Source organism: Lactuca saligna, chromosome 4 (assembly GCF_052625555.1).
Source record: "Lactuca saligna cultivar CGN05327 chromosome 4, ASM5262555v1, whole genome shotgun sequence".
Lineage (NCBI taxonomy): Eukaryota > Viridiplantae > Streptophyta > Magnoliopsida > Asterales > Asteraceae > Lactuca > Lactuca saligna.
In genome coordinates, this window is record NC_136420.1 from 27,308,893 (window position 1) to 27,380,981 (window position 72,089).

The 72,089-nt window shown below is 33.0% G+C and overlaps 1 protein-coding gene and 3 pseudogenes across 1 annotated transcript; all 4 read right to left on the reverse strand.

Annotated features, from left to right (window-relative positions):
* Positions 1-3,084: 3,084 nt before the first annotated feature.
* LOC145038374 (lignin-forming anionic peroxidase pseudogene) lies at positions 3,085-4,220 on the reverse strand (annotated as a pseudogene).
* Positions 4,221-9,029: 4,809 nt separating this feature from the next.
* LOC145039410 (uncharacterized) lies at positions 9,030-11,112 on the reverse strand. The gene is made up of 4 exons (XM_078987473.1): positions 11,013-11,112; positions 10,448-10,629; positions 10,079-10,349; positions 9,030-9,958 (listed from the first exon to the last, which is right to left on the reverse strand). The coding sequence occupies exons 1-4, from the start codon at positions 11,110-11,112 to the stop codon at positions 9,030-9,032; spliced, it is 1,482 nt and encodes a 493-aa protein (XP_078843599.1).
* Positions 11,113-13,590: 2,478 nt separating this feature from the next.
* LOC145038375 (lignin-forming anionic peroxidase pseudogene) lies at positions 13,591-14,766 on the reverse strand (annotated as a pseudogene).
* Positions 14,767-26,322: 11,556 nt separating this feature from the next.
* On the reverse strand, positions 26,323-44,657 carry LOC145039411 (lignin-forming anionic peroxidase pseudogene; annotated as a pseudogene).
* Positions 44,658-72,089: the final 27,432 nt, after the last annotated feature.

Here is a 72,089-nt window from a genome sequence, read left to right on the forward strand (position 1 = left end):
GGACTGTGCGAAAATGGGTGATGTGGCACAATCTTGGCCATTGCTTTCTCCCCAAGTCTTGACACTAGATGGTGACATGTGATACCAAGTTCAACCATTTTCACCCTATAAATAGAACCTCTCCCACCCTCATCTTCTTCACACCTTTCTCATTCTTTCTTCTCTTTACTCTCTCTAGAACCTCTCTCTAGCCCCGAAAAGCCTATGGAACCTCCTTAGCACGAGTCAGAAGCCCCTAAGTGCTCGACGGCTCCGAGAAGAAGAGCTTTTCCGCACGGGAATGCTGCTCCAAGCAAAGCCTGGTTTTCTATAAAACCCGTTGTAAGTGAGCTACGCCTACGCTATTTTTAATATAGTTTTTATTTAATTATATTAACGTTATTAACAACATATAATAAGTAATTGGGCTATTATTATGGGTTATATAAGTATTATTTAACTTTTATATAATAGTAATAACAGCTATACTATTAATTAGTCTCGGTGAATAATAGACTAAACTCTAGTGGTAATAATACTAGGTTTCGTCGAAGGAATTTTTTTTTTCAAGAAGTGAAGCGTTGTCTGAGTTCGGAATCACCACCTTTTCAAGTGAGTGCATAGTTACTTTCATCTTACACATAGATATGAAGTATTTTATATAAACTACGTGCTATGTGTGCATATTATCTGTATACTTGCTGTTTATGTTGGATGAACGTTTTCTATACATGTTTTAGATGATTTAAACTGTATACGTATTTTATATACACGAATATGTTGGTTATGATACGGGTAGATGAATGATGAGAGATAAAAGATGATGTGAGTAAACATTGGCAGCTATAGACTTAGTGCCTAACTAATAAACATCGGCAGCTATGGACTTAGTGCCTATTGGACAGACACCGGTAGCTATGAATTTAGTACCTGTTAAGGAATTGGTAGCTATGGACTTAGTACCTATTAGATAAACACTGGTAGCTATGGATTTAGTACCCGATGAATAGACTATAGCAACTATGGAATTAGTGCTTTGTGAACGAACATTGGCAGCTATGGATTTAGTGCCAGTCCTATAACCCTGGAAGTAAGGGACTTCGGAATAAACGAATGTAGAATAGATGACTCTTAGGATAAATCCTTAAGAGTAAAGAAGATAATGTGGATGGGTAATTGGGTTGATTGTTTGATTGTTTAAACATAATAATTATATTATTGTGGGTTGAAAACCCTATGTACTCACCAGGTTTCCCAACCTGACCCACTCAGTTTATTTATATCACAGGTGTTGATATGAAGTCACATTGCACTGAGAGATTAAAGAGATGTAGATCACTAGTGTAAATAAATGTAAGTTCTGTTTATGCTTATGTTCATGTATTGACGATGATATCCCAAACGTTTTAAAATGAATAAAATACGTTTCTACGAAAATGTTTTAATAAAGTATTTATTGTGTTTTTCTGGGAACGAATTCCACAACATTTTTATTAAAAGAAGAACTCTGATTTTTTTAAAGCATAAACAAAATCGGTCTTTTCTGACCGTGAAAATGGGGATGTCACATAATTTGTGTCCAAGCTCATTGCCTTCGGTTTGTGTCCAATCTCTCTGCCTTTGGTCTTGTGAAAAAGAGAATAGTTTTGACATAGGGAAGTAAACTGTTCTGAAACCTGCCCGAATCGAATCTGAACCAAAAACGAAAATGATGGATTGGGAGATTCGGTAACTTGACCGAATACCACTAATTAATCGGTTCTGGTTCGGTTCCGTTTCACAAATGTTTGTTATACCTTGATAATATAAATTAATTCCATGAATTTCCTTGCATCGTTTTGTGTTCCTTTAACGGGCTTAATGTTCAACAGCTAGAATCAAGCTAAATTAAACTAACCCCATTGGAACAAGACTACAAGAGTTGCAAGGAGTTAGAGCTCAAATGATTATATCTTTCTTTGTTTTCTAGAATTAAATGCAACTTATTTGTTAAATACATTGAATCGTGCTCACCGCATGTATTATGACATTATATCTTTTAAGATTCATGGGTTGATTTTTGTTTTGTTTCTGTGCTATATTTTAAAGGGGTTTATGTTAACGGTTGAAAAAACTTTCAGATCTTTCAATAGTTTATCTTGGAAATGTTCCAGTACATTTAGGTAGGGTTATTTGTTTATTTAAGGATGCGGTTCTTTCTCTATTTAAAGGAGCGGTTCTAATTTAATGATGCGGTTGTAATTTGCTTTTATGGAAGAAGCAGTTTGTTTTTTTAGGGTTGTTCTGGCATTTTTAGGGCAGTTTGAAAACCGCACTATTAACTAAGGGGATTTTTAAGGCGATATTTTTTGGTGCGGTTCAATAACCACATCAATTAATTATTTTATACGCATCAACAAAAACTTTTTTTACTACTGGACAAACATCTGATGTGGTAAAGGAGTAACCGGATGACCAATTCATTTTGCCCAAAAGGACCTAATCAAACCGACAAAATGTAATCCGTTCTCTTATAAAGCAACAAAATAAATTAAGTGGTTAAATGGGTAAACCATATAAAGTTTATAGCATATATATATATATATATATATATATATATATATATATATATATATATATATATATATATATATATATATATATATATATATATATAGTTTCAAAACAGAAATGACCAATATTAAACGAAATTAAAAACAATGATTTTAATATGAAACAAAGAAAGTTAAGTATCAAAATTAAAAACTAAAAAATAAAAACTTAATGCAAAACTTGAAAAAGTGAAAACTCATGGTTTTAATTAATAACAGAGTTAAAAAAAAAACATTTTTTTTAAAAACATATTTGTTTTATACGATTTACCTTTCTCTTTCTTCTAAAAAAACCTCATAACCAATTGCCAATGATTTATTCAACATTGCCGGTTAATTATCCTTTTAAATTTGTGGTCGAAAGAATTTCCAATGTTTGTTGTTTGTATCTACAATTGAAAATAAGTATTCGAGACTTTAAGGTTTTTATTTGTATTGATCGTGTAACATTTTAATAACTAAAAATCTCCTTAATTAAAGGTGGTGATAAAAAAATAAATATTAATTACCGGCCTGTTACCCCTCCGAATAGTCGAAAGTAGGGTTATAAGATTTTACACTTTAATGAATAAAATATAAACGAAAAAAAGATGTGATGACAAATATCATTTTCTAGAAATCAAAGAATGGAACTCAAATCAATTCTCCCCCGATATGACGAACAGTAGCAAGGCACTAGGAAACAGCACCACAAATCCTCCTTATCACTCCTGCTTCACCCGTTAATGGCCTGATCTCACTCATCTTCACCATGGCTGCTGCAAAATCCGACTTGAACTTGGAAGGATTGTTGCTATATTCCGAAACAATGCTATCTGTGGATCCACCGCTGTAAAGCACCTGATCCGATTCAAGAAGACCCTTCTTTTGTATCAGATTCTTGAAGTAGTTGTAATCAAACGAATTGGGAGTCACCAAATCTAGTGGTGCAAGATTTTCGTTTCCATCGTTTATAGGGCAACGACGTCTACGTGTGCTAGCAAATCCAGCATCAATGTCTGATCCATTGCTGTATATTCTGTCACGAAACAAGAAGCATTGAGCTTGTCCAATTGTATGAGCTCCTGATAAAGCAACCATGTCCCTGGCGTTAAGTCCGTTATCTTTAAAGGTGGAAATAAGTGAATCAAGAGGAGCTTTAAAACTAGGAAGACTGGTCTCTGCTAGAACAAGGCTAGCGGTAGTGGAATCTCTTCTTCCAAGCTTCACCGACCACGACGGACCACCAACCATTTCTGACGCATCACGGGCAGCCACCGTGAGTATGTCTGCACAAGATACAACACCGGGACATAGTTTCTCAACCTTCGACTTGGCAGCGTCAATCACTTCGTAGCCTCTTACAGAACCCTTATTTGGCAACGCATTCCTTTCCCCTACTATCGAAGGCCCATCCTCTAACAAGATTGATGCGTCGCAACCCTGAACGAAGCAGTCATGGAAATGGAGGCGAAGGAGGGAAGCTGCCATGCGACGTTCGCGAGAGATGGCTGTCCTGATGGTGGTCCTTATTGTACTGAGTGCATTGGGACATGTAGCTTTATAGAAGTTAGAAGACAACTGTGCATTGCAGGGTGTATTATTAGTAACTGAGAGAAAGAGTAGAAAGAAGATGGTTGTAGAAATATGTCGGGGAGCCATTGATGAAAAATGAGATTGAGAGATGAATTGAAATAAAAGGGATGTCGCAGAGATTTATAGTGTTGTGCTAAACCGCGTAACTTGTGTTTGTTTGCTAAACGATAGATGCATAGAGAGCAGTGAGCAGATCTTGACTTGTTCACCTTATAGTGGATGCATATATTTATTTTTGTTCGTGAACGTGCTTAGTAATAATCGACATTTAAATAACCACTAGGTTGAAGTATTTGAATGCATATGGGTTGTAAATATAACACCTAATTAATGTCAACCAGAGCCTCTTTGACGTTTCCCATTATCCATATTTGCTTGGTTAATTTTGTTGAGGGCATGAATCTTATCCACTTATAATTTTTCTATATAATATATTAAGCTTCTAATTAATGTATATTTTATTCTTTTTTTATCATATATCATCATATTATATCTTTTAATTAATACATGTCATTTGTAAAGCTATTAAGTATCAATTTTAAATTTCAAATTTTAAATTTACCACTATAATTATATTAAATTAATAAGATTAGAATAAAAATTAAAGTAAACTTAATAAAAATTATAAAATGATATAATTTCAAATATTTATTTAAATCAATGATTTAAATTTATATAACTAAAAAAATCTTTTAATTAATAATTTATTTAAAATAATTAATTAATAATTTTTAGTTTTTACTTTAAAAGTTTAATTAATTGTATAACCGTGGTTCAAACGATTTATAAACTAGTAATAAAATATACAAATAGAGTATTTTTTTCTACAAATGTCCTCCATAGCTCTTGTTAAAATCTTGTTCTAGCCCAATGATTTCTATGCTTTTTTGCCATTCTATTCCTACATGACTTAATTAAATATAAATGTTTAAAAATTTAAGAATTTTGGATTTTTGAGAAAATAAGAAAATAATGAATTATCAAAATTGTTTTTTTTTATTTTTTAAATTTAAACAAAAAAAAAACTAATGAGCTTTCATTTAGAAATTTGTAAGTAAAAAAGGTAATCCCAATGATTTCTATGCTTTTTTGCTATTCTAGGGTTTTAGTTGAATTGCGAACTAATTTCTAGGAAAAACGATGAACTAATTTCTCCAATACATAAAAAACTTAACTTGCTACCAATCTTGATGATTAAATGTTTTGGTTTGGGTTTCTTTTAATTACTTGTAACTAAGATAACAAGTTCTTAGTTCTTCTTCATTTATTTCCTCTGGATTTGGGAATTCATTATACTTTAAAACATTTACGAAATGATATTAGCACATCTGTGCTTGAACATCTTCTAACGCATTGTGCTTCCCAAACCTATTTGTCATCTTACAAATTTGTTGCATGTAGGGTTTTAATACGTTTAGATAATCTCTATGACTCACTACTAGAAACGGGGATATCAACGACTGCAAATTCCGCCGCTGAAGACCAACAGCGACGGATTAAAGACTGAATTTGCTGGTCGAAAAAACCCTTGTCGGTAATTGTCAATGACTGCAAAAAGGAATAGGTTTATCAGTGAAAGTTTAAACTGCACCTTGTGAGTAGCAAAAATTGCCCAAACTTCTCCATTGAAGTGACTGATTACAATTCCTTCATATTTTACTCTTATAAGTCTAAAATACTGTAAACATCTTCGAATTCATGGAATTAAAAGATTTCAAAAGAAAATATATGTACCTCCCTGACCCATAATATACAAGCAGCAAACCCAAGGTACAAAGAACTTGGCATCATTGTATACCTATGAGAGATGAAAACCATAGAATCAAAATTACATCACAAATTTAGCAATTATAAGTAAACCAAGGATTTAATAGTAGCATTGCAAGACTAATAATTACCAAGATTGTTTCTAACAACTAAAGAAGCAAAGAGGGAAGAAACTATGAAAGATGTATAAAATGTGCCATGTGAAATTGTTACCAGATCTTCATCCTGCAATAAACCACAACATTTACTGAACGCATAAGAAACTATGTAAAAGTTAGGAGCAATTACATTGTGCTCTAAAGATAAAGTTGACATAAAAAACTACATCATGTCCTTGAAAGCTACAGTTACATTATACATCTTATAACACAAAATAATCAACCAAACATTAGTGTCACGTGCATTGTACAGAATACAACAATATATTTGAAATCTTTACAAATATTTTTTTTTAATATATCAATGACGTTGTTGTTGAATAAATATTATATTTAGTTGGTATAAACATAGTTTGTTTTGAACTATATGATAATATAGACATCTTTTAAAATTCTATAATCCAAATTTTTTCAATGACCTCTACCTATAGGTTACTCATTAATAGAATTAAATATAATATATGGTTTGCATGCTTGCACTCAACCAGAATTTCACAACACTAACAACTATCCTATGTAATATAAACAATAATAAACAAACACCGTTTGCATGCTTGCACTCAACCAGAATTTCACAAAACAACTAACCATATATAGTTATTTAAATATATAATAGGCTTCCAAACATGCACCCGACAATATCTAATACTATGGATACAATGATATATACATATTTAATATCATACTAAAACAGACAAAAATTCCATAAATATATACACTTCAATAACTTACCTGGAATGATTCTATATTGAAAAACATAAACATAATAAAAAACTTCTTGAATAAAGCACATATATATCAATTCCGAATACCATATTTTCCCATTTTCCAAAACAAGGATATCATGTGCGGTCAAAGATCTCCCCAGATATCTCTAATTTAATGCCACACCTGTGCCACACAATCACATCCATCTAATAAAGGAAAAAAACAGTAACCGTCACCCTACATCTATAACAAATCAGAACACTTATTAATTACTTCCAATAGATGCAGTCCAACAGCCATAATCCTCCCCTATAAAATACCACCCCATATAGATCATCCTTCCACCAAACACGAAACATAGCAGATGGAGACCATCATGGAGAAACTGCGAAACCAACTCGACACAATGCAGGAAGCACTTGCCATGGTCCAAAACACATTCACCTGCATCAACCAAACAAGGAAAAACATGATAACCGAAGCTCCAATGGAAATGCCATACAGGCGTGTCGTCGTCACCAAAACCTTCATCAACGACCTCGATCAAGACATGGTGGTCATGTTGGACATCTTCCAGGCAATGCAGGAGAACATGGCTTCAGCAACCGAGATCTGCAAGAAAATCATCAACGACCACCAAGTCCCATGAAGAAGCAAACCCAACTCTTTTGTAATCAAATGTCCAGTAGCTACCTGTTAATGAATGGACACTTTTGTAATGAAACACTAAGAAATGAATGATATCTTTTGATGCTTATCACGTAATCTTTTTATCTTTATCATTGTTTCTAATGAATAAAACCTTTTAAACCAGTTCCATTATATAATCATCCGCTCCATTAAGAGAGTACGAAATACGTTTTAGAAAAATTACAACCGATCCCTCTGCGTCCCCCACCCCCTGGTGAAGCGGGGGTAACGAATCTAGTTATTATTATTATTATTAGCTTATCTGAGTGTTCCTTCCGACCCTCCAAGATCGTTTTAAAATTTTGTATTTAATAAAAAATATGACTATAATATAAATAATATATATTTATACATAAGATTACAATTTAATATAGAAAGCTTGTATTAATACAAAAAAATAAATATGTAATTATAGAGTTTCAAATGTAGGGAAAATGACACAAATGTCCTACACTGTTTCTAGGGTTAGTCCATTTAGTCTCTAACCTTTTTTTGTTGCTTTACAGAGGCATAAGGTGGATCTTAACCCGTTTATTTAATCCATTGAACCTAAAATAGCAGGTTTTATATGCCACGAAATCAATTGAATATATGTGGCTCTTACAGTCTTGCTACAACAACATTAAGATATTTACTATTTCCCCTTTATCTATTTCACCTTAAAGAAGCCCTTCACAACCTGGACTTGTTGGTCTTTGGTAATTAGACAACTCAATTTTAAGGGGAGCATTGTTGATAAATGTTAATAACTTCTTTGAAATTCCGGATTAAACCAACTTAGTATTTGCGATTTTAGAGTTTTCTCCATTGATGACTTCTTAGTGTTCTTGTTTCATATTTCAGATTTCACTCAAATCTAAGCTTATGAAATCGATCGAATCGGTTTTATGCCCTAAAATTGTTTTTGTTGTTACAGTTGAATTAATTTTTGTATTTCCTATTGAAATTTTTTTCCAACCAAAATTTATGGATCGATGATACATTTTGTTCTTCGTGTGATTGCTTTTCAAAAATCAAGTTCATATGTTTGTTTTGATAATGAAAGCAGGCTCGTTTCAACTTATCGATTTTTGGGTTGTATGGATTGAGGTTCGGAATTCATATAACAGGTTCATTAGTATCTCGATGGTTAATTGATGAAAATATTTATGGGTTATTTCAATGGTTCTTGAACGATGTTGTAATAATTCAGAATTTGGGATAAAATTGACCAAGGGGCATCTTAGGAAAGTTACATTTTTATGTCGTTTTTGTGTTTATTTAGGATTCTATTAGTATAAATAGGGATAATGTTTATGTTAATTTCATTCAATTTTCATACGTTAAGCCAATATACTTGCAGGTCAAGTAAATTCCCAAAATTTCATTTTTCTTCTCCTGTTCTTGTTCTCGCATTGTTCCTCTTTCATTCGATGTTATCCCTTTCGTGATTGCCAGTTGCGGAGCTAGAGTCAAACTTAAGGGGTATCCCAATTTTTTTGTGTAATATATAATAAGGAAAAAAAATAAAAACCGCAATTTCATTAGATATAAAGTTCAACTTCCATAACAAAATTACATTTTAAAGTTCACCTCTTTGATCTTTCATTTTACGAAAGCGAGTAATTACATTTTCAATCTTAACATTCTCTAGTGCTTCCTTTTCTACACTACAAATCAAAACACCATTCATAAAATCGTCACATATTCTATTACGCAAATCTGTCTTCAAGAACTTCATTGCAAGAAAACACGGTTCAACAGTTGCGGTTGCGACGGGCAAAACCAAAGCTAGTTTTAATAATCTATATACCAAAGGAAAAGAGAGGTGCTTCCCAGTTTCCACCAACATACGAGAGAGGTCTGCAATTCCCTTCAAGTTGAAAAATCTCTCATCATGGAGTAAAGAGTGATAATAGATATCAAGTTGTCCATTAAGTCGCGCCGTTTCTGAATCGTCAAAATCGTTTTTGTATATCTCGCTTAGCTTTAACAACTTTGTTTTATCAAAACTAGAAAATGAGTCACAAGGACTCAATGTCGCCATGTTCTCCATCAACTCCGTGTCAACTTTACTAAGTCTATCCGTAAATTCTTGAATTTGCATATCTAAAATTATGTTAAAAATCACAACTTCAAAATGATGTTGATTAGTCTTATTGGTCCTACGCTTGCGTGGGGTAACATAATATCTCGACATGTCCACAATTCCAATACTATGTTTTTCACAAAAAGCACATACCTTCTTCCAAATTTGTGGAAACTCATATTTTCTAAAAACTAGCAATGCTTTCTTTGTCCATTTTACTAACGAAACTGCTTCCAAAATCTTTTGATCTTTTTTTTGAAGATGCTTTGACAAGGTATCCGCGAGACATATAATTTCCAACATCAAGTGTAAAAGCAACACGAAATCAAGTGTCTTGAAATATGACAAAATACCCTTTGCTTGATTACGTTTAGATAAAGTAGATCCCTCCTCTTTGACATATTTAAGTACCGCAACAACTTCTGCAAACAAATTCACCCAACTTACAATTGTTCTAAAATGTGAACCCGATCTAGTATCTCCAACTCGAATAAGAGAAATCTGTTGATTCAACCATTTTCATGTTTCTGTTTCACCAATACCAATTTCAGCTGCCACTCTTTCTTTTTGCATCTTTCGTATCATATCTTTTCTCTTACAAGACCCACAAACGATAGTAACTACCAAAGCTAGTTGTTCAAAGAATTCATCAACATCATCATGTTTCTTTGCAACCGCGACAACCACTAATTGAAGTTGGTGTGCAAAACAATGTATATAATGTGTAGAGCTGTTTTCATTTAGAATCAAAGATTTCAAACCGTTGAATGGACCACTCATATTAATTGCTCCATCATAACCTTGTCCCTTCACCTATATATTTAAAAAAATTAATAAAAAAATATAAGAAATAAAAATAAAACTAATATTGTATTAAAATTTAAAGGAATAAATATTTTATGATTTCTCACCTGAGTCATACTCAAGTTATTGTTGGAAAATACGGTATCAATGGCGGCTTTAAGAGTCAAAGAAGATGTATCCAACACGTGAACAATTCCAATAAATATTTCCTTTACAATCCCTAGTATATCAACATATCTCAAAACTATAGCTATTTGTTCTTTTTTGGAAACATCACTAGACTCATCAACTAAAATAGCAAACACATCTTTACCAATTTCATCACAAATAAACCTGATTATTTCTTTTTAAAAGCAATCGGCAATATCTTTTTGAATCGTGGGAGAAGTCAACTTTCATTTTTTGGAGTATTTTCTAAAGTAACTTTAAAAATATTCTCTAATCAAAGATAATACTTCAATGAAAAATCCTTTATTATTAGACTTTTCTGTCTCATCATGTCCATGAAATGGTAATGCATTTTTCAATAAAAATCTACAACTATGATTGTATCACGTAATCGAATTTCATAATTACTTTTCTCAAATTATGTTTGGTTATGCAAGACTTCACCAACAAATTTGGTTTTTCTCAATAGCAAATCACACTTTTCTTGGGCCTTATGGTGATAACTTTGAATATTATCCATATGTTTCCGGAATGAGCCTTTTTTACTCAAATTGTCAAAGCATTCGGTTATAAATGCATCTCTCCCACCTTGTTCCCCTACCATATCTCCAAACAAATAGCAACAAAACAATATGCCTTCTTAAATTTTATGCTATACTCTAACCATGGAAAATCAGTAAACCATTGCACAACAAAACGTTTGGCTTATTACTAAATAATGTATATTCAAAACTATGCCCCTTTGGTTGACAAGGCCCTTTAATCAAATATGCCCTCTTTATTTCATCCCTTTGATTAGGATTATAAGATGTAATCTTTGGCCTATCCCCCGGGTGCGAAGGAAGATCATTCAAATCAAAAGATTGTGTCGCTTTTGGTTTGGGCATTGGTTGATTACTTTGTGGAACTTGAGTAGGTTCATTATATTGTGTTTCTTGTGGTTTTGGTATTGGTTGATTTGTTTGTGGAACTTGATTGTTTTCATTAGCCCTATTTTTTTTGGAAGTTCCTTCACCGTTGTTGTCTCCAACATCTAAATGTCTTTTGAAAAAACTTTTAATAGCAACGCACAATAAAAAAAAATATGAATTATAAACTTGATTTCAAGTTTCAACAACAGTCAATAAATAACAACGTAATAACCTACAATCAAATTATCAATTATCAAGATATATCAACTATAATCCGATTCCAAGTTTCAACAACAATTGAACAAATAGCAATCTACAATAAAGATATATCAACTATAATTTGATTTCAAGTTTCAACAACAAATAAGTATTAAGTATTAACCCTAAGTCCCTAATTTAACAAAGTTATTATTAATTTCGAATTTTTCAAACATAATAACAAAAAAATTTGAATTTTAATTAACCTAAAAACATAATAGGGATGAGTACTTTGGTTATACTAACTTGCTTCATTGTGATGGAATATCCGAGGAGCGGAAGAGGTGCCCGGAATTTTGCAATTGAGATTTGAGAATTGAGAATGGTCGTTCACGTCTCCACGGTCGCAACAAGGCCGCAAGGCAGAAATCGATTGTGAAGTCGGCAATTAAGAAGACACGCACACAAGAAAGTGACGATCAGAATATGGAGATTATGTGTTTTTTTTAATTGGACTATGGGGCTTAAATCTTAATACCTCTTTGTTTCAATAAAACAATTGGTGTGGGCTTAAAATTTTTGGACTATTTAGGTTATTTTGTATTTTGGTCCATTTAGAAATAACCTGAAATGTTTTAGGGTAGCCTAATTTTTTTCCGATATAAAACCGCAATATAAAACGAATTTTTCCGAAAAAAATTAACATTATTAAAAAGTTTTTGAGGGATATCCCGGTATACATTATAGATTCGCCTGTGGTGATTCCTGTGTGTTCTGGTGCTTTGTTTGTATGATATTCTCAGAGAATCAAGAGAATTGATTCTCAAATAACACTTTTGTCCGGTTAAAGTTTTTTCATTCTTTAGAATCAAGTAAATTAATTCTGCATAATATCATTCTTAACGAACCAAGCAAGTTGGATTACAACAGAGGGACTTTCGAATTCTGTTGACTGTTTTTTCTTTGGTTTTGAGTTTCGATCGATTTGATGGAAGATGAAAATACGTCAAAATTATTTTTTGTAAAAGCTAAGGTCCAAGTAACAAGAAAGTAGAAATTAGCGACAATGATTTTGGGATAAATATTACTGGTATGTACTTTGTTAACCTCACATAATTATCGATGTAATGAAAACATGACGACATAATTTTGATGTTTACTAATGTTTATCAGGTAACATGATTGAGGAATATCAGATGGTGAAGAAGATGAATAGTACTGGGTTAAGAAATAATTAATCAACAAACATATGATGTGACAAAGGGTAACCAGACGACCACTTCATTTTGCCCAAAAGGACATAATCAACCCAACAAAATGTAATTCGTTTCTTTATAAAGCCACAAAATAAAACAAGTGACTAAATGGATAAACCCTAAAAAAATTATAGGATATATATATATATATATATATATATATATATATATATATATATATATATATATATATATATATATATATATATATATATACACGCGCGCGCGCGCACGCACGGTTTCAAAACAGGAATGGCCAATATTGAACCAAATTAAAAACAAGGATGTTAAATATGACACAAAGAAAATAAAATGTCAAAATAAAAAAATTAAAAATAAAAACTCAATGCAAAACTTGTAAAATGAAAACTTATTGTTTTAATTAATAACACATTGTCAAAAATCATTTTTTTTTAAAACATATTGATATTTATACACAGAGACGGTTCTCTTTCGGTGTCCACAGTGATACCGGCATTCCGGCAACCCTTGTTTATACAATTTACCTTTCTCTTTCTTCTAAAAAAACCTCACATATATCACGAACGAATTGCCAATGATTCATTCAACATTGCCGGTTAATATACTTAGAATTTGTGGTCGAAAGAATTTCCAATGTTTGTTGTTTGTATCTACAATTGAAAATAAGTATTCGAGACTTTAAGGTTTTTATTTGTATTGATCGTGTAACATTTTAATAACTAAAAATCTCCTTAATTAAAGGTGGTGATAAAAAAATAAATATTAATTACCGGCCTGTTACCCCTCCGAATAGTAGAAAGTAGGGTTATAAGATTTTACACTTTAATGAATAAAATATAAACGAAAAAAAGATGTGATGACAAATATCATTTTCTAGAAATCAAAGAATGGAACTCAAATCAATTCTCCCCCGATATGACGAACAGTAGCAAGGCACTAGGAAACAGCACCACAAATCCTCCTTATCACTCCTGCTTCACCCGTTAATGGCCTGATCTCACTCATCTTCACCATGGCTGCTGCAAAATCCGACTTGAACTTGGAAGGATTGTTGCTATATTCCGAAACAATGCTATCTGTGGATCCACCGCTGTAAAGCACCTGATCCGATTCAAGAAGACCCTTCTTTTGTATCAGATTCTTGAAGTAGTTGTAATCAAACGAATTGGGAGTCACCAAATCTAGTGGTGCAAGATTTTCGTTTCCATCGTTTATAGGGCAACGACGTCTACGTGTGCTAGCAAATCCAGCATCAATGTCTGATCCATTGCTGTATATTCTGTCACGAAACAAGAAGCATTGAGCTTGTCCAATTGTATGAGCTCCTGATAAAGCAACCATGTCCCTGGCGTTAAGTCCGTTATCTTTAAAGGTGGAAATAAGTGAATCAAGAGGAGCTTTAAAACTAGGAAGACTGGTCTCTGCTAGAACAAGGCTAGCGGTAGTGGAATCTCTTCTTCCAAGCTTCACCGACCACGACGGACCACCAACCATTTCTGACGCATCACGGGCAGCCACCGTGAGTATGTCTGCACAAGATACAACACCGGGACATAGTTTCTCAACCTTCGACTTGGCAGCGTCAATCACTTCGTAGCCTCTTACAGAACCCTTATTTGGCAACGCATTCCTTTCCCCTACTATCGAAGGCCCATCCTCTAACAAGATTGATGCGTCGCAACCCTGAACGAAGCAGTCATGGAAATGGAGGCGAAGGAGGGAAGCTGCCATGCGACGTTCGCGAGAGATGGCTGTCCTGATGGTGGTCCTTATTGTACTGAGTGCATTGGGACATGTAGCTTTATAGAAGTTAGAAGACAACTGTGCATTGCAGGGTGTATTATTAGTAACTGAGAGAAAGAGTAGAAAGAAGATGGTTGTAGAAATATGTCGGGGAGCCATTGATGAAAAATGAGATTGAGAGATGAATTGAAATAAAAGGGATGTCGCAGAGATTTATAGTGTTGTGCTAAACCGCGTAACTTGTGTTTGTTTGCTAAACGATAGATGCATAGAGAGCAGTGAGCAGATCTTGACTTGTTCACCTTATAGTGGATGCATATATTTATTTTTGTTCGTGAACGTGCTTAGTTATAATCGGCATTTAAATAACTACTAGGTTGAAGTATTTGAATGCATATGGGTTGTAAACTAAGTTGCACGGAAACAGATACGACAATTGGAAACGGATACGGAATGGAACGGGAAACGGCAAAACCCAAAAAATCAAGATACGGATACGGCAGAGATACGTCAATATAATATATGTATATTAAAGAAATTCTAATATATATATATATATATATATATATATATATATATATATATATATATATATATATATATATATATATATATATATATATATATTGATCTCAAGTCCTCCAATGGAGGTTGATCTATTGATTTAGTTGATGATCCTTTTGTTTCTTGAGAAGCCATAATCGATGATGTGATTAGGAATTAAGAAAATCAAGAATGGTGATGAATGATGATTGATGATCCTAGTGAATTGTGATCGACTAATCGTCTTTGATCGAGAAGACAGGAGACGACTCACGACAAGGGAGACTTTGACTGACGATCGATTAGGGACTCAAGGGAATACCAAATACGTTTTGAGCCTTAAAAACAGCAGCTCATTAGTCTTTTTTGTATTTAAACTTAAAAAGCTCATGTAAACCTTAAAATAAAATAGAAACGGCAAGGAAACTTCATTGAAACTTTAAGGAAACTTCGTAGAAACGTTTCCATGATATCCGATACTTCCAAGAAACGTTTCCAAGGAGTTTCCATGGAGTATCCGTTTCCATCGAGTTTCGGAAACGGAAACAGCAACCTTAGAGAAGTTTCCATGCATCATAGGTTGTAAATATAACACCTAATTAATGTCAACGAGAGCCTCTTTGACAATTCCGTTGTCCATATTTGCTTGGTTAATTTTGTTGAGGTCATGAATCATATCCATTTATAATTTTTTTATCTAATAAAAAAATAGTTTTATTTTCATTTTCATTGTGGGTTGTCTTATTAGGCTCATAACTAGATTATGCCCCGCGTTAAACGCGGGAAACGCATAAATAAAATATAAATGTTTATAGACAGAATAATTATAAAAAAAATCAGGGTTATTAATATTATTAAAATACACTGAGGTTGGTAATATATATACTCGTTGAAGGACCTCTTTGTAGACAATATTTTTTGTTTTATTAGTTGAACGACCTTCATCGCTACAAAGTACCTTCAAATATTTTTTAGTTGTGACACATGAAACAACTACATATAGTTAACCATGCGCAAAACAGGTCTACGCAAGTATAATCCAACGTTTGACAATGTACTTTCAAAATACATTGTTATTTTATGGTTATATTGCGAAATAGAATTGTTTATTTTAAAAAATAGCAACTTATTTATGTTTAACAAAGAAATAAAAACATTTATGCTTGCTCGATTTAGATATTGCCCATAACTCATTGAAAATATCAAAATACATAATTGGCACACAACTTACTTGTTATTATAAGACGAATTAAACAATTTAAACAAATGATGATTTTTTATTTTTATTTTATGACAATGATAAAATAATGGAAAAATGAATGCTTACTTCAAGACATTTGCGGACGTTTGACTAAGGTCTATGGTCTTAACTACTCAGTATTTATATCTTTCACATATATCTATTAAATGGTTATTCAAGATGAATTAAAAGTTCATTGTTATTTCTTGCCAATTTAGAAGTATGTTTCGCCACTTTTGCATCAGATAAAAAACATATAGGCTCTTTTAGTATTACTGCAATCCTACTTTCATATAAAATTACTTTTTTTCGCATCATACCAAACTCGGTGTTTTTAAGCATTATTATCATCCTATATTATACATTCTTGATAGTTTTTAAAAGTTAGTTGCAATTTCTCATTTCTTTTTGAAAGTTCGTTGTTATTTCTTATTGCTTTTATAAATAAATTTTAGACTATTTTTTTGTATTAAACAAAATTTGAAGGTTATTTTTGCATTATTACCATCGTATATGTTACATTTCACTTTTATTATTTGAATATAGTTTTTGTAGTTCAAAACCGAAATGAATATAAAAATAATGACTACATATTAACCAACTCTCTATAATGTATAATTAAAAATCAAGACACTATAATCATAATTTATTGATGTTAGTTAATATGTAATTTATTTAGGGATGAGGTTAGTTTTTGGTTACTTATTTGGGAAGTATAATATGTATTATGTATTACAAGTGTTTATCTTTTAAATTTAGCATTTGTTACGTTAGAATTTTATTTTGGCTTGAAATAACCATGATCATCCCATATTTAGTATTTTCTTTTCTTACACTTTTACTTTATACTGACTTGCATTCACTAAAACAAGATTTAACATTTTAAAAAAAAATAAATATGAACAATAAACTATTAAACACAATGGATATGCTAAAAGAGACATGAGACTTACCTTTTGTGAGATCAATAATACCAAATTGAACAACTTTCTGCAAAATAATTTAAGAACCGAAGAAAACCTGATTGCCCAGATATCTAATATTATTATTTAAGTCATAACCTGTTATATGCCGACAAAATTGAAAATTTCAGCCAAAACTCTGTTACATGCCATCAAAGTTGAAAAAAAAAACCTTTGAAGTTAAATGATGGTATTAATTTAAAAAATTATCTTTCACTTTTTGTTGGATGTATTTTTTTGATGACAAGAACAATTATTAGTCCAAACATAATCCGTAAAAACCATCATGGCCAAATCATAGACCGTTTCATCAACAAAATAGAATACCACGGTCGTAGATGATAATCCAGTTAAAACATCTTTTTCTAAAAGATCAAGAAATGGACAATTTATTAAAATCTTATAACGTTGATAAAAGTCATAACAAAGTGACATAGATTGAATCGATAGTTTACAATAAATAAAAAAAATGAAGTCCTATCATAGATAGAAAAACATAAGGATGAGACAAAAAAAACATGTAACACTACAAAGTTCCAAACATAAAAAACACATGATGCTAAAAATCTAGAAAAAAAAAACCAAAATTTATACATGGTTGTGAGGTAAGCGTAGAGAACTTGTGTCAGATTCTTTGAGATATTTCGTCAAACACCTAAGGTGTTTGTTCTAATAATCCATATTTTGAATGTAACATGACAAAAAAATCCAATGTTAGAGGAAAGTATAGAAATGAACTAAATTAACATGTATTTAGATTATACAAATTATTTTAAACAATGTTCCTTCAAAAATACTTATGGTCGTTTCATACCTACATACAAAGTTTAATAAAAACAATGTTAATTGTAATTATGCAATTTGATTCTACAATCAAATAAAAAATTTCTATAATACCGTAAATATGATATTCAAGGAAATAAGATTATTCATAGTTTAGATTCTAACTTATTAGCCTACTTTTGATATGGTTCGTGTATTAATATTTAGAGAAACCGGTAGGAAATGATGTTAATATTAAGTGTTGTATATTGTTGTTGTAGTTTAAATTAAAAGTTCTTTTTTTCATGGTAATTATGTTGCTATAAATTGTAAAAAAAAATCACACAACTATTGCAGTTTGTAGAGGTTGTTGAGTATCGAGTCCAAGTTAATAGGTTAAGAATTTAATATGAAAAATTATACATTTTTGTTTTGTTTGACTTAATCTAGACTGAATGACGTTAACCGATTTCATGTAAGTTATACAAATAGAGTACTTTTTTCTACAAATATCCTCCATAGCTCTTGTTAAAATCTTGTTCTAGCCCAATGATTTCTATGTTTTTTTGCCATTCTATTCCTACATGGCTTAGTTAAATATAAAGGTCTAAGAATTTAAGAATTTTGGATTTATGAGAAAATAAGAAAATAATGAATTCTCAAAATTGTTTTTTTTTTTTTTAATTTAAACAAAAAAATAAATAAATAAACTAATGAGCTTTCATTTAGAAATTTTGAAGTAAAAAAAGGTAAGTCCATTAATAAAATTGATATTTATTTATTCTTAGATTTATTGTAATTATTACACTAAAGCATTATATGAAATTTATTAAAATAGAAAAACTCATAAAATGACATGTGGAAAAGAAATAAATTCAAAATAACCACAAAATAGCATTTGACAAATTGAATGACAATGTGAGATCTGGCAAAAAACCTTCATTTATTGGAATAGATATATGGTTTCCGCTAATTCATATTTTTATTTGATAAGACAACTTTATAAAATCAACTGCATAAAATCGTAAGATATCCACAAACAAATCAATCTACATAATTGAATCCGGTATACTAGGGTTTTAGTTGAATTGCGAACTAATTTTTGGGAAAAACGATGAACTAATTTCTCCTGTACATAAAAAACTTAACTTGCTACCAATCTTGATGATTAAATGTTTTGATTTGGGTTTCTTTTAATAAATTGTAACCAAGAAAGCATGTTCTTAGCTCTTCTTCATTTATTTCCTTTTGATTTGGGAATTCATTATACTTTATAACATTTACGAAATGATATTAGCACATCTGTGCTTGAACATCTGTTATCGCATTGTGCTTCCCAAACATATTTGTCATCTTACAACTTTGTTGCAGGTAGGGTTTTAATAAGTTTAGGTAACCTCTATGACTCACTACCAGAAACGGGGGTATCAACGACTGCAAATTCCACCGCTGAAGACCACCAGCGACGGATTAGCAACTGGATTCGTTGGTCGAAAAAACCCTTGTCGGTAATTGTCAATAACTGCAAAAAGGAATAAGTTTATCGGTTCACAACATTAATAAATAATCTACTTTGTTCAGTGAAAGTTTAAACTATACCTTGTGAGTGGCAAAAATTGCCCAAACTTCTCCATTGAAGTGACTGATTACAATTCCTTCATATAGCTTGTGATCATTTGTTTGGATCCTTGCAGGCTTGCAGCAGACGTAAGGTATGTCCCTTGATAAACAAAGACCTAGTCAAATAGTAAGAAACAAATATTTTACTCTTATAAGTCCAACATACTGTAAACATCTTCGAATTCATGAAATTAAAATATTTCAAAAGAAAATATATGTACCTACCTAACCCATAATATACAAGCAGCAAAACCAAGGTACAAAGAACTTGGCATCATTGTATTCCTATGAGAGATAAAAACCATAGAATTACAATTACATCACAAATTTAGCAATTATAAGTAAACCAAGGATTTAATAGTAGCATTGCAAGACTAATAATTACCAAGATTGTTTCTAACAACGAACAAGCAAAGAGGGAAGAAACTCTGAAAGATGTATAAAATGTGCCATGTGAAATTGTTACCAGATCTTCATGCTGCAATAAACCACAACATTTATTGAATACATAAGAAACTATGTAAAAGTTAGGAGCAATTACATTGTACTCTAAAGATAAAGCTGACATAGAAAACTGCATCATGTCCTTTAAATCTACAGTTACATTATACATCTTATAACACAAAATAATCAACCAAACATTAGTGCCACGTGCATTGTATAGAATACAACAATATATATTTGAAATCTTTACAAATATTTTTTTTAAATATATCAATGACGTTGTTGTCTAATAAATATTATATTTAGTTGGTATAAACATAGTTTGTTTTGAACTATATGATAATATAGACATTTTTTAAAATTCTATAATCCAAATTTTTTCAATGATGTCTATCTACAGGTTACTCATGAATAGAGTTAAATATAATACATGGTTTAATGATATTTATTGTTGTTATTATGATTAATTAATTTTAAAAAGTTTATTTACATAAGATTTTAATTTCTATCATTGTAATTATTTAAAATATCAAACATTGTTTTTGTTTTTAAAGGAAACAATATAATTTTTGTATAAAATATTACTTTTAACAATTGTTATTATAAGTTATTTAAAATAACATATTTGGAAACTCTCAATTATTTTAAGTTGGTTTAAAAAATTTAATGTTTTTAAAATTTATTTGATTAATATTGTTAGTTTTTTTATTGTAATTATTTAAAACAACAAACATTGTTTTTGTTTCTTAAAGATAACATTGTAATTTTTTATATAATATTACTTTTAACTATTCCTATTGTATGTTATTTTTAAGCTACTTATTTAAAAATTCTTAATAATTATCAAAAATATGTTTTGTTTTTAATTTTGGATTACAATTTAGGTTTAACATTATAACTTATAACTTTTAACAATTTATAAATAATCTCTCGATTTTTTTTTCCAGGTTTAATTGAAATTTTGATATAAGTTAACCGTTTAACATTTTATTGGAATTAATAATTTAACTATTTTGCATAAAATCATAACTTATTCCAAAATTGTGACTTTAAAATGATAATTGCTCACATACAAAAACATATTTAAACTAATAAGTTAACTATAATATGTTAAAAGCTTAAAGTGATAATTTTATAATAGAAGTAAAATATGATATTTTAGTATTGTAGTTTAGTTAATTTTTTTTATTAGAATTAGTTTTTATATTAATTTAATATTATTAACCAATTTATAATAACTATTAGAAGGAAATTGAAAAGTCATGGAGGTTTCAAATGCATGTGGTGCAAGAAAAAAATACATCTTTTATAAGTATACTAGACGAATGTCTGGGCATTATATATATATATATATATATATATATATATATATATATATATATATATATATATATATATATATATATATATATATATATACATCTTTTATAACTGCATAATCTCAATCGTTTGAATGACTTCTATACGTGTATGGGTCCTGTGCTTTCAGTAGTACGAGCCTATACTACCTTCCACACCTACCCATATTTGTCTCAAGTATCACCACAACACCCTACCATGTACATATACATAGTGAGCGATAAATCCTCATTCCTAGAGGAATGCTAAATATCTCATAACTGGCCTCCCGGCCTCTTACTACCCACTCATCCATGAAACTTCCACCAACCCCTGCAGCACTAGTGCATGCTAGCCATACATAACGCTGGACCCTATAGACTTTCGAATATCGAATCCTACCCTAAGCCCTAATCAATAAGAACAGAACATAAGACCATACCAAACATTCTCAAGTTATAAGATCTTAATTATATATATAACTGTGATACATACATAAGTAACTACAGTAATGATGTCAACCTCATATAAGGAAAACCCTAAGCTAACATGCATCGTGTCAGGCAATTCTATCATGCAATTTATGAAGATTCCTAGCCTAGCACTATCATGCTATTCTAACATATGACAATATCAAATAACCGTATGATATTTTGGGGTCTACTTACAGGTTCCGACTGATCTTACACTTCGCATCCTTGTTTACTTATTTTGATAACCATTTAAAACCATTTTGAAAATTGGATTCACACGAGTGTTCCTCTTATTCACTCAAACCAAGGCTCTGATACCAACTTGTAACACCCATAAATTTCATGCCAAATTTAAACTTTCAAAAACATTTAAAATGACAATAGTTATTACAAAAAGGTTTCCAAAATAGTTTCATATCAGAGTTTCCAGAAATCATAATCATAAACCGAGGAAAGTGTACGGTTACACCTTCGCCTTCCCGCGGTCATCCGCCAAACCAGAAACAATAACTGATAAATGTATGCTCGAAGGCTTAGTGAGTTACCCACAAAACACCAACCTCATATAACAATAATCATATTGTATCAACAAGTACAGAACAACCATGCATCTCGAGTCTGTAGTGTGCCTGGTCCGCTCGCACCGGGCCTTCAGTTCACCTGGTCCACTCCCTGAGTCTACAGAAATACTGGACTGCCCGCACTGGGCCTTCAGTTTGTCTGGTCCACTCTCCGAGCCTCGATACGTTTGGACCGCCCTCTCGGACCTTCAGCCTATCCGGACCGCTCGATGGGCCTTCGATCTAACTATGTGCCCTTCCGGGTCTACAGTCTACCCGGTCCGCCCTGGGTATGTTGGCCTACAACACAAAGTAGAATCTGTCTCAACCCAACCCCCATACCAAACAATCATGTGCACATAACAGATAATCACATAACATGACCATATATAACAAACCAATCTAACAGATCATATAGCATGGCAAGATCCTAACCAGGATACCGACCTAACCAGATCACTAACATATTACCGCCCTAACTACCAGGACGCGGATCTAAAGGACCCCAAAAGCATGCCCAACAATTACCAAAACAAAATCCGAGAAAGCGCCGACCTTGGTGACTTAGACCCTATTGATATAGTGAGGATAACACACATTGCAATGTCGAACTGAAAAGATAAGATCAAATCCTCCGATCACTGCCACGAACTCCACCGCCTACACTTTGATGAAACCATATCTATAAGTACCGAATTTACCATAATACCCTTGGAAGTGAAACTGGTCAACTCTTGGTCAAAGTCAAAGTCCTGGTTATAGTCAACCTTCCTGATTGACCCTACTTGCCGAGTCAGTCCATTGAATCGTCGAGTTCTTAAACTCAGAAAGCCCTCATATCACGACTCAACTCGGCGAGTCACCTCATGACTCATCGAGTTCATCAAACCCTGAGTCCTAGCTTGTCCAACTCACTGAGTCACCACTTAACTCATTGAGCCTCATCGTAACCCAATGGGTTAGGGTTTGCGACCCGACTCGTTGAGTCCAAGAACAGACTCGTCGAGTTCACTTAAGTCATCCCCAATCGAACGATTTCAGTCCATTCCACTGCTTCCAACTCATAGATTTGGACTCCTAAGGCTAGTTTTACACGTAAAGTTTCCAACTTTAGGTGTATGCAAGGTGGTATTCGATCAATACTAGCTAGAGAGAAGGTTCAAGACAAGAATGCTCACATACATGCTAAAAGGGCTGATACTTTATGCCTCCATGGACCAAGACAAGTCTAGATCTGAAGTTCAACCTCAGATCTAGATCCAAAACCCGAAATGGGTCCTAAACATGCCTAAAATGGCCCCAAACTCCATCCATGAGTAGATCTAGAAGAGGAGAGATCAAGATAACGACTTTTTACCTCCAAGATGTGCCCAAGTTGAAGTAGACTCTAGATTTATGCAAATTCCTTAATACTAGCCTCTTGATCTACAAGCCTCCTTTACTAGAATCACCTTCCAAAGCTTCAAAACTCTCACCAATGGCTCACACACAAGATTAGGGTTTCCTGACTCTCAAGGGGTAACAAAGAGGTTGGGGTGAGGACTTAAGGTCCTTTAAATAAGGTGCAAACCCGAAAATTAGGGTTTTCTCTTCCCAGCACCGACTTGGCGAGTCGGGTCACTTAACACGTGCCCACCACCCGCTCGAACTCGACGAGTTAAGAAACCTACTCATCGAGTCTACTCCTTTAATTACACATAGCACCCCCGAACTTATCTTTCTGCACTTGGGATGTTACAAATATACTTGTAGCTCAAGTAAATTTCCAAAATTTCGTTTTTCTTTATTGGAGCAAAACTACACAGTAGGGCTACATCTTTCTAATCTCTTACATTCACATTCAATAGAATAGCATACAATATATATATATATATATATATATATATATATATATATATATATATATATATATATATATATATATATATAGGATTGAAAATCCACGTCTGCTTAGTCAACAACAAGAAAACAAGAACTAACCCTATCTGCTAATAAACGTGGCCACATGGCTCTTACTTATTCAAACTCTACAAGGGGTAAAATACTCCTAAGGATAATCACGTGATTAACGGAATTTGGATTAACATCAACATTCTTCTCCTGTTCTTGTTCTTGCCCTGTTCCTCTTTCATTCGATTTTATCCCTTTTGTGATTCTTCTTTTCTGGTGCTTTGTTTGTATGATATTCTTAGAGAATCAAGAGAATTGATTCTCAAATAACACTTTTGTCTGGTTAAAGGTTTTTCATTCTTTCGAATCAAGTGACTTAATTCTGCATAACATCACTCTTAAAGAACCAAGCAAGTTGGATTACAACAGAGGCACTTTTGAATTCTGTTGACTGGTTTTTCTTTGGTTTTGAGTTTCGATCGATTTGATGGAAGATGAAGATACGTCAGAATTATTTTTTGTAAAATCTAAGGTCCCAGTAATAAGAAAGTAGAAATTAGCAACAATGATTTTGGGAGAAATGTTATTGGTGTGTACTTTGTTAACCTCACATAATTATCGTCGTAATCAGAACATGACAACATGATTTTGATTTTTACTAATGTGTATTAGATTATTAGGTAACATGATTGAGGAATATCAGATGGGGAAGAAGATAAATAGTACCGTTTTAAGGACAAACATCTGATGTGGCAAAGGGGTAACCGGATCACCACTTTATTTTGCCCAAAAGGACCTAATCAACCCGACAAAATGTAATCCATTCTTTTATAAAGCCGCAAAATAAGTTAAGTGGTTAAATGAGTAAACACTACAAAGTTTATAGGACATGTATGTCATTTTCCCTTCAAATGTAATATATATATATATATATATATATATATATATATATATATATATATATATATATATATATATATATATATATATATATATATATATATATATATATACCCGCAATTTCAAAACAGAAATGACTAATGTTGAACGAAATTAAAAACAATGATGTTTAATATGAAACAAAGAAAATTAAGTTTCAAAATTAAAAACTAAAAAATAAAAACTTAATGCAAAACATGAAAAAGTGAAAACTCATGGTTTTAATTAATAACACAGTGTAAAAAAAACATTTTTTTAAAACATATTGGTGTTATACGGTTTACCTTTCTCTTTCTTCTAAAAAAACCTCACATAACGAATTGCAAATGATTTATTCAACATTGCCGGTTAATTATCCTTTGAATTTGTGGTCGAAAGAATTTCCAATATTTGTTGTTTGTATCTACAATTGAAAATAAGTATTCGAGACTTTAAGGTTTTTATTTGCATTGATCGTGTAACATTTTAATAACTAAAAATCTCCTTAAACGTGGTGATAAAAAAATAAATATTAATTACCTCCGGTTACCCCTCCAGAATAGTCGAAAGTAGGGTTATAAGATTTTACACTTTAATGAATAAAATATAAACGAAAAAAAGATGTGATGACAAGTATAATGAATAAAAAAGATGTGATGACAAGTATAATTTTAACCACTTGGGTTGTGGTGACTTGGTAAGGCATGTGGAAGATATGGTGGATAACCTATTGACTCATGTTCAAATCCTGGTACCACTCAGCCCTTGTGGCCATGGAGGTTCGCCTGTAGTGACTCAATGACATGAGGCAAAGCTTTATGTTTGTAGCGGGGGATTAGTCGGTGCGCGAAAGCTGGCCCGGAAACCTTCGTTAGAGAAGTTCCCTTTCCAAAAACAAAAAGTATAATTTTCTAGAAATCAAAGAATGGAAGTCAAATCAATTCTCCCCCGATATGACGAACAGTAGCAAGGCACTAGGAAATAGCACCACAAATCCTCCTTATCACTCCTGCTTCACCCGTTAATGGCCTGATCTCACTCATCTTCACCATGGCTGCTGCAAAATCCGACTTGAACTTGGAAGGATTGTTGCTATATTCCGAAACAATGCTATCTGTGGATCCACCGTTGTAAAGTACCTGATCCGATTCAAGAAGACCCTTCTTTTGTATCAGATTCTTGAAGTAGTTGTAATCAAACGAATTGGGAGTCACCAAATCTAGTGGTGCAAGATTTCCGTTTCCATTGTTTATAGGGCAACGACGTCTACGTGTGCTAGCAAATCCAGCATCAATATCTGATCCATTGCTGTATATTCTGTCACGAAACAAGAAGCATTGAGCTTGTCCAATTGTATGAGCTCCTGATAAAGCAACCATGTCCCTGGCGTTAAATCCGTTATCTTTAAAGGTGGAAATAGGTGAATCAAGAGGAGCTTTAAAACTAGGAAGACTGGTCTCTGCTAGAACAAGGCCAGCGGTAATGGAATCTCTTCTTCCAAGCTTCACCGACCACGACGGACCACCAACCATTTCTGACGCATCACGGGCAGCCACCGTGAGTATGTCTGCACAAGTTACAACTGCGGGACATAGTTTCTCAACCTTCGACTTGGCAGCGTCAATCACTTGGTAGCCTCTTACAGAACCCTTATTTGGCAACGCATTCCTTTCCCCTGAACGAAGGCCCATCCTCTAACAAGATTGATGCGTCACAACCCTGAACGAAGCAAATGGAGGCAAAGGAGGGAAGCTGCCATGCGACGTTCGCAAGAGATGGTTGTCCTGATGGTGGTCCTTATTGTATATATATATATACTAGAAATTTTTGAGGCCCGTGCTAAGCACGACCCACGGGGGTAATTTATGTATTTTATTTATCATAGTTTAAAATACAATGTGCTAATAACCAAAAATTAAAGATTTTATTATGTTGTTTTGAATCTTCAATGTTTATATCTACATAGCTTCAATGTGATGTCGTCTGCAAAATTTGCATAAATTTTATAAGTTTTGTTGTTAGAAAGAGGTAACAAATGAAAGAAAAGCAACTCACTTTTGTTCGTTGTTAGTTTACTTTTATATCCACATTTGTAGCTTCAATCATACATACATCTCTATGGATCCTTCTTATAATAGCGGATTTGCCTGTAAATTTGCATAGAGAGTAATTTGGATAAGAAAATGAAAGTATAGTGTTATATTACGTCGGTATTAATTAATGATATATATTGAAGGTGCAATGTTGTAATAGAAAAATAGAAGTATGATGATATAGTACACAAATAAATGAAACTACGTTGCAATTTTGGGTATTCTCCATAGCTTTAATTGGAAAAAGTTGATAACACAATGTTGTAATTGTGTTGAACTTTCATTGCACAATGCTTTGATAAGGAAAAAGGTAGGAAGGTAGAGCAAAAAAAAATGAATGCTATAGTACACACACAAACAAAGGCACGTAACTTATTCTTGTATTTATAACTTATTCTTGTATTTAGACCAAAGACCTTCAAGTTTTATTTTGCCAGTGATAGTTGAGATGTTTCTCTATACTCATAAGCAACAAAGAAACTCGCACTATTATATACCACAACCCACAACCACCTTCTAATAAGAAAAATACAAAGGGCAAAAAAAATCTTTAACATTTTGGCCTAGTTAACGAAAAGATTCCAAAATTTTGTTACATAAAATAACACAATACCAGAAATGTTTTTGAGTTTCGCATATTTACCCGGCATCCAGACTTTTTTCGTTAATTTCACATATTTACTTTGTATCACGACCCTTGGTGGGTAATATGGGTATTTCCTTCGCCATTATCTAAATCTTACAAGAGAAGTAAGTACATTGTTATTATGGATGAAGTATTTTAAGTATGTTTCTATTATTAGTAGAGAACAAAGGTATGTGAAGTTTATAATAAAAAAGATATGTGAAGTTTATAAATGATGTTTTAATAATGATATACATTAATTCTAGAAATTAATAAGCCATAACTAATTTGTTAATAATATGGTTATTCTTAGAAAAATCATAATATTTTGATCAAATTAATAGAAAAAGTTTGGATACCAAGTAAATATGTGAAATTGGACAAAAAGTATTTTTTTTTTCAAAAACATATCCACTATTCTGATTCTGGTAAAAAAATTGATACCTTTTCATTAATTATATAATTTAAATATATAAATATATATTATTGCGCAACATGCGGGATAACATTTAGTTTTTAAATAATCCTTTTCGTTTATTTTTTTTTTCATAAAAACCACTAGACAATTGGTGTAAGTTACTTTAAATAAAAAGAGAATACTACATCTAAGCACTCTTTAATTGAAGTCATTATACATATTTTCAAATCTAAAATGTCAAACTAAAAGTAAACTAAATATGCTCATTCGTGTACACATTCTTCTTTATGTTTAGAGTTCGGCAAAACAAAAGTGAAACTAAAAGTAAACTAAATATGCTCATTCGTGTACACATTCTTCTTTATGTTTAGAGTTAGACAATTGGTGTAAGTTACTTTAAATAAAAAGAGAATACTACATCTAAGCACTCTTTAATTGAAGTCATTATACATATTTTCAAATCTAAAATGTCAAACTAAAAGTAAACTAAATATGCTCATTCGTGTACACATTCTTCTTTATGTTTAGAGTTCGGCAAAACAAAAGTGAAAGAAAATAAAAGATCCCAATTATTTAGCTAACAAATTATGTCTACTTGTAAGTGAAAGAGTGAGATTGTGATCATATCTAACCAAAACCGAAGCTGGTGGGTGAATAATTTGGATGTACACAAAATTGTCATTCCCATCTATTCGCTTCAACTGAAAAACACACACAAAAAAAAAAAAAATTCTATATCGACACACACAAATATAACATATGACCAAAAAATAATAATTAATCACGATATGATTAATGATTTACATTTTACATCAACATAATATTTGATAATTTCACATGAAAATTACCCAATTTTGATTCTCTGCAATCATACACCGAGCCCAATTATATAAACTCAGCAAATATATTTAAACATTGTTCTAACTAACCATATTCTCATATACTCTAGTTCATAGTTTTTGCAAAATCAAAAAAGAGAACCCCTTTGTCCTCTTGCATTTCCATCACGGGTATGCATCTGTAGGAAAAATTAAGTTGCCTCTCAATAGAACTATCTATAGAATAGGGTATTTGTTTTTACTTTCTAGTCCTCAACTATCCACGAGCCACACTTCCTTGAATGAAATGTAAATGCAAAACAAAGACATAAAAACGCTTTAAAAACTGAAAATAGTTTTACACTATTGTCGTTGACATAAACATACACCACATGACTTTTATTTTGTTGAGAAATGATTTTTATAGAACTTATTTCAATCCAAAACATCAAGCAGGAAGAGGCGATGCATGACATAAACATACACCACATGACTTTTATTTTGTTGAAAAACATTCAATAAAGTAAACATTCAAATTAGATTAAGAAAAATTTACAGGAAGAAATATGGTGTCACGAAATAAAGATCACCTATTACTAAGAAAGAGAAAGATGGAAATTAGCTATCTTGCTATAACAATACGCGCAATGCAGTGTTCTACGCCAGTAGAACAATTAAGGCTTTAAAGTAAAATTCTAAAACTTGATGTCAAGAGCTTCATTGATTCAATTAGGAAATTATACAACCGAGCAGCATGATTATTAAAGAAAATACCATAATTTTGGATTATTTACCTTCAGAAGTGATGGACACAATAACTGATTGTTCAATTTTGAATTTGGTTCCTCACTTTCCTTTCAAATACCCTGCAATTCAGTTTCTTTATCCATTAGATTCGCCTTTAACTCCTCAATATCCACTCTTGAACTTCGATTGATGTTTACCTTTTAGTGGTAAAACTTAAGGGACTTTATGGTCTTTTTGGTTGTTTTGAGTTGTAATAGCTCTCTAGCTAGTTCTTACGACCAAGATTTTAACTTTCTTCAATCTTAAAGTTAAGTGTACATGGTTTCCATAATGGAAAGATCTTCTATCATGGTTGCTTTTAAGCCATCTCAAGTAAAACTTATTAGGGCTATAAGTCATAAACGATCAAACTGTAATCCAATTTCAAACAACTTGCAAGACAATAAAGCATGCCTTGACCTCTTCGGTTGAAACTCTGTGAAGTAGTTGGAAGAAAAATATAAAAATTTTATTTGAAAATTAATATTACCTTATTCTGGAGAAGATACTATTGCTGATGACATAATTAGAAGAGAAATCACAAATGCCTAGAACCCACCGACATTACAAAATTTTTCAGATGGTCAAATAGAACACATACCCGAATCAATGCAACCTAATCATTGTGATGAATGTCTGAAGATGGGTTTGTTTGTATTTCAGGAAATTGAGTTCAACCATCAAAACATAGAGAATTTGTGTACCCCAAATTAAAACCATAGATTCATAGAAAATAAAAAACACGTAACAATCATACCAATGATTCCATTGATATCAAACACCAATCTTAAATCAAGCCAAAAGAAATAAAATGAATGAACCCTGATTAGATTCCAAAACTTAAAACACACAACCATTTGGGAGATAGCCGTTGTGGTATATTTTTTGCTTCCTTACATTCGCTTGTATCTACATCCAGATTCATGAATCAGAACAAGTAACAATGGAAAATACTAAGGATGAAAATTACTTGTAAACCCAAGGATATTCAATAAGAACACATCGTAATATGCGTCTATCGATCACCAAAGGAAGCATAAATTGGTCAATTGCAGTCGATTTAAGAACTTATGATTTGTCGAATTAGGGTTTTTTTACTAAGATTTGATCGGATTGCTTGTTGGGGACGAATCTAGATGTTCGTTTGGAGGAGATGGAGAATCTGTGGATCTTTTGAAGTGCAGAAGATGAAGCGTTGAAGGAGAAGGGAAGATGAGAACGATTGAATCTACGCTATGGTAAATTTTGTCGATAGGAGGTGAATTCTTCATTGAGAGGAACGTTATGTGCGACGATCATGAAGAATTGAGTCGACATGTTGGCAGAATGCATCGTTTAAGAGTGGGTTACGTGGAAGCATTAGAACTCCATGAATTTGTTTTAGAAGGCATGACAATAAAAAGGCTTTCATATATATATATATATATATATATATATATATATATATATATATATATATATATATATATATATATATATATATATATATATATATATATATATATAAAATGAAACAAAAAGAAGAAAATAAGTAGTTGTTTTTAGAATCAAATTCAATGGGATCAATTTAGTTATTGATGCTTACAGTTTCACCCTTCAAAAAAAAAACAAAAAAAAAAGCTGAAAAATCCATACAAAAAGAATAAGTTTATCGATTCATAACATTAATAAATAATCTACTTTGTTCAGTGAAAGTTCAAACAGCACCTGGTGAGTAGCGAAAATTTCCCAAACTTCTCCATTGAAGTGACTAATTACAATTCCTTCATATAGTTTGTGATCATTTGTTTGGATCCTTGCAGGCTTGCAACGGATGTAAGGTATGTCCCTTGATAAACAAAGGCAAAGTCAAATAGTAAGAAACAAATATTTTACTCTTACAAGTCCAAAATAATTTAACATCTTCGAATTCATGAAATTAAAATTTTCAAAAGAAAATATATGTACCTCCCTAACCCATAATATACAAGCAGCAAACCCAAGGTACAAAGAACTTGGCATCATTGTATACCTATGAGAGATGAAAAACATAGAATCAAAATTGCATCACAAATTTAGCAATTATAAGTAAACCAAGGATTTAATAGTAGCATTGCAAGACTAATAATTACCAAGATTGTTTCTAACAACTGAAGAAGCAAAGAGGGAAGAAACTATGAAAGATGTATAAAATGTGCCATGTGAAATTGTTACCAGATCTTCATCCTGCAATAAACCACAACATTTACTGAACGCATAAGAAACTATGTAAAAGTTAGGAGCAATTACATTGTACTCTAAAGATAAAGTTGACATAAAAAACTACATCATGTCCTTGAAAGCTACAGTTACATTATACATCTTATAACACAAAATAATCAACCAAATATCAGTAACTATGACTCCATTCCATCAAAACATATACCTAACTGTTAAGGTTAACATTATGACTCCTCAAATCCAAATTGACATCCATTTGTTACAAATTCTATACTGAACTTAACAAAGTTTTTTCAATAACTCTATTAATTCATTAACTGGAAATGTGGAAAGGATATAATCGTTTATCCAACTTCTCTATGATAAAAATGGTGCAATTTTCTACACTTCTTATATATAAATGAATTATTTCGGATTTAAACAATCTATAGAAACACTACAATACACACTCCTAACAGTCTACATACAAACATTGATTAAATTGAACACAATAACTAAACATAAAATTATTGAATATATGTAGAAACCAGAAAAGAAAACTCACAATTTTGAGTGTACTCTACAACTTCTGAGCAACATCGTAAGCTAGGTAAAACAACAAGAACACCAAATCAGAATATGAATTTCTCTGTTATGAATAGGTGTTTGAGTTCCATTTTGATTCTCATCAACAAGCGTTGATTCTTCATCTGTGGCCATCTACTCACTTGACTAATGATTATCCTTAATATCTACAATATGAGAAGCTGACTATACAAAAACATAGATTTGGGGAATGTAGATTAGAATAGTATTGAAAGTCAATGTCGAAAACATCAAAACGTACTTGGAATCATGGAGATTTGCAACAGAAACTTGAAGAACCCATAATGTGGTGTTTCAATTTCATTGTCAACGCCTCTAAGAGAAATTGAGGTGTACTTAACATCATGAATCGACGCTATTGGGGGTGGTGGCGGCGGCGGCAGAAATTGGTGATGTTAGGGGTTGGGGATGGGGTAGCCAAAATCAACGGTGCTGGAGGTAAGGAGTGGCAAGTTGAAATAAGGGTAAGAGAATGGCGAGTTGAATTTAGAGTAAGATATTTTCAGAGGGAGAATTTGGGAGGGAGGTATAGAGGGAACGAAAGTATTGAGAGGGAATTGAAAATTAGACAAAATATGGGAAGGAACTGGAGATTAGCGACGGGTCTATCCATATTTACGGAGTAGAATTTAGGTTTTAAGGATCCATCTGATTTCAGTCATTGATCCCTAGTAAATCCATCGCTGATTAGCTACGAATATTTTCCATCTCTGTCTCTGATACCTTATTTTCTAGTAGTGACTCCTCATCAGTTCAATTGAGGAAAGCACTCTTTTTATTAGAATACTAGACGAATACCCGTGTGTTGTAGAGAATACAACAATATATTTAAAATCTTTACAAATATATATATTTTAAAATATATCAATGACGTTGTCGTTTAATAAATCTTACATTTAATTGGTATAAACATAGTTTATTTTGAATTATATGATAATATAGATATCTTTTAAAATTCTATAATCCAAAGTTTTTTCAAGGACCTCTACCTACAGGTTACTCATGAATAGAATTAAATATAATATATATGGTTTAATAATATTTATTGTTGTTATTATGATTAATTAATTTTAAAAATTTTATTTACATAAGATTTTAATTTCTATCATTATAATTATTTAAAATATAAAACATTCTTTTTGTTTTTTAAGGAAATAGTATAATTTTTGTATATAATATTATTTTTACCTATTGTTATTGTAAGTTATTTAAAATAACGTATTTGGAAACTCACAATTATTTTAATTTGGTTTAAAAAATTTAATGTTTTTAAAATTTATTTGATTAATATTGTTAGTTTCTCTGATTGTAATTATTTAAAAAATTATTTAAAACAAAAAACATTGTTTTTGTTTCTTAAAAATAACATTGTAATTTTTTATATAATATCACTTTTAACTATTCTTATTGTACGTTATTTTTAAGCTACTTATTTGAAAATTCTTAATAATTATAAAAAATATGTTTTTTTATTTAAATTAAAGGATTACAATTTAGGTTTAACACTATAATTTATAACTTTTAACCATTTATAAATAATCTCTCGATTTTTTTCAAGTTTAACTGAAATTTTGATATAAGTCAACCGTTTAACATTTTATTAAAATTAATAATTTAACTATTTTGCATAAAATCATAAATTATACCAAAATTGTGACTTTAAAATGACAATAGCTCACATACAACAACATATTTAAACTAATTAGTTGATTATAATATGTTAAAAGCTTAACGTGATAATTTTATAATAGAAGTAAAATATGATATTTTAATATTGTAGTTTAGTTAATTTTTTTATTAGAATTAGTTTTTATATTAATTTAACATTATTAACCAATTTATAATAACTATTAGAAAGAAATTGAAAAGTCATGGAGGTTTAAAATGCATGTGGTGCAAGAAAAATTGCATCTTTTATAAGTATACTAAACGAATGTCCTCGCGTTGCGTAGAAACACTTATATAGTTGAAGTCTTTACAAATATATGTTTTTTACTAAATTGATATAATATATTGATTATTTTGAATTATAAGATAATATATATATATATATATATATATATATATATATATATATATATATATACATCTATTATAACTGCATAATCTCAATCGTTTGAATGACTTCTATCTGCGGGTTACACACGAATAAAATTAAATATAATATATGGTTTAATTTTATTTATAGTTATTGTTATTGTTAATTAATTTTTTAAAATTTATTTAAAGATAATAATATAATCATTTATAATTATTTAAAACATCAAACATTGTTATTTGATTTTAAAGGTAACAATATAATAATTAATATAGAGTTATTTTTAACTATTGTTATTGTAAGTTATTTTAATCTACTTATTTGAAAACTTTTAACGATTATAAAAATTCTTTAGGAAATATTTTAGTTAAATTGAGATTACAATTTAGTTCTTGCATTTATCACTATAATTTATTAGTTTTAACTATTTACAAAATATACTTTGGTTTTTTATGTGGAACTAGAATTTATATTTAAGCTGACATTGTAATGTTATATTTAAATTAACAATTTAAGTATTTTGTGCAAACTATTTAAAAGTTGTAACTTTAAACTGATAATCGTTTACATATAACAAAATATTAAATCTAATGAATTAAGTATAATATGTTAAAAGTTAAAGACATAACTTTATAAGTAGAAGTAAAGATATTGTTTTAAAAGTAAAATTTAATATATTTATGATTACACTTTAGGTTCGATATTTATTTAACTTCACTAACCAACTTATTATCATTATTAGAAAGACATTATAGTTAACCACTTTTAACTATTATAAAATATTCTTTGGCTTTTTTAAGTTAAACTAAAATTTATATTTAATTTGACCCTGTAATACTATATTCAAATTAATAATTTAAATATTTATACAAATTGTTCCAAAATTAATGATAATGGTTTGCATCCAACAATATATTAAAACTAAAAATTAAGTATAATATGTTAAAATTTAAAAAATATAACTTTTTAAGTAGAAGTAAAAATATTATTTTAATATTGAAATTTAGTTTAATTATGATTAGACTTTATATTTGATATTTAGTTAACCTGATTAACCAACTTAAAATGATTATTTGAAAGAAATTGAAAAGTAATGAGAGTATCAAATGAATGTGGTGAAAGAAAAAATGCATGGGAGTTTCAAAAGAATGTGGTGAAAGAAAAAATGTTTCCTTTATAATATAGTATAATATGATGAGAATCGAAGGTCTCGTCAACAGTAGTACAACGGCAAAAAGACAGACGAAAACGGACGTCGGACGAAAAAGTTATGAATTTTTAACGGATTTTCCTATCCCGGTCTGTTTAAAATAATAATATTAAAAATAAAGTCAAAATTAGCCGACGGAGTCTAAACAAAAGTTGTAGAGTATAATCTCACATACGCGTGGATATAAAGAGCATAAAAAATGGAGCTCATATGCAAAAGATATGAATTTTTGAAGTTTGTGGGACACATTTTGAAGCTTATCCGAAGGGAACGCCATGCGTTCGAGGGAATACCCCGCATACGTAGCCACCTGGTCCGGAGTGAACCACCTAGCACCGCACATGGATGACACGTACGAAGCTCGGAAGAAGGGAACACGCGTCTCGCACCTACGCGCTACGTCCGAAGGAACGACCTGCGCTCTGAAGCCAGCAGCCCCCTATAAATAGAAAGAGAAGCCTTCCGGTTTTTGGGTACAAATTTCATTCTCTCTCACCATCCGCTCCTTCTCTAGCTACCCTAATACCCCCCCCCCTCCCCCCCCCCCCCCCGAAGCCTAGGAAACCTCCCCGATACCCGAAGCAAATCCTGACACACCGAAGACCTGAAAAAATAATCATTTCAAGTTGAAACTCTGCCCGCACAAGGACTGATTTTCAACAAAAATCCCCGGTTTCGTCAAAGAAATTCATTTTTAGAGACGAATTGTTGTCCAAATTACCATTTTATCATTCACTTATTTCATGGTGAGTTCAGTATATGGGCAATTGTATGTTATGTGTTATATGTGCAATGTGCTTTCCCATGTTATTATGATAATGGAGCTATACCTTTTATGAGAAGTGAATGAGTAAGCATCACTTTGGTACTGGTATGTAGCCTTTGACCATGAAGTGAATGAGTAAGCATTCACTTTGGAATTGGCAAAAGGCCAAGTAGGGCTGAAATCCTGTAAATGCTAGCCAAAATGTTAATTCAGAAATCGTTTATTTTCTATGTCACATGGACTAAAGTCTTATTGATGTATATCATGTTGAAATTATCGTATTTCATTGATTCTAAATCTTTGAATCAGATTATTCGTTAATATGGAAAGCATGTTATATGATACTCATCGGCCTTTGTTGTTCCTTGTCCCCATTTGCTTCTGTTATATATATATATATATATATATATATATATATATATATATATATATATATATATATATATATATATATATATATATATATATATATATATGGCATAAACGTTATATTGTAACTACTATTGAACTCATTAAGCGTCACCGCTTATCCCTCTCAGTGTTTAATTATTGCAAGTGATAAGCATCCAGTATAGTTATCTACTATTAGAAGATGTAGATTAGATAATATTATAGCTTTTGTATTTAGTGTATAAATTCCTGGAAAGTTATGTAATATATAAAACTTTGTAAAAACCTCGTTAGTCTGTTTGTATCTAGTATTTTGTAATAAGACCATATATTTAAAATATGTTTATGAATATGCATGTAGCATGTTTGGAGTAATAATGTAAAGTATAAAAGGGGTCTTTCATATTATTATAAAGAAATTGAAAATTAATGAGAGTTTCAAATGAATGTGGTGAAAGGAAAAATGCATGGGAGTTTCAAATGAATGTGATGAAAGGAAAAAAATGTTTCCTTTATAATATAATATGACTAGACGAAGAACATGTGTAGGTTAAAAATATATTGTTAAAATATTGAAAAATATATGTTTAAAATGGTTATCTTATTAACATTAACTTTGACATAATATTTTGAACAATATTATTCATTGACATCAACTCACCTACCTCACTAATAAAATTAAATATAATTATTTATTTAACATTATTTTTAACAATTGTTATGATTGATTAATTTACATTTTTACTAATGTGATTATTTTCTAATTTCAATAATGATGTTCATTTAAAATACAATTTATTTATTACTAATGTTAAGTAATTTATAAATTGATGTTATTATCATTATAATTATTATTTTTTAGTTTTAAACCACTTATTATTATTAATAAGTTAAAGAAGACTTTTAAAAACATTTAATATTATTGTTAAAATGTTAAACAAATACTAAATAAAAAAATTGATAAGATAAAGAATTTGCATTTCAAAAGAGACTTGCATTGATAATATGACATATCCATGATTTTTATAGTATGTTTTTATTATTTATAATTATTATTCATTAATTTTAAAACCACTTATTATTAATAATAAATCAAAGAAATCTTTTAAAAAACACTTATTATTATAATTAAAATGTTAAACATATACTAAAATATAAAGGGATAAGATAGATAATTTGCAGTTTAAATGCGACTTACATGGATACTACGGATAATATCGCATATCCATGATTTCTAATTAATTATTGCTTTGAAGCAACACAAACATACAAATATATATACAATATTTAATTAAATATTATCTATATAAGTTTCTATAACATATGATTGATAACATGAATCTAATCTAATTTACATTAAAGTTTCAACCACAAGATAAAATGATTGTCTTAAAACAATACTTCAACCAAGAAAAATACAAAAAAAAGTATACAAGAAACTTACAAATTAAAAATATTAACATAATAACATGGCCCTAAAACTGGTCCAAATCCGTCAAACCAACACAAAACCTTTAAACTTGTTTTCTTTATGAATTTTGTATGTTATTTATATTTTTGTCTACTCAAAGAGATTGACATTTTTATAGTAGATTGTCCACTAATTATTTATTAAACATATTATATAAGTTATAAAACATTTGAATAGTTAATCATTATTAAGTGTAACACTCTGTTCTGAATTGACTCCTAGTCCGAGGTTGTGGCTCGAAGGTCGGTCATTATAAGGATTATGGATTTTAGGAAGGTAAGACCTAGGCCCATTTGGGTGCGGGTGATGTATTAGAAGTGCTCCGGGTGTTCGGTTCATGTTTTGGAGCCTAGGGGTATTTCGGTAAAGTGGCAGTTCGGGCTTTTGTGGAAAATGGATTTTTATTCAGAAGGTCTTAAGAAATATTTGATTTGTTAGAAGTGTAGGGCTTCTCGTCACCTTTCCGTGGATATAACGATCGTTGGAATTGGGCTTATAACGAAGAAGTTATGACCTTCGAAAGTTTTGTGGTTTTCAGGCTTAGCCGAGTACATAGGACGTACACAAAGAGTACACAGTGCGTACTAGTGAAGAAGGTAATATGATGGTCGTACCTTGGAGTACGATGGGCGTACTGACTAGGATGGTCGTGAATGTTCCCTGGATTACGTTGGGCGTACCATATGTACGATGGGCGTACTCCAAACATATCAGAACCCTATTTTAGGGTCTTGGACCCTATTTAAGCTCTTTATCTCATAACCTAACCCTAATAACTTCAGCTTCCACCCCTCTAAACCCTAGAAATCATCATATATCATCCATGGTGGAATTTTGAGCTTATGGAGTCCATTTTAGGGTGTTTGATCCATTTTCAAGAAGATGAAGTTTGATGTAAAGATAGGAATCAAAGAGGAGCTAATGGATCTGACTTTTAGGACTTATTCTCAGCTTGATGAAGGTATAAAGCTTTGAACTTGATCATTCATCTCTTAGATCTACCATTTTTGGATTGTGGTTCCTTTTTGGTCCCAAGGATGAAACTTTATGGTTCAAACTCGATTCTTAGACTTGGGGTTGCCACCCTTGATGTTATTTGAGTCCCTAAGATAGAAAGTTGTCATCTTGATGGTCTTAATGGGTTCATGCATGAGTTAGGGTCACTTTTATGGAAGTATAATGCTATTTTTGGAGGTTGGGTTTGTTTGGTGCATGCAAAGTCACCAAGTCAGTGACTTTATGGGTTTAGACGTTAAGTATAGCTCAAATCTGTGATTTAGAATTGTTGGATCAAGAATTAAGAACTTAATGGATTTTGGTGCATGAGCTGTTTGTACGTCGGGCGTAATATGTAGTACGTTACGCGTACAATCCTTTTGCTTAGTATGCTAAGCATACAGAAGATGTACGCTGGTCGTACGCTCTTAGGAGGGTTTGGGCCTTAGTGGACTTCGGACCTTTGGGCCCTAATGGTTTTGGGCTTGGGTTTGTGGTTTGTAGGGCCTGAATGTATCTTGGGCCAATAATAGTTGGGCTTATTAAGCCTTGTGGCCCAATATAGAAATGGACTTCAAATTGTGGGCCTCGGTTTGGGCCAATTCTTGGATTAGGTTGTTGTGGTCCTTCATGGGTGTGACATCCCCAATTTCACGGCCAGAAAAGACTGATTTGTTTATGCTTTGTTTTATAAAATCAGAGTAATCTTTTTAAAGAAAACAATTGCGGAATTTGTACCCAAAACAAAATATGATAAGAATCTATCAAAAAATTTCTTGAAGAAATGTATTTTCATTAAATAACAAAATCTCGGGATGTCATGTTCCGATACAGACCAAAAGCATAAACTGTACAGTATAAACCTTACAACAGTTATTTATAACTACTGGTCTATAATCCAAAATGTCTTGTCAAGTCATCTGACTTATACTCTTGTGTCATTACCTGTAATACAAAGAAAACTGAGTGGGTTAGGCTTGGGAGCCTGGTGAGCATATAGGGTTTTCAACCCACAATAATATAATTATTATATTCAATCATTAAACAATCAACCCAATTACCTATCCCCATTGTCTCCTTTATTTCTTAAGGATTTACCCTAAGAATCACCTATCCTTTATTCATTTATTCCTAAAGATTGACTTTAAGGAATAGACACAAATTCCATTGCTACTTAAGGTGCGACTATCAATACTATCTATTAGGCGCATCTGCAAATATGATCATTTAGGCGCATCTGCCAGGATTATGTCATTTAACTATTAAGTGCATCTGCTAGGATTATGACATTCACTATTAAGCGCATCTGCTAGGATTATGTCATTTAACTATTAAGCGCATCTGCTAGGATTATGACATTCACTATTAAGCGCATCTGCTAGGATTATGATATTTACTATTAAGCGCATCTGCTACGACTATGACACTTTACATTAGGCGCATCTGTCAGGATTATCTATAACATCTTTCGTACCACATCACTTATCTACCCATGTTTTACCCGACATATTCGTAGATATAAAATACATATACAGTTTAAAACCTGTATATAAAACATTCATTCAACATCCATATCAAGTAAGCAAACAATGTATAAACACATAACACGTATTTCATGGAAAATACTTTATATCTATGTGTTAGAAGAAAGTAACTACACACTCACTCATATTATATATATCTAATACATTCATCAATACTTATATTAAAATCGTGTATATGAAAGGGACTATACACTCACTCATATTGTATATATCTAATACATTCAATCAATACTTGTATTAAAATCGTGTATATGAAAGGGACTATACACTCATTCATATTATATATATATATATATATATATATATATATATATATATATATATATATATATATATATATATCTCTAATATATTCATAATACTTGTATTAAAATCGTGTATATGAAAGGGACTATACAATCACTCATATTATATATATCTAACACATTCATCAATACTTGTATTAATATCGTGTATATGAAAGGGACTATACACTCACTTGATCAGAAGATGATCAAGTAACACTACGGCTCTAAGAGTAGTATTTCTTCGGTGAAACCGGGATACCTTCTCACACTGGGCTTCTCGCAAGCAAAGCTTCGGCTCGGAAACACTTTTCTTCTTGAGATCTTTGGGCTTCGGGACTCGCTTCGGGTCTCGGGATGATACAGGGGCTTTGGGGGGGGGGGTTAAAATAGGGCTTAGAGAGGGTATCGGGAGTGGGAGAGAAGAGATTGAGCAACCAAACTTGACTGCCCCTTGAATTCTATTTATAGGGCCATTTTCTGGATTCACGTCGTGAGTGCAGTAGTCATCAGGTGCGTCATCGCAACTTGCGTCTGTCAGGCTCCAGAAGTCATAATTACTGAGTTCACGCCGTGAACTCTAACACAGTGTTGGGGTTCGCGCCCCAAACTTCAGAAATTCATAACTTTCGCATACGAGCTCCATTTTCGACGTTCCTCTTTCCCACGCGTAGGTAAAAACAAGATCTACAAATTTTGTTTAGATTTCATCAGCTAATTTTGATTTTAATTTCTATTATGTTATTTTTAGTAGGTCGGGATAGGAAAACTCCGTTATAAACTCATAACTTCTTCATCTGACGTTCGTTTTCGTCTGTCTTTTTACCGATCAGCTACTATCGACGAGATCTTCGATTCTCATTTAGATGGTTTCGGCTAGATATCCGTCGATCTTATATTCAAACTTCGGGCTGCATACTGCTAATGCTGAAACTTCGAAAAATCATAACTTCCTCATACAAAGTCAGATTTAGACGTTCTTTTTATGCACGCTCTCGGTTTAACGTATTCTACGACTTTCATTTAGATCTCTAAGGCCAAATATCGCTCTAACGTAAATTCACTATTTACATCGCGCTGTGTCGTGTCGGTTCTGTCGCAAAACTTCGACATGTCATAACTTCTTCGTTATAACTCGGATTCTGGCGTTCTTTATATGTACGGAATCCTTATAACATATACTATAAATTAGTTAAGATTAATCCTTGTAAATAATCTTCCATAAAAAAGTCATTTTTTGATGCTTATCATCTCGAAATTGACTAGCCCGGAACTACGAGTGTTACAATTATCTCCCCCTTAGGATGATTACGTCCTGGAATTATCAACGAAATAGGACTTGTATAATGATTCCATATGTTATCTTTTCATCCTAGGTAATAATTGTAAGTTTTATGTTTCCTCGAAAGAGTATCTAACTCTTGGACTTCTCGAGAGCAGGTAGTGCACAATCCTGCATCTGCTCTTCGTACTATGTTGGAATTTCAATCGCAACCACGAGTTACAAAATAAATCCTTATTGAGGACTCCTTACCGAAATAATGGTAATGACATACTTGAATAAAATGAGACCAATCACTAGCTTATTGGTAACCTTTTGACTTTCCCGGATCTAAGCGTGAGTCATCTGCTTCTAGTAGTATAGATGTCTACTACTATTCACACATACTCATACTCGTTCCAAGTATTGTCCCACCGTCGACCAAGTCACCATACATAAATCATACAACTATTCAACACATCAGATAAAAAAACCAGGGTTATATATTAATTCTTGAAATGATAACACAAAAGTTCAAGTTCACCCTATACTATGCCTCTATCCGGCACGGCTTCCTGATACAGACTTTATATATTGATATGAAGTCTTCATCCTTGATTCCTCGCATTGTTTTCTGCTTCATCAGGGATCATGTGGAATACCCTTGGCTTTGGCGGTGCCTCTAGCCTTGCTGCTTTGTTTTTATTTGGATAGTTCTTCGAATATGCCCATCATCTATACATTCGTAGCACTTTTTGTTGTCGAATGTACAATCTCTGGAATAGTGACTGGTCCTACCACACTTATAACACATCACTTCTCCATCGCATCTTCCGAAGTGCTTCTTCTTGCACTTCTCGCACCATCTTGCTTTACTTCCTCTTTCTCTTCCTGACTTTAGATATTTTCTCTCCTTGTTATACCTTTAAGATCCTTCAAACTTTCTTTTCTCGCCCACTTCAGCCTTCTCCAGATTCTTTTCCTTTAGCTGGGTCTCGAAATTCTTAGCAGCCCAGATGACGGATTTTAGAGTGGTCGCTTGCTTGACTATCGGACCAAAGTCCGCTGGTAATCCATTGGCAAACTTCTTGACCTTGGAAAGTTCAGTTGGAATTAGGTATGGAATAAGCTTCATCTTCTCCATAAAGCCTGTAGCGTATTTAGTGATGCTCAATCTTCCCTTCTTCAGATTCTGGAACTCGTTGTTGATTTCGAAAAGATCCTGCTCAGAGCAGTATTGCATTTTCAATTGCACTACGAACTCTTCCCAAGACATCTTGCTAGCTTCCCCCTAGGGCATCGAACTAGCCAACAACTTCCACTAGCTCAATACTCCAGATTTCAACAAAGGAATTGCAAGAGTGGTCTTCTACCTATTGCTACACTTGCAACTTTCAAACATTGTCTCCATCTCGAAGATCCAGTCCATAACTTCCACTGGTGTCGGGCTTCCAGATAGACACAGCGGTTTAAATGCCATGAAATCCTTGTACTTTCATCCGCATCCGTCATTTCCTCCATCCTAATTGTTTCGTCTATCTATTGGTGGGTTGGCTTGACTAACAGTCCCACTATAGTTCCCTCCTTCTGACTGCCTATCATTCAGCTCAGGTTGTTCAACTAGTATTGAGGGTTTACTCCTGTTGTTCAGAAACAAATGTATCATTTCCTCCTTTTGTTCAGCCGTCATGGCTTGAATCATTGTTCGCACTCCAGCCATTGTGATTGGTTCAGGTATTGCTGCTACAATAGCCACTCGCTCAACCACATGTGGTTGATTACTGTTTTCATCTGCGTTTCCAATGCCACTTCCGGTTCTTACCATATTGATCTATACACTGAATAAGGTGAAATTAGATCCTCATTCACGGTAGATATTCAAATCATCCTTATCACTCCGAAACGTTTGCATGCTAGTTCTAATATTGTTAACGCGCGTTTAGAATCCTAAACACATAAGGTTTCCCGATCCGGTCGACAACATACCATAGATCTGAAAAAATAATATATGGCAACATATAACATTTAGCACATAAAAGAATTTTAGGCAACTTTCCTAAAATAAACTAGCGCTCGTGTCTAAATTATGGTAGACACTCATCTCACAATCATTGCTTAACATTCTAAGTTTAAGTCTAGAAATCCTACAGATTTCCTAGTTTGCTTAAACTAATGCTCTGATACCAACTGTGACATCCCCATTTTGACGGCCAGAAAAGACCGATTTGTTTATGCTTTGTTTTAAAATCAGAGTAATATTTTAAAGAAAACAGTTGCGGAATTTGTCCCAAAAAAATGATAACCATTTATCAAAACATTTCTCAGAGAGAATGTATTTTCATTAAATAACAAAATCTTAGGATGTCATGTTTCGATACAGACCAAAAACATAAACAATATAAAATAGACCTTACAATAGTTACTTATAACTACTTATCTATAATCCAAAGTCTCTCGTCATGTCAACCAACTTATGCTCTTGTGCCACTACCTATGATACAAGGAAAACTGAGTGGGTCAGGCTTGGGAGCCTGGTGAGCATATAGGGTTTTCAACCCACAATAATAAAATTATTATATTTAATCATCAAAAAATCAACCCAATTACCCATCCCCATTATCTTCGTTTAATCTTCCCTAAAGATATTATCCTAAGGTTCATCTCCTATATCATATTTACCTCTCATCTCCTTACATCTTATTTCCTTATATGTTTGTTCCTAAGAACTTTTCATAAGGATCATCGCCTACATCGCATAGACAATACTAATTCGGGGATCAATCCCTCAATATATGTCTAGTAAGGGTTAGGGTATCATCGCATGATTACACAGCCACAACATCGCCTGGACTCATAAATCATAATAAGGGTTAGACTATCATCGCATGAATACGCAGCCACAACATCGCCTAGACTTGTAATTCATCACCTATCTATCATCACCATTATATCCTCACCTATCTCTTATCACATTATTTCATCACACACCAACTATTTCATCTACCCATGTTCTACCCAACATATTTGTAGATATAAATTACATATACAGTTTAAAACTATATAAAAACTCGTATAAAGCATTCATTCAGCATCCATCTCAAGTAAATAAACAATGTATAAACACATAGCACGTATTCCATACCAAATACTTCATATCTATGTGTTAGAAGAAAGTAACTACACACTCACTTGGTTAGATGATGCTCGGTCAACACTACAGCTCTTCAAGTAGAAGTTCTTCTATGAAACTGGGATATCTTTAAACACCGGGCATCTCGTGGGCATAGCTTCAGCTTGAAAGTCTTTTCTCCTCGGGATCTTTGGGGCTTCAGGACTTGCTTCGGGTGTCACGATGGTACCGGGGCTTCGGGGGTGCTTCAAAATGGCCATAGACGGTGTAGGAAGTGAGAGGATGAAGGAATTAGCAACCATGGCCAGCTGCCCTTCGATTTCTATTTATAGGGCCATTTTTCTGGATTCACATCATGAGTTTCTAATGCTCACGTCATGGGGCTTGATCGTCACTGCATGTGTCATCACAAGTGGGGTCTGACAGAGTCCATGTGATATTTTTCTGAGTTCACTTCGTGAACACAGTGTTCATGTCGTGAGTTCTGACACAGGATCGAATTTTGTGCCCCAAACTTCAAAAATTCATGTCTGTCTCATACGAGCTCCGTTTTCGACATTCTTTATATGCACGTGTAGGTGAGATTATGATCTACAACTCTCATTTAGACTCTGTCAGATAATTTTGTATTTATTTCTATTATATTATTTTTAGTAGGTCGGGACAGGAAAACTTTGTTAGAAATCCATAACTTCTTCGTCTGATGCCCGTTTTCATATGACTTTTTTCCATTGAACTACTATCGATGAGATCTTCGATTCTCATTTAGATCGTTTCGGCTAGAAATCACTCGATCTCATATTCGAACTTCGGGTTGCATACTGCTAATGCTGAAACTTCGAAAAATCATAACTTCCTCATACGAAGTCATATTTAGACGTTCTTTTTATGCACGCTCTCGGTTTAACGTATTCTACGACTTTCATTTAGATCGCTAAGGCCAAATATCGCTCTAACATAAATTCACTATTTACGTCGTGCTGCGTGTCGGTTCTGTCGCGAAACTTCGACAGGTCATAACTTCTTCATTATAACTCGGATTTCGGTATTCTTTATATGTACGGAATCCCTTTAACATATAATATAACTTAGTTAATATTAATCCTTCTAAATAATCTTCCATCAAAAAGTCTTTTTTGATGCTTATCGTCTCTAAATTTACTAGCCCGAATCTACGAGCGTTACATTTGACCACAAAATTAATTCCAAATTAATTCTTGGACAATACTAATTAAATAACCATATTAATATATTATACTCATAATATATTAATAAATCGTAAATAAACTTATTCTCATAAAACCATCCCATCAAATTGCACTAGTGAAGGCAACCCAAAAGGACCATGCTACTATCGTGTCAAGTACATACCAGTTATAGTTATGGGCTTAGACACCAAATCCAACAGTCTCCCACTTCGATAAGTCTAGTAACTATAGCTGCATATGCACTTCAGGATCCGACTTAGCAATTGTAAGCTTCCAAAATCCGTTGTCAACTCTGACCCAGTCAGTGATGCATCCTTTAGATAAGGGGTCATATAAGCCTCTGTTCTCAAGATATCAGCCGGACAAATACATGGAACAATGTCATACTCATTGTCTGGCAGTTTGTTTCCCGATTTTCGATTCGTCTGACATAGAACATAACTAAAAACATCAATTTAGTTCTGACCGGGCCCGACACATAAGTCAAAAAAGAATCATCGAGGGCCCAAGATATCGCTTTTAATCCTCTTAGGATAAAATGGAACAGATAAACTTCGAATCATATGCTTGTACTAACTATTCATTGAATTATACACAACAACACGTTTTATAACATCAAGTTACCGATGCGTTTTCGTAGTATCAATGTACAGCTAACTCATAATCAACAACTCATATATCTAGGTTTGAGGATTTATATGATATTATCGTCTCACGATCACTCATGATAAATTCCATGAAGTGACTCAAGTGAGCGCGGGTTGAATCCAATACTCAAATCTTATTTTAGAAGTACTCATGAATGGTGTAGCAAACCTATTGCTATGCCTAACTCCTTAGACAATCATACAAGCCAGTTAATGATAGTCTTCTTCTATACCTACTTCCAAAGTATGATCGATTGTGGATAGTTTGAATAATCTTATTATTTTGGAAGTCAAAACATGCAAAGTGAAACACAAGAATAATACTAATCCTATATGGCCCTAAAACTTGTGGGCATAAATAAAACACCTTTTATTTAATCACCATATTGATTACTCATTATTCATTGTATAATGTTTCGATTTATCAACTAAATACTTGAATTAAAACAATAGTTATCCCATGCTCCAAGCATGCACACCATGTTTACCTATGGTCATTACTTTGTGAAATAAATCAATTTGATTTCCAATTAACCTCATTTCACAATTTCAAATCTTCAAGTGTAATAATGCCAAATTCTTACCAGTATTAGAATGTGTTAGTTCTAAACTATTATGCAAAGATTCCTTTTGTAATTTCTAGGTACAAAAATCACAAAGACTTGACCAACAATATTACAAATCTTTCCACTGGAAATTGTTGCAAGAAAATTCCAAGGAAGTGAAGTCTCAAATTCAAAGTACATTCCTTTGAACATCCTTCTTGCATAAAGGTTTCTAACTTTCTCACTATCCAACTCTCATTATGGAAACTTTTCCATACATGCCATATGACTATCGATTCTTAATAGAATCCTATCTATTCAGAATTATATCAATATGGTCCATTCATTACTATACTTCCAAATATTTATAAGCAACCAATCCTTAGAGAACCTTAGATTGTCCTTGATAGTTGTTTGACCACTTTAGTCATATCTAGTTCTAATCATTTTCCTTCTTAATGCCCTAGGCATTTGAAAAATTAGAACACAAGAATATTATAGCATATCCAATCGATCCTATATCCAAGTATATGGGACACGATTCATAATGTCTTACATAAAGACATGATACTTGATCAGTCCTTTGCTATAATATTTATACTTCCCATATTCTCACAATTCAAACTCTGAAGAGGGATGTTGTAATCATAATCGAATTTTGAGAACGCAATTAACATTTCCATAAATAGAATTTCCTTATGTCGAATCTTTTCAACATAACATTCATATATGTCTTGACTAAATTTGATTAAAACTCTCAATTTAAACTTTTAGAATTGAAATGAAGTATAAGTTCCTCTCCCTTAATTATAGCAAAACAACTTTTCAACCCTGCAAGTTTGCTAATTGAAACCTTTATTTTCTATAATTAACATTGCTAACTTGCAACACTTACCATAATTAACTATGCTCCCACTAGCATAACAATTATTTTTGTTACTGGCATAACTTTTATGCTCCCACTAGCCTTGACATGTATCCAAAATCAGTCGGACTTCTAGAAATCAATACTTATTGAATTTCTTACCAAAGTTTAGATTTTTGATATGAGATGCTTCGATAAACATTTATCCAATCTCATACACCTTTCATTTGAAAGCTCATATGTGTGTCTAAAGTATTTCAGAACTTACAACAATAAGTTCCGAATGTCCAAACTTTATTTGTCATTTCTCACAATTCGAACTATGAAGAGGGATGCCGTAATCATAAATGAATTTGAGAATGCAAATATCACAATTGCTAAGTCTGAAAATGTACATAGTGAAAACATTTCCTCATAATCATTTTCCTAAATTGGATAGAAACCGTATCACACTTAGATCTTATGGTGTAAATTTTCCTATCCATGTGAATTTGTCATAACCATAATCACAAAACAAGGTTAGTTACAAAATCTACCTCATATGGACTGAACTTACACAATCTTAATTTCTTGCTACAAGGCAGCACAAGGGCCAACCATGTCTTCCATGTTGTTCAGCAGATCATTCTTACTAATCAATGAACTTTCACTAACCAAGGTGCTTTGCCCTATGTAAACAATTAAGAACTCATAGAACTCACATGCATAGTCAACTTTAACTGAAATGGGCTCAAAATCAATAATATGTCAACACGATAGGTTACAAACCTCAAGTCGTGTGCTAGTGATTAATAATAGGTTTATTCTTGATTGGTGATAAATCTATTTTATGAATGTACTAAATTGTCATAAATCTGTTGAATTGATGTATAATTTTCCAAGAACGATGCTACTTTGATGAGTTGTTGGAACTCATATACAGGTCAATATATTGTACTAAAAGTGTGCGGAACCCACAAGAAAAATGAGCAAAATGAAGCTAACAAGCATGAGAGACGAATTGCTAAAAGAATGAAGAAAAATGGTGTTGAGAAATTTGACCACTCTTTAATGTTTTGATCATATCTCATGATCCAAAGGTCTAATTGATATGATCAAAGAAGTTCTGGAAACTAGACAAAATTTCCTACAATTTTCATGTTTTGCGTTTTTACTGATTCTATCGTTTTCATCACCAAAAAGTGGCAACAAAGATTAGGGACGTCCTAGAACGCGTCTAAGACGCCCCCTAGGACGCCTAACCGTTTTAGGTCATTTTCAAGTGGAAATAAAGGACGACATAAAGCCTATAAAACACCACGAAGGACTCCCAGACATCCTATATGACGTTTAAGACGCCCACTATGACGTCGACGCATAAAACAGCTCTGAAAATCAGTTTTTCAGCACCTATTTAAAGGAGATGTAACCCTAAACGAAATTAGACTTCTCCCCTGCGATTTTCACCAGTTTTGGAGGGTTCCAAACACTTCCAAACCTTCTCTAAATGCGTTATTGATCATAAATTTCCAAATCCGAGGTTATTAGTCATCAAGTTCATCATCATTTAACGATTAAAGATCGTTCAATCGACGAATCATCACCAATTCCATCAAACTCCAGATTTGATTACTTCTTCTCCAAGGTTTCATCGTTCCATGATTGATTGATCATTAGACTTTATTATTTTTATGATTTCAAGTTTTTTTTAATGAATTTTAATATGAATTCCATTGTTTTTATTCAATTTGTGTGATTTTTGATTGTTATGGAAGACTAAACCACCTAGGTTACTTCCGGGAACGTTGTAGGATGTTAGGATGAACACGTTTTAATTATTACTTTTATTCTACTCAATTTCAGTTATTGTTTCATTCTTAAAGTTATGATTTTTACTTACATTGATTGGAGTTGGGTTTTCTTATTGTGTGATATTCCAACTAAGATAGTGTATTGTTAATTCACTAATCATTCTGAATTCAAGTAGTTTAGGAACTAAGATGATCAGTTGAACCCACATACATTATTCTGAATTTGTAGTATTATATATTAAACATTGTAATAGGTAATCATAAGACGCATTATTGCCAAACCACTAGTTGTTCCTAATCCAATTAGACATAGAGAGTACGACAGCTAGTTGGGATAACATACAATGTGCTAAAAAAAATTTGTTGCATGTTAATCAACCTTAATTATGTCTAGGTAATTAAATTGGAATTTAAGGGAAGAAAAACATGTAAGTCTAACCATCTGAACAACTGAAACGGAAGTACCTTGTTTTCTCATTCATAGTATTTGTTTTAACAAACTTTTGCAACATAAAATTTCTAGTTTTTTAGTTTATATTAGTTTAATTTGAATTCGTGACAATTGCAAGCATTAGTTATTCCATTTGACTATTTTAACACAAGGTTTAACCACAAACTCCTCATGGATTCGACACTTACTTACCCTAGCTATCTAGTGGTTTTTGAGGTTATTTTTTATTGAGACAATGACCTCGATCAATTGGTTCTTAAAACTTGTCAAGATCTTTAAGACTCCCACTGACCTCTTGACATATAAGATTCTCTTGTTAAGATACACTCTTGACAAACAAATATTCAAGAGTTAGTGCGGATTCTCATCAAGAATAGCACTTCACTCAATTGGTCTTAGTTGGTCTTTGTCCTTACTAAGACATCACAACATACCAATTTCAAATGTACAAGAGTAAGAAACATTTTACTCTTCATTTGATGAGTGTTTTAATGTTTTTAAGATATGCCACTCAAGTTACAATCTTGGAGTATGAGTCTAAGATTTGATTTTGGAACGAAATATGATTCACCTCAACTGGTTAGGCCATTTCAACAATTTCCCGATTCCTCTCCTTAGTCATACGAGTGCACTATGATGTCCATAGATGATCAACTGTGATATCGTTTTCCTAATTATTAAGATAATCATAGAACATGATACTCAACTACTCTCCCGTCCTTTCAGATTGGAGAAACTTTTATCTTTCTGCTTAATTTGATTCTTCTGATTCGTGTTGCTATACATTGAAACTTTTTCAATGATTCAGAATTATACTTAAACATGTAAGCATAACCATATTTACTAAACTTTAGTAAATTATGACGAATATTCTTATTGTTCTTTGTGGTGGACCTGACCAGTGCACAACCAAGTGTACCCGATCCTTTAGTCCTTCACTTGCCCCACATATACATGTGAACAAGGAATTAGTCTTAATTTCCCAAAGATGAAGGTTCCTATTCATCATACAATACAAGTTGGATGATTCTAAGTTTCTATCCAAATAAAACTTGGGTGATGAGAATCTTTCCTTATTTGGTAAATTTAGACACTACCACACACGAAAGAATCAAATCCATATTGCTAGAATATACATAAACATCAATTTTTCATAAATGCCATTGCAAGGAGATATAAAATAAGATAAAAAATAAAATTTTATTTATTTATAAAATGCAGAAAACTTTTCCTTACAATGTAATTAGAAATGAAAACTATGCTATTACAAATTTCTAAGCAATCTATCATAACTCCTAAGCAGCAGCTCAAAAATCCGATCGTCGAACAATGCGATTGAAATCCATCTCTTTGAAATTAGATTAAGCTTGCTCTTCCTTTAAGTTTCCTTTCTTTTCTTCGATCCAACAAAACATCAAAATGCGACCCTATCACATCATGTATTAAGAATCTCTAAGTAGGAACTTAATAGATTTAGAAAGTGGACTTACCTAAAGCAGAGTCAAACCTTTTTGACTTTACCTTCTCTTAGATCTTAAGTAGTCTGGGCAGCTTCGCAACAAATGCCCCTTATTTTGGAAATAAAAGCAAACAGATTCTTTTGGAATGGTGCACGACACAATCTTAGACTTAGCCTTTCTCTTTACCATTTGGTCAACCGGGTTGACAATGGCCGATCCCTTTCCATTGGGAAGAGAAGACTTTTATGTACTTTCAATGTTTCCATTTTCAGTGTCCATGGAAGTTTGGGGAGTAGATCTTACAATCAAGTTTACTTTACCATTGCGCCAAATCATTATTGATTCAGCTGCAATTAGCAAATAGGTAAGATCGATAAGGGTCATGTTGCGATCTGTCATATAGTAATCTTTAATGAACTCACTATATGACTCAGGAAGTGATTATAGAACTCAGTCAATAGCCAACTTCCTCGAAACAATGACCCCCAGTACTCTCAGTCTATCAATATATGGCTTCATCTCATAGACGTGAGTACACACAAACCATCTATCTTGATGTTTCATTAAAAGTAGGGCTTAAGTGACCTTGAACTTTTCAATTCTTTGAACTTGTGGGTTAGGGAGAATGATTGGAGGAGGTGGAGGAAGTGAAGCATGATATTGTGGAATATCATCTTCATGTAGAAAACTTTTTTCAATAGATTTGAGAAGACCATAGTTGTCTGAACTAGACATCTACAAGGGAGAAATTCAAGTTAGTTGATTTAAGTCCTTAATACAACACCCAAACAGAAATATTAAGGCTAGGACCCAACACAATATTCTACAATTGCGAAAAGGAATGTCGTAATCCAATTGTAAAATATTTGAAGGTAGGTAAATGATGATTTATCAATTTCCACCATGAAAAACGAAATATATTATTAAGTTTTAATTGGTTTGAAACTTCTAGATCTTTGAGATTCATTGAAATTTTCAATGGCATGTTTAAATCTCGAGTGTACCCTTCAAGTTTGTGATTGGGATGTTGAGGATCACAAACAAGGTGTGGATAACCATGCAAATTAGCTTGGTAAACCCAATGTTACAGATCACCTAATCAATATGCCGGTTAACCACACACACTCCATTGATCTATGATTAACATCAAGATACCATTTGCCACACATTGTCAGTCCCATATTAGTGTGTCGGTTAACCACACACTCTCCATTAACGACTTAACAAGGTACAAAGTGCAATTTCATGGGTTAGCACCATTTTCATATTTTCCTAAAGTAACTAAGTTTGGGTATTTAATAGAAGTTTAGTTACTTTATTTTTTATCAATATACTTTTAATGAGGGAGAATTAATGTCCTATCCTACCCGTTAGGCTAACAACCCTCCACCAGTCAAGGAAGCGGTGGGAGAGAATGGACACCCATTAAAATGCCATTTTATTAGCAGTAACCTTATACCCCTTATATACCGACTTCCTGAATGAGGCCTACTAACGGTAAGACTGACTTGTCTTATATATATATATATATATATATATATATATATATATATATATATATATATATATATATGTATATGTATACGTATTAAACTTTAATATTCGTGAATGAGGCCTACTAACGGTAAGACTGACTTGTCTTATATATATATATATATATATATATATATATATATATATATATATATATATATATATATATATATATGTGTGTGTATATGTATATGTATACGTATTAAACTTTAATATTATAATAGTACAGGGGTAGAATTTTAACTTTTAAAACTCTAGGGTTTTATTTGGAATTAAAGTATTCAAAGTAGAGACTTTACAAATTCCAAAACTTGAGGGAAAGTTTTGAACTATTCAAGAAACTTTTGGAATCCAGAACATATGAGTTTAACATAGGCTTTAATGAAAAGACTCTTAAAAATCCATAACTTGAGGACAAGTTATGGGGTTCATAAAATTATTTATGGGGAAAAGACTCTTCAAATACATAACCTTTGATTTTAATGATCTTTTTAAAAGAAAAACTTTTCATTTTCCATAACTTGAGAACAAATTCTGGAGTACATTAAAGGTCATAAAGAGCATCAAATAAACTAATAAGCATGTCAAATAATGTCCATGATCTTGACTAAAGTCATATGAACAAGATAATTCATATCAAAAAAATTTCATGGAATTAGCTTAATCATATAAACAAATATAAAACATGAAACTTTGACAATTATCTTCTAAATTGGATAAGCATGATCATTACCACATCAAAAACAGGTTTATAAGTCCAAAAAACAGTTTAGGGTAATGATCCTAGTCCAATTCTACCCTTAAAAGTCGGAAAACGGCACTCTGGAGCACCAACTCATCGAGTGCAAGAACAAACTCGGTGAGTTGGTTGCATTTGTGCTTGGACTCGGCGAGTCCACTGTCCAGATAGCCAAAAAATCGATTTTTAAAGCATTTAACAACAAGTAGCATCAAGTATAATTGGAAACAACTCTAGGCTCTGATACCACTATTGGGTTTTGAGCACTATAACACTTCCTAAGTGCACATGCAACCCTAAATGCTTTGGATCTATGTTTTCTCTAATTATACATGCATTTTACTTTTCCCAATCATTCTCCCTAGCTAGTATACAATTGAATCTATATATAATCAAAACATAGTTAGGATGCTTTTCTCTTGAGTAGGGTAGAGTTCTTGACCTTTGGAAACTTGAGCACCTCAAGTGTGATGCCTATAATGGTTCACAAACACCAATATGCAAGAGGATGTTCTAAGAGAATAAGCTACTTGTCTCTATGGTTGGTGCAACCTATTTTGGTACATGGAGGGGGCTATTTATAGTTGTGGCAAGTGCTAGGGTTACAGTTTGCAAACCCCAATGATCCATGACTTTCCATATTCCTATGATCCATGGGTTTAACCTCCATGGACTATCCATGGGTTATATTATTGGTTTAGCCCACTTACATAATCATGGATCTCTTAGCCCATACTATAAATATCATTGATTTACATAATCAATCCCTCCATATTTAATTAGTCTCTTTTGACCACAAAATTAATTCCAAATTAATTCTTGTACAATAACAATTAAATAACCATATTAATATATTATACTTATAATATATTAATAAATCGTAAATAAACTTATTCTCATAAAACCATCCCATCAAATTGCACTGGTGAATGCAACCCAAAATGACCATGCTACTATCGGGTTGAGTACATACCAGTTATAGTTATGGGCTTAGACACCAAATCGAACATAAGGAGGCTTAGGTTTTCCATCCTCAGCCCCTCAAGCCCTGAAAGAAATCCTAATTCTCTTCCCTCCCATTTTGAGCTAGATTGGTGTTTTTTAAGCTAAAGTAGGAAGAAGGTAGAGGTAGGAAGAAAGGCTCACACAAGCAAGCCCTCATTATTCAGTTTAGCACTTTCTGGACCTTTGTAAGTGTCCAAGACTCGATTTTTATCATTCAAAGTTGTTAGATCTTGAGTTTTGTTCCTTTAGCTTCTTATTCTTAAATGATGGAAGGGCTAGACCTCATAAAGTTGGCAACTTTATGAATCTCCAGGTCAAGAGGAGTTAGTAGTGTTTTGGATCTGGATTATAATCAAGTTTTGATATCATGCATAGATATTAGGTCACGAATCCCCCATTTTGACCTAATTCGGGTTCAAGATATGCATTGGACATGTATGTCTATAAAGCACCAACCTTTGGGATAGTTTTGGTGTTTGAATCTGTAACACCTGGTTCCTGGTACGTATTTTTTTAAATTAAGTATTTTGCATATTGACCTGAGACTCGGCGAGTTGGTGGACCAACTCGTCGAGTAGAAGCTGTTTGGACCTGAGAGCTAAGTGGCTGACTCGGCAAGTCAAAGACCGGACTCGACGAGTCCATGCTGTCTGAACAAAAACCCTAATATAAGGGTTTACACCCTATATAAACACCTTAACTCAGCATCCCTTGTCCCTAACACTCTCCTAGACCTGCATATCGAAACCCTAGCCGATTGTGTGTGTGTGTGTTAAGGCAATTTTGGTGCTTTTGTTGACTTGTGAAGCTTGGATGGAAGAAGAGGAGCTTAAGTATTTGTCTTGGGGCTTGTGGATCCAGAAATCTCATTCCATCTTCAGCTTAATCAAGGTAAAATCCTCTTTCTTTGGTCTTCCATTTGGGTGTTCATCTTTAAATTGTAGATCTTGGGTGCATTTAGGGCTTTCAAGCCATTTTCGGATTTAATGGGTGTTATGTGGACTCTAGCCTTCAGATCTGGGCCTTAAGAGGGGTCTCATGGCATAAAGGTGCCAACTTTAGGGCTATGAGAGCCCCATGCACATTGTAGGACACTTTATATGGATTTTGAGCTAAAAACCCCATGCATGTGCATCAAGTTTGGAACTTTACATGTAAAATGCACATTAGGAGGCCAGATCTATGGATTTGGTGTGTTAGACCTCATTTACATCGACTATATGGAATTGGTCAAGGTTGGACTCGGCAAGTTGCTATTGGCACTCGACGATTCGGTGACCATTGTGCACCCAAACCCTTTTGGTGAATGGGTAAGTGTTAGGAAGGAAGTCCCTTTTGGGTTTAGATGCGAAAAGGGACCTGGAAGTCATGGGACTTAGCGAGTGGTATGAGCAGACTCGACAAGTCCATAGAAATCTCCCAATCTTTGAAGATGGACTCGATGAGTTGTTCATACAACTCGGCGAGTCATAGACTGGAAAAGTTCTTAAGTTGGAGACGAACTCGACAAGTTCAAAAAGGAACTCGGCGAGTCGGATGAAGATGGTCCCGATGTTATGATTGAAGGAGAACCCATTGAGTTTTTGCTAGACTCAACGAGTCGAGCCGGGGTTTTGTGTGGGATTAGAGAAGCATGGACTCGACGAGTTGGTAGGCTAACTCAGTGAGGCAGGTCAACTGAATGTTGAATTTGACCAATGTTGACCTTGACTGAACTAGGACTGACCCTGTTTAGGGCTGTATGTGATGTGTGTTGACTTGAAGGTTATCGTGTAGTGATAGAGGAGTTGTTGGGAGTCGACTTGTGCGTCGAGGATAGTTCAGACACTACACAACATTGAGGTGAGTTACCTTCCAGTAGGGGTGGGTTTAAGGCCACAATGCTAACCCACCAAAAAGGGGTATTTAAAAGATCATGGTCTTTGTGATAATTATCTTGTTCTGGTTATGTGTTGGTTAAAAGGTTTATCTAGATAGTATGTTATGTGTATGGTAGGGATTAGTTTCCCTGACAGTGGTCCTTAGGAACCAAGGGTAGGTCATTACCCGGATATGCCTGACTGTATGCATATATTTGTTGATTGTATGCTAGTGGTAGGGGTGAAATAGTCCCCGGTTATCGGTTGAAAGATACCAATGTTGGTTACTGGTTGAAAGATACCGATGATGGTTACCGGTTGAAAGATACCAATGAAGGTTACCGGTTGAAAGATACCGACGATATTGTATGGTATGTGGTATGATGGGGGGAACTCACTAAGCTTTGTGCTTATAGTGTTGGTTTTGGTTTCAGGTACCTCTTCGTCAAAGGGTAAAGAGCCAGCGGTGTAGCAGCGCATCACACCCACACACACACACACATGTTTCTACAAGAAGTTTTTGGGATTGTACTCTGATTTTTGATGCTTATGATGTTATGGTTTGAAACACAACATTATGATTTGTAATGGAATGTTTTATTGACAAGGTTTTGATAAAATGTTTATTAAACGCGGTAATTCAAAAATGAAATTTTTGGCCTTGAAATTTGGGTCGTTACAGAATCACTTTTGGAAAGGATGGACCTCGGACTTTAAGGAGTAAGTGCTTGTTGGTTAAGCTCTTGGATTATTAAGCTTTATGGATTGAGTTTTGAACCTTTTTGGGTAGTCGCAATGTATAAAGTTGGAAACTTTATCCTTCTGGACCACATTATGGACTAGATCTCAACTTTAAAGCTCTTAGAATCGGAGAAAACAATTTAATGTTTTAAGATGTTGAAACTCAGGAAAACACAACGTGTTTGCAAGACAACACGGCATGTTGGCTAGGGTTTTCCCGAATATTTGGATGATGGCGAAACATGGCATGGACAAGGGGCAACACGACGTGTTTGGTCAACATGGACTGTTAACTCTGACTTTGACTAGAAGTTTGATCAGGGTTGACCATGGGATATTTTGGGCCTTTTTGGATTATTAGGTTTGGGCTTTAGTCCCGGTCCAAACTAGGTAAGGGTAAATTGGTCATTTACACTAGTAATGGTCTGTGGTTTGAATGGAATCTAATTGTTAATTAGGTGTTGTTTTGATATTGATAGTTTGGGGACCGGTCAACTAGCAGCCAAGGATTGTCTGCATGATTCGGCAATGCGATGTGATTCTCCTCACTGTGTTTAGCAGGTCGAAGGCACCAATGCCGGCCCATGGTTTATTATGTTAGGTTGCTATATGTCTGCGTGACTCTTGCATGTGTATCTATTAGTATGTATGCTGAGCGAGACTCGATGCCCATCAGAACCCGACGACTGTATTGTATGCTGTTATCTTTGTGATTATTGCATGTGTTGGTAGGATTATGTTCGTATTCTGGGCGGGGCCTATTATGTGAGTGTGGGCGGGGTTCGTATCTTAGTAGACGGGGACCGATATGTGAGTGTGGGTGGGGCCCGTATCTCATTGGGTGGGTCGTGTTATGTAAGTGTGGGCAGGGCCCGATATATGTGTGTGAGCGTGGCCATATACACTTATTGGGGCGGGGGCCATTATGTGCTTAGTTATGTATGGTATGTGGTATCTTGGGGAGCTCACTAAGCTTTTTGTTTACGGTTTTTAGTTTATGTTTCAAGTACTTCGGTTTTCAAATGGAAAAGCTCGGGATGATTGTAGACCACACACCACATAGCTTCCGCTTTTGAGATATTACTCTGATAGATATGATGTTTGATACACTTATTTTCATTGGGTTATATGGATAATGTTTAGAATATTGTTTTATTTATTAAAATAATTAAAAATTTTGATCATACTCATTAGGACGTTACAAGTCCCGTACGGAGCTACAGTACATCGACACCTGAAGCTTTCACGGAACAAAACTTTACTCTCCGTCCTAGCTTTCACAAATTCTTCTAATGAGACTAACTAATATCAAATTATATTGACATCGGTATCTTTCAGAAGTCTAAGTTTATACCTGGACTAGATTACAATGTCTGTAAGTAGATTAATCAGTATAATGACTTGGAATCATTGATAAATATTAATTATAGGTGCATAATAACGACTATGACTATAAGTATAAGTTACAATGAAAGAAAACGAGTGTAGCTTAGCTTACAGAGCTTTAAGAGAAAATCAGGAAATATGAGGGCAAAACTCTAATCCGGGAGATTTTATTCATTGGTTATCTAATACCATAGGGCTTCGCCAAAGGCTTCGGGAAACCTAAGGGAGAAAAGGGGGCAAGTGGTATGAAGAATTTCCAACGAGAGTCTAAAAGAATTGTGTGGAAAATGATTAAAAGGGTGAGATCTATATATATAAGGGCCGAATTAGCATGCGTGTTGCACGTCTTGTTGGGGCGCGCCACGCATACTCGTCTCCGATGACATGGCAAGTTTTTGGCATGACACGTGGCGTAAAAAATGGGTGGGGTTGCATGGCTTTGTTGGGGACGCCGCGCATCTACTATGCGCCAGACACATTTTTGAAAAATTTCAGAAAATCATTTTTTTTCATACGAGCTTTGTTTTCAACATTCTTTATACCCACACATAGCTATCGACGAGATCTATAACTTTCATTAGGACTTCGTCGGGTAATTCTGACTTTTTCAACCCTATTATTATTATACTACTAATGATTTTTCTAAAATCATAACTTTCTCGTACATACTCCATTCTTGGCATTCTTTTTCTCAAAATTTATATCTTAAAGAGTACTACGATATTAGTTTTGGTGAATTTATCTAAAAGTTAACCATTCTCTTTGTAGATCTTTACGTCAAACATTCCTTGTGCGCGACTTATTTATATATCTTATAAAAATCATATGAAATTCATGTGGAGTCAGATTTCTACGACCTGACTGGACCAACTTGTAGGGCCTACAATCTATTCAGACCGACCTGGGTATCTTGGCCTTCAACACAAAGTTGGACCGCTGCAACCCAACCAACCACAACATGTCAACATACACATATCAGATAAACATATAACAAGGCATCATACAAACATACAGATTCACATATCACTATCGCATACTAACATCCTATATACCAGGATACCGATCTAACATATCTCTGCAACATAACAACATACTATCATGTAAAAGATATACAGTCCACTAAGCTTTTTGTTTATGGTTTTTAGTTTATGTTTTATCTCTTTGAGTTAAAACACAACCCAATCCAACCCCATACGCATCACTATAAACAATGAAGTCTTCAACTCCATCGAGTAGAGATAGAATCGGTGCCTCACATAGCTTCTTCTTTAGCAACTCGAAAGCTTCTCTATGCTTATCATTCCAAGCATAAACGGCTCCTTTGTGGGTCAAAACTGTTAATGGGCTAGCGATCGAAGAAAAGCCCTGGATAAACCTTCGGTAATATCCGGCTAATCCCAAAAAGCTTCGGATCTCTGTGGGATTCTTTGGTTGCTCCCACTTTGTCACAGCTTCAATCTTTGCCGGATCAACCATTATAACTTCTTGGTTGACCACGTGACCCAAGAATTGGACTTCTCTAATCCAAAAATCGCATTTGGAGAACTTAGCATAAAACTGATCCTTTTTCAATACTTACAACACATCTCACAAGTTTCTACCATGATCTTCTTGGCTCTTTGAATAAACCAAAATGTTGTCTATGAACACTATCACAGATTTATCAAGGAATGGATTACAAACCCAATTCATTAAATCCATGAACGCTACTGGAACATTGTTTAGTCTAAACGACATAACCAAGAACTCGTAGTGTCCATATCTAGTTCTGAATGCAGTCTTCTCGATATCTTGTTCTTTTACCTTCAGCTGATGATATCCTGACCTTAGATCGATCTTCGAGAAATAGCTTGAAGCTTGCAATTGATCAAACAAGTCATCGATCCTTGGCAACAGATATCTATTCTTTATCTTTGCTTTATTCAACTCTCTATAATCAATGCACATTCTCATGCTCCCGTCTTTCTTCTTTACGAATAACACCGAAGCTCCCCAGGGAGATGAACTAGATCTAATAAAACCTTTGTCCAATAACTCCTCAAGTTGCATCATCAGCTCCTTCATCTCCGTTGGTGCTAATCGATACGGTGCTTTTGCTATTGGCGTGGTTCCTGGAAACAAGTCTATTCTAAACTCCACTTGTCTATCAGGTGGTAATCCAGAAAGATCTTCGGTAAATACTTCCGGATAATCACACACTACTGGAATATTCTGTATCACCTTCTTTTCCTTCTTAGCATTGATCACGAATGTTAAATATGATGTACATCCCTTGGTCAAACACTTTTTGGCTTTCATTAGAGAAATGATTCCAGAATTTACTCGGCGTTCCCGTACACCATAAATGACACTTTTCCTGGCGGGTTTACTTTTACTATCTTCTTTCTGCACAATATCTCGGCGTCATTGGCGCTAAGCCAATCCATTCCTAGAACAACATCGAAACCATTAAGTTCGATAGGCAATAATTCCTCGTGAAACTTATTCCCATTAAGGTCGATTAAGATATTTTTCATGCGGTGGCTAACAGATACAAACTTACCACTAGCAACTTCGACTAATAAAGCATTACCTAGTCTATCAACAGGCAAAGCTATTTTTCTACCAAACTCATGTAAAATAAAGGAGTAGTTGGCTCTAGAATCAAACAAAATTTGAGCAGGAAAATTGTTTACAAGAAAGGTACCTGAAGCGACATCAGCCTCATCTTTCGCAGCTTCGAGTGTCATCTGGAAGGCTCTCGCTTTTGGCTTTGGGGGAATATTGGGTTTTGCTGCCTCCTTCTTTCTCGGATAGTATTTTAAAATCTGCCCCTCTTCATTACACCCAAAGCATACTCTTTTGTTGGATGGACACTCATTGGCATAATGCCCCATCTTTCCACACTTGTAGCAGGTCACATCCTCGCTACATTTCCTAGAGTTCTTTTTCTTGCACTTCTCACACCATTTTGATTCGCCTCCTTTTCTTCCTCCAAACATTTTCGAATCAGACTTCGGAAATTTGATTTTATTATTGGAACCTGAACTTCCTTCAAACTTTCTCTTCTCTCCAACTTCAACCTTGCTGGCGGTTCTTCCCTTGATCATGTCCTCAACAGACTTGGCAGCCCCAATAGCTGCCTCTAGAGTAGGTGCCTGACGCACTGGCACCGCGTACTCCCATAGGAGTCCCTTTGCGTACCTATCAACTTTTGTCAACTCGTCCGAGACGATGCGCAAAGCAAACTCCATCTTTTCTGTAAAGAAATTTGTATAATCATCAACTGACATGTTGCCCTTTTTTAATGTCAGAAACTTGTTCTCCAACTCTAATAGATTTTGGGCCGAGCGAAACTTGCGCTTGAACTGCACCAAGAACTCTTCCCATGTCAATTGCAGTGGTTCGTTAGGGCTTAGGGTCTTCCCCAGAGTGTTCCACCAACAAACAGCTCCACCCCTGAACTGACGTACATCGAACGTAGTCTGCAACTTGCCTCTACAGCCACAAATCATAAAGGCTAAATCTATTTTGGAGATCCAATCCATCACTCCGATCGGGTCCTCCTTTCCAGTGAATGTCAATGGTTTGCAAGTCAAAAAGTCCTTATACTTTCATCCCAATCCATTACGTCCTCCATTTTGGTTGTTTTGTCGAACTATCGGTGGGTTGTCTTGACTAATTATCCCACTAAAGTTCTCTCCTTCAGATTGCCCTTCGTTTAATTCCAACTCTTCAACATGAATAGAATATTCTTCACGATTTTGCTGAAGAAAACATCTAGTTTCATCCATTTGATGATCCAACATCGTCTGAATTACCAATTGTACCCCAGCCATTGTTATTGGCTTAGGTGCTGCTGCTACTATAGGTACTCGCTCAATGACTAGTGGTTGATTCCTGTTTTCATCTGCATTTCCAAAGCCACTTCTAGTTCTTACCATTTTTGATCTACACACCAAATAAGGTGAATTTAGATCCTTATTTATGATAGATATTCAAAGCATCCTTATCACTCCGAAACGTTTACATGCTAGTTATAATATCGTATACATACGCTTAGAATCCTAAACACATAAGTTTTCCAGATCCAGTTGGCAACAAACCATAGATCCAAAAAAATAATATCATATATGGCAAGCATATAACATTTAGCACATAAAAGAATTTTAGGCAATTTTCCTAAAATTAACTAGTGCTCGTGTCTAAAATATAACAGACACACATCTCATAATTTCACTTAGCACTCTAAGTTTAAGTCTAGAAATCCTACAAATTCCTAGTTCGCTTAAACTAATGCTCTGATACCAACTGTGACATCCCCAAAATCTCGGTCAGAAAAGACCGGTTTCATTTATGTTTTTTTAAACATTTTCAGAGTAAATCTTTTTGATTTTAAAAGAGATGCGGAATTTGTTCCCAAAAACAAAACCCGCTAAAATAGATTTTTAACAAAACATTTCATGAAGAATTATAATTTCATTTCATAATAAAAAATCGGGATGTCATGTTCCGATATAGACCATAAAGCATAAACGATAACATTACAAGTCATTCAACAAATATATACAGACTTGTAAACAAAACAATTTGATGTTTCATCCATCTTATGCCCTCGCGCCACTTCCTGTAATACAAAGAAACTAAGTGGGTCAGGCTTGGGAGCCTGGTGAGCATATAGGGTTTTCAACCCACAATAAATAATTATATTAATTTCATCAACCAACAAAAAAACCCAATTACCCATTCCCGTTATCCTCACTTTACGTCCCTAAACACTTTTCTCAAGGGACTTGATCTAAGAATATTTCATCGGGCGACAACACATGCTTCGGAGGTTTCCCAACAATATATGTCAAATAAGGCAATCATGAGGGGGATAGAGTACAACGAATGAACACCCAAGTTCATTAACACCTACAGGTGGTGAGCCTGCTAGTGTTCCACAAGATTGTCTAGAAAAGCACGTGGTTGTCATCTAAACTCCGCTAGATGACTGAATCAAAAACAACAACATCGAGGCCTCTTTTCATTTTAACACACATCAACTATCTACCCATGCTTTACCAAAAACTTTTGTAGATAAAAATACATATACGGTTAAAAATTTGTGTAAAACATTTATTCAACACTTATTTCAAATAAACAAATAATGTATAAACACATAACATGTATTTCAAAGCAAATACTTCATGTTTATGTGTTAGAAGAAAGTAACCACACACTCACACGTATAAACAACAACAACAATATATATATATATATATATATATATATATATATATATACACACACACACACACATAGCACGTATTTTATAAAATATTTCATATATATGTGTAAGATGAAAGTGACTATACACTCACTTGATCAGAAGATGATCGGACAGCACTACAGCTTATAAAAGTAGTATTCTTCGGTACATCTGGAAGATCTTCACAAAAACCGGCTTCTCGCGGGTAGAGCTTCGACTCAGGATTCTCACTTCTCGGGATCCTCGAGGCTTCGGAACTTGCTTCGGGGCTCAGGAATGATACTGGGGGCTTCGGGATATAATTGGCATGCAAACCAAGGTGAAAACTAGAGAGAAAGAAAGAAAAATGGCAAGGAAAATGGTTGATCTCGGTTTCTATTTATAGGCTGTTGGGTCTGGGATTACGTTGGGCGTACGCTTCAGATAAGCTTTGGTATGTGTGCCACGATCTTCAAAAATTCATAACTTTCGCATACGAGCTCCGTTTTCTACGTTCTTTATATCCACACGTAGGTGAGATTATGCTTTACAACTTTCATTTAGAGTTCGTTAGCTAATTTTGAATTTATTATAATTATATTATTTTTAGTAGGCCGGGATAAGAAAACTCCGTTATAAATTCATAACTTCTTCATCTGACGTCCGTTTTCGTCTGTCTTTCTACCGTTGGACTACTATCGACGAGATATTCTATTATAGTTTAGATTGTTTCGGATAAAAACCGCTCAATCTCAAATTGAGTATTCGGGCTGCATACTGCTAAGTCGAAACTTTGAAAAATCACAACTTCCTCATATGAAGTCAGATTTGGGCATTCTTTTTATGCACGCTCTCGGTTTAACGTATGCTACGGCTTTCGTTTAGATCACTAAGGCTAAATATATCTCTAACGTAAATTTCACTTTTTACGTCATTCAACGTCATCGGTTCTGTCGCGAAACTTTGATAGGTCATAACTTCTTCGTTATAATTCGGATTTCGGCATTCTTTATATCTCCAGAATCCTTATTTCAACCCCTACATCTTCATGTAAAGATATAGGGTTTATCTCTCACTTTAATTTTGATGCTTATTTTTATTCTTGATTAAATCAAATCACATAATTAAGCAGATAAGTATAAAACACATAATTCGCAAATAATACATTCTTATTATTTCAAATGGGTTACAAAGGCTAACCTAGACTATTACATTGATAAAAATAGCAAACCCAGAAATACGGACGTTACATTTATAGTAAAGAAGTTTAATGTATTAAAAAGCTAATTTAACGTGGTTAAAAATAAATACATTATATGTATGATGTTCTTTGCTTAAAATCAAAACTAATTAAATGGGGAAACTTAAATTATAAATTACTAGGTTATAGCCTATGGGAACGACGGTTACAAAAATATTAATTTTTTTTTTATAGTAAAACTTATAATTATTAATCAATTATTTCCAATAAATTATTAATTAAACATGATTTTTTTTAGTAATTTTAATATAGAAATAAAATTAGTTGTCGACAATCATAACCAAAACTTATTTAAGACGAATTTAAATGTCACATAAAAATAAGGAATCAAATAAATAGTTGTCTAACTTATTATTAACATCCATTATTTTTTAAAAAGTAAAAAATAATAAGAAAATGACAAGCGGTATTTTTATAGAGTATTTGAAAAGAAAAATAAATTACGAGAAAATAACAAATGATACTAATAATATTCTTTTATTGGTATGGGAAGACTTTGATATAGAACTCTCATTTTAACCATCAAAACAGTGTCGATGTAGGAAGATCTTTTACATAATTTTAATTCACTTATATATTTGAACATAATATATATATATATATATATATATATATATATATATATATATATATATATATATATATATATATATACACACACACACACTAACTGTTACCCGTACAAAGCGGCGGGCGACAAATAGTTTTTTGACAAATAATTTTTTTCGACGGACCATTAGTTTCAGTTCAACATTAGTTTGATTTAGGAAACATATCATATTAAAAATAAGATATAATGTATAGAAAAGTATCACTAAACATTTGTTTGAATTGAATGATTCATTCTTTTCGACAAACAATGTATTCTTTAATGTATTTGTGGCTTTTGTATATGTTGGATATGTGTTTTCATATGTTAGTTCCATTGTGTCGAAAATAGATCATTTCTAATTTTTGATAACATATTAAACAAAAACTTATTTATAACAATTGGATGATATATGGAGTGGATTTGTTAGGGTTTTCGGTTTTCATGGTCATTTGGATTCCTAAGCTTCGTGACACCAAAGTCTTTACTATTTAGTCTCACATACATAGTTACACGGACATAATCATATAGACACAATTAGAAACATTACAAACACATTTATTCACAGCGTAGTTACATGTACATATTCACAGAGACACAATCACTAGCAATCACACATGCGCATACATATACAATTATGTCATTGTAGTTTTAAAGTACATTACTTATATAAAATAAATAATCAAAGAAAATAAAAAACTAAAATTAAAGATCTTATATTAGGAAAATAGATGTAGTTACATTTTTAAATATTGTATTTTGTCCATGATTTCACTAAATGCAAGAAATAGCAATGTCCTTTTAATTTTTTTTTGTCTCATATAGCATGTTACTTTCATTTTAATTATTTATTATTATTATTTTACCTTAATGTCTACTATGGCTAGGGATGAGATTTAAAACCGGAAGATCAAACCGGAACCAGAATTTGTTAGAACGGTTTTGGGTACTTCAAGTCCATATAAACTGGATTTAAGAATCGAAATCGATTTTAATAGCAGAAATCGGTTTGATACCGAACATAGGAACCGAAATCGAAAGGGCATAATAATAAGCATGCGATGAAGCCTTCTTTTTGTCACATAATCATCATCAAAAGATGAAGAATATATGGGACTAACTTAACCGACACAAATGAGCTTTTGAAAACCTAAAAATACACAAAATACATGGGACGAATCAAAAGAAAGGATATAACCACTAAGACACATATGCATAGAAAACTTTAAATAGGATGCAAGTTAGTGTATTTGGCATCCATAACCTTTCACTGTTGCCTATTTCCATGTATGTGCAAGTTTATTAGCTTCTAATGTACAAACAGAGGTCAAATATGGATTTGGGTTGCTTCATATCCTGAAAATTACCGCATGTGGTACATCCGACTCTAGACCCAAAACCGGTTCCAAGTACAAAAATTCGATTTGAAGTTCTATATCCACTATACCCGGTCTGGTTCTCAGTTCTACAAATCCTTAATTCCCGGTTTCCAGGTCCTGGTCTATTTGGTCCCGGTTTGGACCCACTTTCATCCCTAACTATAGCAATATACTTTTTTTTTTGTCTAATATAGCAATATATTTTGGATCACATCTTCTGAATCTACTACAAAAAAGTAACATATAATACTTTTCTTTTTTTATGAATATATAAGGTTCAAATAATAAATAAATTGGAACTACAATACTATAATTGGTTCAAAATTTGGATTTGACCATTTTGCCCTTAGGGTTTAGTTCCCATGATGCTGCAATGATGTGAAATTCAAAGGCATCTTTAGCAGCAATTTCATTGAAGTTGTGAGTGTGATCATGATGTTCTGTAAAGATAAAAAAAATTATCATTATCAAATTAAGTAATGTATGTAACATACATTTTCGATAAGGTCCCATTTCCAAGTCTTTTGTTGATTAGCCATTAGAACCAATCAACATTACAATACTACTATGAAATATGTTTTTGTATGATCCTCACCATAAAAAAACATCCTGCAAATTATTCTTTCTACATGAAGTTTTTTTTATATAATGTAAATTATTCATATTATTGTGAAAATCATAATTTTCTATGAATATTTTTGAAGATATTTTTGTTGTGAAGAGCTTAAACCCTATTTTTGGAGTAAAACCATTGTAATGCGAGAATAGATTGTAAGATTGAGAAAGATTTTCGAAAAAAATAATATAAAAGTGAAATAGGAATAAAAAAAACATAAAACAAAAGATCAATTCATACTAATTTCATATCATTTTCATTGTAAACCCGATGATTGTATGTGAAAAAATACAAAAGAAAAAATGACTATTTTGTAAAATAATGCATCTAAAACAACTAGTTTTGTTTTGTTTTTTCTCCATAAACTAACTTGTTTGTTTAATCATTTGCAGTTAAATTCCAACTTCTTATTTAATACTTGTTGTAGATCAGACGACTCTAATTAATAATACCAATAAGACTGAGAAGATGATCCAAATTAGAAGTCAAATCAACTTAGAATTTTTTTTCGGATCTTGAATATAGCTTAGAGGAGGTTTCTAATAGTTGCATATATTTATATGCGAACAATGAAAAATAAAGATAAAATCATTTTTATCTGTACTTATTAATTTAAATTTAATTTTAGACCTTCAGAGTTAAATGTTTAAATGTTCGAGAGAAACTAACATATATACCATATATTACATAGATAATGGTTTTTTTTAATAAAGTACAAAACTCAAGATACACTTTGAACATGAAACATTAACAACTTTCAAAGGAGATTTATCTAATCTGACTATCCTTCACCAACCTTATTCCCTACAAAACCATATACAATTGACAAATCAACAATATCTAAAAATGTCATGGAGGTGAAATGGGAATACTAAAGGTTCATAGGAACAACAAAAACCAAAAGGTCATGTACTTCACAAATAAGAAAAATTGATACTTGTTTTCTTTAACCATCATATGGTCTTTTATTTGATTGAACATATCAATAAACCACGAAAACGAAAGCATTTACTAGTCTTCTTTTTCAAATCAAACAATATCCCTACCTACTGTGTCTTCAAAAACATTCAAAATATCATTTTTAAGTTTATTAAAATTGATCCAAAACCAACAATGAAGAGATGATTGAAAACCAAAACTAATCTCATTATCTACTACCTAATGTAAAGGGGTAGGCTTTTAAAGGAGTTATGATGGGTGTTTTTTTTGGGGATGGCTTGACTATAGTAAAGAAGAAAGTGGGTATTACCTTAAATCTTCAAACCTACTATGAGTTTCATGGGGAGCTATTCGTTGCACTTGCATTTGATTTCAACCGTTCACAACCTTGTAAAAGCCAATTAAACAACATAAATTCTATGATTAAAAATTAAACAATTGTCTATACGATCTTACTTTCAGAAAAGTCTATCAACCAATAGTAGGCGATTTCATCCATCTATGTTTTCGGGTTTACAGAGGAGAGAAAGTATGGAAGCCTTGATAACAAATAAGAGGGAGATAACAGTGCGTGATTGGGGGAATAAAGAAGGAAAGTAGTTTAATTGATGGGATAGTATCGTTTGAAAAGATACAACAGAAGAGATGGAAACAAATAGCAAGTCCATATCAAGGCAAGTAACCCACATAGAACCAAATAGAAAATCCATAGCAGGTCAAGTAATCCACATAAAACCTCTGAGTTTCATGAAATGATATAGGTGGCAGACATAGGGAGATAAAAACGATTTAAATCTTCTGAATGTGAGATAATTTCGGTTCAATGTTGACTTGTGGTGGTTACTAATGGTAGTGGAAGGTGGTCAAATCACATAATATGCACCCACAAGGGTTGTGTTGGTTGAAGGTAGAAGAAGGAAGTTGTGTATATTATTCGTTGTACATGCATGTATGTACAACGAGACAAATGAAGCCAACAACAAATCAAATCAGAGTTCGCCTGGAACTCCATAAATAATTTTCGGGATCAAGATTTTGGGATAGTATACAAGGGCGACTGGAAAGAATGTGAGAGAAACCCTAAATGTGATTTAGCCTGAATGAGCTTGTAGCTAAGAGGATGAAAGATATAAGGGAACATAGATGAGGAGATAGTGGTTGTAACTATAACAATGTGTGTGTTTATTGCCATGGTGGAGTCCCCATCTTTTTTATAATACCCAATTATAGACCTAAGCCTCGAAAACAATGTTTTATCAAAATTTCATGTAATTGATTTTGAGTTATTACGAACGTACTAGTAGATATGATAAAGTTTTTAAGCTTTTATTACCAACCTTTGTATTGTTTTGATCGGTAAAAGACTCTTCTGATATAAAAAACAATCTTTGATCATTTTATATAACTGATTTCGATTTTTTTGTGAAAAGATGAATGTAATGATGATCGTACCAAATGATTAAGCAGTCTTGAAATCGTCGGCAAGTTGTTGTTGGTGATGATCGATATTGTCATAGAAGAAAAAATTGGATGATGGTTTATATGAGGATATCTAGGTGACATAGAGAGAATTTTTTTACTTAAATTCTAAAAATTATGTTGACTCTTTCTAGTGAAAAGGTACATTTTTTTTTTAAATTTAAATCTTCTATATTGGGAAAGATAAGGATGTAGGTTTGAATGCTTCAATATGTATTAAGTATTTGTATTTATTGCATTGTATTTTGTAATTTCTTGATTGTTTGTTGTACTATTAGTTTAAACATTTGGACGTGTTAAATCTATTTTTTGAAGTAATAAGGTTTGTATTATATATATATATATATATATATATATATATATATATATATATATATATATATATATATATATATATATATATATAGAGAGAGAGAGAGAGAG

Bases quoted from the DNA above. Each gene is read 5' to 3' on its own strand.
- LOC145039410 (XM_078987473.1), bottom strand. From the start codon at position 11,112: ATGGTAGGGGAACAAGGTGGGAGAGATGCATTTATAACCGAATGCTTT. The intron at 10,630-11,012 runs GTTATCACCATA...TTGCTATTTTAG, and splicing joins ACATATGGATAATATTCAAA to TTGATGAGTCTAGTGATGTT. The intron at 10,350-10,447 runs GTGAGAAATCAT...TTAAATATATAG, and splicing joins ATAACTTGAGTATGACTCAG to GTGAAGGGACAAGGTTATGA.